The sequence below is a fragment of the Rhinolophus sinicus genome, linkage group LG01 (genome assembly GCF_036562045.2).
Source record: "Rhinolophus sinicus isolate RSC01 linkage group LG01, ASM3656204v1, whole genome shotgun sequence".
NCBI classification, from domain to species: Eukaryota; Metazoa; Chordata; class Mammalia; order Chiroptera; family Rhinolophidae; genus Rhinolophus; species Rhinolophus sinicus.
In genome coordinates, this window is record NC_133751.1 from 13497934 (window position 1) to 13570022 (window position 72089).

Genomic DNA, 72089 nt, shown 5'->3' on the forward strand with positions numbered 1-72089 from the left:
TTGCTAACTCCTTACAGCCACTACCATATCATTATATTGCCACGCCTGTGTGAAAATGTCACTTCCACACACGTGCCAATCTCCTACTCGCTAAGATGGGAACAAATCTCGCTCCGGGAAAGCGAGGAAGGAAGGATTTGGCGCTACGATCCGGTGCTTGGCTGCCTATTGGAAGGAATGACGTCACTCAGGCGCGGCTCTAATTGTGACGTCAACGCCCTTACATAGTTAAGGCCGCGGCAGGAGGCGGGAGCAGAAGTGGGGCTGCGGGCAGGTGGGGTGGGTGGCGGAAGGGGAGGGCCGGGGAAATTGTTCCTGTGAGCCCACTTCCGGCGAGAAGGGCCGGAAGTTGTGGCCCGGCCGTGTCAACCGGGACTGCGGGCACAGTTCGGCTGAGATCGCGACCATGGGCGGGAAGAACAAGCAGCGGACCAAGGGGAACCTGCGGGTGAGTGCGCGGTGGCCTCGCCGACCCGGGAATCCTCGCCTCCCCGCGGCCCCCTCGGCCCCGTGTGCAGCGCGGCCGTGGGAGGCGCGTGTCTGCGCGCTGAGTGTGACCTCTCTGTTGTGTGCGTGCCCCCGGCGGGGTGGGTTGTCTCTGAGCAGATCGGGCAGTTGTAAGAGAAGGTGTTTCTTGCCGGAGCTGTTCCCCTGTCTTACCCCCCGACCCTCACCCCCCCACACACTCTTTTCATTAAGAAATGGTTAAGTGTCAGTTTCAACTGGAAGGTTACGCGACCGGGATAGAGAAGGTGGCATTGGGTACAGGGAGTGGGTGGGAAGCAGAGGGAGCCTGGTGTGCGTGGCCTCTCGGATCGTGTCTCCTTTGCTCACAAACCCACGGTGGCTCCCCGCATCCCTTGGGGTAAAGACCAAAGCCCTTAGGATGCGGGAATACATGATGTGTGATCTGCCCCTCGCCTCTTTTCATCTCCGACCCCATCTTTAACTGCCTCCTGGGTCACTTCGTCCAACCACACTGCCTCTTCACTGAGCCTTGACCTGGCCTGTCAAGCGCCCCCAGGCTCTTGGTTAGGTGTCTCCAAGTTTTGCCGAGACACCTCAGTGAGGTCCCTCATGATCACCCTCTTTTAAATTGCAATCGTCCCCTACTCTCTATTCTCCTGTTCTGCTTTGTTTTACTCCATCGCACTTGTGACTCCTAACATGCTGTGTAATTGACTGTCTCGCTTCATTTACTGTCTTGTTTCATGGATGTGATTGTTATGAAGACAGATGTTTTTATCTGCTACTGGTAGCCTCAGAGCCTAGATCAAGAACTGGCATATAATAGAAGCTCGCTACATTTTAAAAGACCCAAAAGTGGATTAAACCTACATGATTAGGGATGCTATAATAGTATTTTGTATGGTACTAGGTTTGTTATGGCACAACCCAACTTAATGAGGATTCTTTTTCCTGTTTCTGATCCAGTTCTAGTGATATCAGCCCACATTTTTTTTTAGATCTGTCAGTCTGTTTTGGAAGATAATATCAACAACAATAATAGTAGCTTACCTTTTGCCAGTATTATGCTAAGTGCTTGACTTGCATTCTCATTTAAATTTTTATTTAAAAAATTTTCTCAACATTTCATTTTTGATATAGTCCAAACCTAAGGAAAAATTGCAAGAATAGTAGAGCGACAACCCATGTATTCTGGATTCACCAATTGTTAATATTTGGTCACATTTGTCTTTTCTCTCTGTAAATATATGTATTTTGTTGAACCCTATGAGAATTAGTTGCGGAAGTTATAACACTTAACTCCTAAATACTTCAGCATGTATATTCAAAAAAGAATGGCATTCTTCTACATAACCATGAGCAATTATAACACACAAAATGTTTAACTTCAGTATAATACTAGTAGCTAGTAATATACAGCATTGTATTCAGATTCTATAATCATCTCAATGTTCTCTGTAACATTTTTTGTTTTTTTTCTTTAGATAGAACATTTTAAAAAAACATCCACGATCCTGTCAGGGATCACTCATTCCATTTAGTTATTTAGATCCTGAGACTTTCACAGTGGGTCCCCCGTCCCCCGAAACGGGGCGGTGCTTTTATGACATGGACAGTTTGGAAGAGTCTAGGCCAACTGTTTTGCTTAATTTAGATTTGTCTAATTGTTCCGTATGATTAGATTCAGGTTACCAGTTTTTGACAGGAATGCTTCATAGGTGATGTGTCTTAGTGCATCACAAACCAGGGGCACATGATACCTGTTTGTCCCATTATTGGTGGCATTTGTTTAATCACTTGGTTAAGGTATCCTTTTCCATTGACTATTGACAAATAATATGTCGGGTCTGGGAATATCCTGTTCTCTCCCACAGATTTTCACCTAATGGTTTTAGCATCCTTTGATGATTCTTGCTGGAATCAGTTTTTACTATGGTGGTTTAAAAACTTATGTTTAATCTTGACAACAACCCAAGTAATCATTCAACTACAATTATCTCATTTTAAAGATGATGGTACTGAGGCTTAGAGAAATGAACTTGCCTAAGCTCATGTAGCCAGGAAGTTGCAGAGTTGGTATTTGAGTGGTAGTCACTGATTAACAGAATGCCATTGCATCTTGAATGCCATGTATTCAAAGGTGATAGACAAATGTTTATCTTGATGATAGAAACAGATAAGCAAGCAAATAATTATAATATGTTAATGAAGTCTGATAGAGGTATGAGTAGAAAGAAAGTGGGAGAACAGTGAAGAACAGAGACTGACCTGAGGGAAGCAAATGTTGAAAACATGAGTGTGGTTTGAAGGATGAGTAGGAGTTTGTCAGGCAATGAAAAGGAAGGAAGTGTTTTCAGGTGGAGAGAAAAGATAAGCAAAGACCAAATTGTGGAAGGTCACAGCATTTTCGGGGAACCTTGAATTCAATTTGGCATTGAAACAAATAGTGGCAGCAAAATTGGGAGGGGGAGGAGGAAGAGTGGGACAAGGGAAGAAAAGAGTGGCAGAAGACTGGAAAAGGTTAAGGACAGATGGTGAAAGATCTTTAAGGGTTCCAGGTATTTAAACTGTCGACACAAGATTGCCACCTCAAATACCTCTATAAGACAGGCACAAAAGAATGAAGTAAGTGTAGTATAAGAAAATTAACTGCCAGAAATAGAATCAAGGTTCTTAATTTTTGAACTGTGGGTATAAACATTTAACATACAGTAGAGTAAGTAATGAGCAACAGTAACTATATTTTAAATTCGAAGTAGACATTGAATAAGGTGCAATTAGTATATTTAAAAATAATTTGTTACTTTTAAGTTGGAAACTGGTAATTCAGATCAGTTCAGAATTCAGCCTTGACTCCTTTAGCTTTTAGCAATAATTAGGTTTTTATACTATTTCATTATTCTATTTAATAATAAAGTTGTTTACAAATGGAATTATAGATAAAATTCTGATGTCCTAATGTCATCCTATGTAGTTTTCAGAATTACATTGTAATTCACCAACTGTCTTTGTAGCTCTTTGTTCATGTGACACTATTGAAAAAGACAAACTGAATAATGTTTATTTTAATAAAGTTTTTAAATAGAGAAACTTTTTTGAAATTAGTCTTAAATGCTACTGTTTTGAAAAAATGTAATTCAGGCTATCATTTTCATTTCTGGTCGTTCATAACATAGAGATATAAGAAACTGATGAGTTGAGATGGGTTGTTATGTTACCTTGGATATCGAACTGAGGTGTTTTCCTATTAGATGATGATATGTTAATTTATTTAACAGTTCAAATATTTTCTTTCTGGTCACAACTAATCTTTTAACTTTTAGTACTAGGAGGCTACTACTATATTGTGTATCAGTCAAACAAACCACTGACTATGGTTCAAAATAAAAAAATGTATCTTGTATCAATTTTTATGTCCATAATATTGTATCAGTTTTTATGTCCGTAATAATGTAATTTGTAACCATTTTAGCCCAAAGAGGTTAGCCTAGGCTTTGAGTGTGTGGCAATGAGTGTGTCTGCCCTCAAGGAACTTAACTCCGTGTCTAGAAGAAGCTCTCATTAGACATCCTAGTTGCATAATAAATATTTATTTAATGGATGGATGAATGAAAAGATATAATCCATTTATGAGTTAATTATATATCATACAGCACACATATGAGTGAATACATACTATTTATATAAATTTTGAAATAACAATATCTATCAAACAGTGCTTAGGCTTTTCATACATGATGCATTCTCTGATCTTAAATATTTTATTTTTTTGAAGTACTGTCACGACTTACTAAATTGATATCATGAGCCACTAGTGGATTGTATCCAGTTTATAAAAACATTTTTCTGATCTTTAGGAAATAACTCCTAGGATCATTGATAAATTCTTGGTGACAGAAACATTCATCTTTGGGGAACATTGCAGTATATGACATCTTAGGCTAAGAAGAAAAATTCCTCAAATAAGAGCTTGTTCCACTGTGGGAATTATTAAGGAATTCCTCTAAAGATCTCAAAGTTAAATTTTGAGCTTTTCCAGGACTCTGACATTTTTTTCTCTACTTTCTTATCAGCCTTCAAACAGTGGTCGAGCTGCAGAACTTCTTGCCAAAGAACAGGGAACCGTGCCTGGATTTATTGGTTTTGGAACATTTCAGAGTGACCTGGGCTATGTTCCTGCTATTCAAGGAGCTGAAGAAATAGACAGTCTTGTAGATTCTGATTTCCGAATGGTGCTACGGAAGCTTTCTAAGAAAGATGTCACAACAAAATTAAAAGCAAGTTTTATTGTTTTCACAAAAATGGTCAACATAATCCTTTTTTTAAGACAAAATGTCATTGGCATATTTTATGTGAAGAAAAATGAATCATCGCTAATGATTTCTTTTATAATTGTACATTTTTCTAACACAGACTTAAGCTTACTTTATCTTCTGTTAGAAATTAGTTTGTTGCTCTGCATGTTTTTGAACCACTTTGGATTTCTGGCTATATAGTTTTTTCCCTTTAGGGAGTGTAATTTGACCCTATAATTTTAAATGGGACTTTTTGTTTGTATATATTTTATTTTTTAAATAACATCTGAAAAGCTTCTACCATACTAACCTGTAAAGAAAGTCCCATGTGCCCCATGGGACTAATTCTACCAAGTTAGTCCCATGGGGCACAAACAGAAACAATGTATTCTCTCATTCCATAAAATAGACTAAGCTTCTAGAACAGAGTAAATATAATCAATAGCCAATGTCATGGCTGTTGATCCTTAACAATGTTAATTTACTTTTAGGCCATGCAGGAGTTTGGAACCATGTGTACAGAGAGAGACACAGAAATTGTAAAAGGAGTGCTTCCATACTGGCCAAGAATTTTCTGCAAAATTTCACTTGTAAGTATTAAGACTTTACTAACTTATTTCTGTTATGTATTTTTTGGTTGAAGTCATGAGGACTATCATATTTATATGTTTTGGTGAAGGTTATAAAATGTTATGTCAGTATTGCTACACAGATTGGATCATGTTGGGTTGCATAAAGTATAGAGGGAGTCTGTATATTTGCTGCAGAAGAATACGAACGAATTGCTTAATTGTTGAAGGCCTAGCATTGACTCTATCTGGAAAAGAATTGTTCTCATAGGGAGAAGGGAAAAAGGAAAAAATAATTATTTCACATAGTTATTGATTTCAGTTTAGCTCTGCACATAGCTGAACTCTTATTAATAGGTCATCATAGAAATGTCTGTATTTGTTTTTATGGGCTAGATCTATTTTAAACCATATTATACTTTCAATAGGATCACGACCGCAGGGTTCGAGAAGCCACACAGCAAGCTTTTGAAAAACTTATCCTTAAAGTGAAGAAACACTTGGCTCCTTATTTAAAAACCGTAATGGGCTATTGGTTAATGGCTCAGTGTGATGCTTATGCACCAGCTGCATCGGCAGCAAAAGATGCCTTTGAAGCAGCATTCCCTCCCAGCAAGCAGCCCGAAGCCATAGCGTTTTGTAAGGACGAAGTTATAAGTGTAAGTTCTTGGCACTGTTCTGCATCTATTGTTCGTTTTTTCTTTCTTAAGTATTTAAGGGATATAAGACATATTACAGCGACAGCTATTTTACCTGGCATTGTGAGGGAATGAGTATGTGAAATATTTCCAATGGAAGTTTGTCTTTTTAAGATAAGTGTTTAACCCAATTGCTGATTTTGGATTTTTAGTATAATTAGCATGTTGGATTGGACCTTTCTGAATTATTTAAGTTTTCCATCTTTAATTTATAAATGTTAATTTATCATATCAAAATTTTAGATATATGCTTTGTAATATACAATCTAAAAAAAAAAAATCTACAAATTAAGTCTAAACTTATTCTCCCCCTGCCCTGTATTTTCATGTATACAGATCTACTTCATTTTTTTGTTCTCTGTTATTCCTTTATATGGGTGTACAACAGTTTATTTTTCTTTTTAAAATATACATTTGGGATTTTGCCGCATTTTTTTTTTTTTACTTTTTTTTATTATCACAACCACTGCTTTAGTGAACATTCTTGAATAGATCTCTTCATACCTTGTGGGGGGTGATAGTTACAAAAATTTCTAGTAACGATATGTTGGATCAAAGGATAAGAACATTTAAAAATTTTATAGATATTGATAAATGGCCCTTCCAAGCCATACGATTCTATACTTCCCTTAAGAGATATGACAGTTTCTCAACACTTGGTCAACACTTTTGCCAGACTGATATCAGCCATAACTTTTGTGGCTTTCATTTTTATTTGTATCTAATACTGTCTTCCTCATTTCTTCCTTCCTTTTTGCTATTCCTAATGTATGGACTGGAAAAACCAGATGACCAAGCTTCTTAGTGTTATATGAAGAAATAAAAGTAGATGGACTGTGAGTGAGGGGGTAATTGAGGATTTAAAAATCTTTATGCTTGCATTCATTCCCTTATCTGGTACTCCTGTGTTTCCATAGCACCCTGTGTATAATCCTATTTAAGCATCCTCCCTCCTGCCCACCGCCCCTCCCTCCTTCCCTCCCTCTTGTCAACCTTCCTGTGGTTTCCCATTTTACTTACAAGTCCAGATTTTTAATCTTGGACAGCAGGGATCTCCATGATATGGTTCCTGCTTACCTATCTGACCTCTTCACCCAGTACCTCTCCCACACCCCCACACATATGCATTCCAGGTCCCCATTTAGGTTCTAGGTTTCTCCATTCTTCACATCTCAGGTGTACCAAGCTTATTATTCTAGGGAGAGGATTTGTTGCTTTAATCATATTCTCAAACAGTTTGGACACTAAGAGTTTTAGAAAATGGATTTTGAGACGACTAATTTGGCTGGTCACGGTTTTGGTTTGTTTGGTTCTTTTGTTCTTGGCTTTGTTGTGGATGGATAACTGATCATTGAACATGTAGATTATCTCCTCCGTGATATTTTTTCTTTAGTTTTCTATGTCACAGTTCATTACAGATACTGGGTTTGAACTTTTCCAAGTACAAAATCAATTTACTAGAGAGGAGTTAGGCAAATGAAGATCAAAATATCAAAATTATTGACAGTATATTATACTTGTGTGTAAGAACATGGGCTCTGGGTCATACCATGGAGTTCCAGTCCCACTCTTCCATTAGTTAGGTGTGTGACCTTGGCAGTTTCCGTGCCTCCATTTCCTCATCTATTAAAGTGGGAATGATAAAGTATTCAATAAAGTACCTCACTGAGTAGTTGTGAGGGTTAATTTAATGCATGAAATGTGCTCAAAGCATTATCTGGCATGTGGAAAAGTTCAAAAACGTTAGTTATTGCTGGAAATGTTGATACTAGAACACTGGGTTCCCAAGTACTGTACTCCAGAAGTGGGCAGACTTACCCGACATTTCAAATGGACTCTTAGATGTTCCTGAGGTAGAGCTGAATGTAGTTTGTGTTCTGTGTGAAAAGGGAGGTGCTCAAAAAGAGGGGAGAGGAAAGCAGAGCCTCTTTCTCTCCCAAAGTTACTAATCCGGTATCCCATCTGCTGCTGCTGGTTGCAAGAGAATGGAGAAGCAAGAGGCCAGGAGTATTTAGGGGGAAATTCCTCTTGATGGCAGCTAGAGGTGTTTTGAAGAAGTGCCCTATCCTTTTTAACCCTAACAGCAGCCAACCTTGGGGATTGATAGGAAAAGAAAAATAGGTAAAGTTCAAACTTTTTAGTTTTGCTGTTTAGTTTTGCTACTTTGGTGGAGAAGGGGTAAAATCTTTTAGGTAAGATGACATTTGTGCTCTGTTTGATCACCACTGACAATTCAATAAAATCTCAAGGCTGTGGGGTTTTTCCGTCTTCGTAGGTGCTGCAGGATCATCTTATAAGAGAAACACCTGATACACTCAGTGACCCACAGTAAGTTGTATTGTATCTATTGTATCTATGTAACTCATGTTAAGGATTTGTTTCACTCATAGGTAATAAGATAATAAATTCAATGAGACATTTTCAAAAAGGGGATTCTAAATGTAGAGATGAAAATATTTTATATGGTGCTGTATGCCTGGTGCTGTTTTATCTGCTTCTGCTTGTGAGCTGTCCTGCTATTTATGTTGAATTATCTGCGAGCTACATATTTGGTTCTTCTTAAAAAAAAAAAGATGTTTTTAGATTTTCCCCACATTTGCCTGTTGACAGTCATAGCAGGAACCGTGTTAAGGTCTGATTGAAAATAGTTGAAAAATGTCACAGGCATCTCTGTATTATTCTAATGTCTCGCACAGGGCTCGGAACATAGCAAGTGTACAACAAATGTGTAAAAATGCCTGGGCTAAATGAGTATTTGAGGTAAAAACCTACCCACGCAAACATATGCAGTTAGTCTACAGAAAAAGACACACACACACACACACACACACACACACACACACACACCCCTAACCTTTGACAATATCCAGACTTTTCCCCAGTCTTTAAAACTTTGACAGAACTAAGAGATAATTAAGATAACAAAGTCTTATAATTTAGGTAACAGGGTAGTCTATGCAATTAAGAACTCTACTCAATTAAGACTGTAAAATGGCAATGTCCCCATAGATATATAAAATTTTGTATTTCTATTTATTTATAATACAGATATAGGTTCTCAAGGATTCATAGAGCCTTACGTTATAAAGCAAATTTTCTAACTGGGCTCTTTACTTGGTAGGCAAGCAAACCCAAAGGCAATAAAGTCCTGAACAGTGGGATGAAAGCCCAGTAGAAACTCTCTGTGACCCACAAAGTCCTTGAATAAAACATTGCCTGTGCAAATTCTACATCCAGGGATCTGCTGATGTTTCTATGGAGGATGTTTCTGCCAGCTGTGATTTCTTTTCATGTAAAAAAAAAAAAAAAAAATAGTTGAAAAACCATGATTATTTCTATTGAAAGAGTAGTAAAACGTTCCATTTACTTTTATTCTCATGCTCTAATCAAACTCTTGAGAGTCCATGAGGGACAGTTATCTTAGATGCATCGGTGCTGTTCCCTACTAACTGCTATTGAGAGCAGTGCACTGGCACTTATTTCAAATTTGGCTTTTTGTCTACTTTCACCTTGTATTATGTGAAACATATGTGATTAAAATTCTGAGAATGTTTGTACTTTGAAGGGGGGATTGGCACAGGAAGAATAGAATATAGAAATAAAGCAACTTGGGTAGGTATTTAATGGTAAACATTTAAAATAAAAGTGCCAAATAACGTAGTTTGGCTTGAACTCAATCCTTATGCATATTTATTTTCTTTTCACATCAAGAACTGTTCCAGAGGAAGAGAGAGAAGCTAAATTTTTTCGGGTTGTGACTTGTTCCTTATTGGCATTAAAGAAATTGCTTTGCCTCTTACCTGATAATGAGCTTGATTCTCTGGAGGAGAAATTTAAGTCTCTTTTATCACAGAATAAATTTTGGAAGTATGGAAAACACAGTATACCTCAGGTATCTTTATCTTTTTTATTTTAAGACATTTCTCTGATTCCTTTTTCCCCTCAGTCCTGTTAGTTTGTGCTTTATGTTTATTGTTTATGTTTAAAACTACAAATACGTACATCTTTGCCATAGGACTGAATTGCCTCTCTTACCAGAATGTTACTGTGTTTTCACTTTTTTATTTAGTTCTTTGGACTTTAGAGTTGGATTATCATACTCCTCCATTCATGGCACCTTAAAATTGTTGGCGTGGACAAGGCTCTTCTCATTTGATGTATTTATTTTTCCCCTTTTTCTCTTATTCCCTCTCCACTCTCCACCTCCACCAGCTGATTATTCTCAATGAGCTTAACGCATGTCCTTTTTGTATGTATGGTCGATTCTCGTTACTCCTGATAATTATGTTCCATAGAGTCCCACAAACACTGAATCAGTGAACACTGAAGCATTGCTCTCCGGAGAGGGAAAACATGGGCTTAGGTTCCTGCAAGTCTGGTCATAGCATTTTTGTCACTTGATTAATACATACCCTTGTTTTTTTGGGTCTGTTTAAAGACCCAAAATATATATTGTTGATTCATTCACATTGAACTCATGGACAATACCACTAGAAGTCATGCCTGAATGAAGCTTATCTAACTCGTATTTTCTCTGTTAGGCACGTCACAGCTTTCTTGCATATGTTTTTAATTCACATAAGTGATACTGTGTTATATTTCATTTATTGCTTTTTTTCAGTACTTTTTTTTAAGCTACTAAAATACTTTAAATCCGTCCATTTGTTGAAAGACTATCCTTTTCTTACTCTGGCACCTTTGTCAAAATTCAGTTGACCATACATGTGGGTTTTTAATTTTGGACTCTATTCTGTTCCATTTATCTATCCCTACAGCAGTGCCACACTCTCGATTATTGTTGTCTTGTAGTAGGACTTAAAGCTCTCCAACTTTGTTCATTTTAAAAATTGTTAGGGCTCTTTTAGGCACTTTGCATCATAGAATAACATTGTGTAATATGTTCCATACTGAACATGTCTTTATGGTTTTTGTCACTGTAAAGTGGGTTTTCTTTCAATTACATTTTCTATTTTGTTTCTATTTTTTTTATTGAAGTGTTCTGCTTTTATATGTTAATTTTATATCCACCAACTCTTCCAAACTCCTGTTAGTTTTAATAGTTTGTCTTTCGATCTTTTTGAATATTTTTTTATAGTCTGCTATTTTGCTACAATTATAGGTAGTTATTTGGGTACTTTCCAATTCCTTTTTTTCCCCCCTGTCTCTTTGTATTAATTAGGTCATCCAGTACCATGTTGAGTAGAAGAGGTGATAGCAGGCATCCTTTTCTTGTTCCTGACTTAAATGGAAATACTTGTAGACTCTGAATGTTAAGTATGATGCTTGCTGTATTTCATAAGATTCAAGATTTCCTTTTTAGTCTCAGTTTGCTGAGTATTTCTGTCATAACTGAATGCTTAAATATTTTTTATTTTTTATTGCTTTTATTTGATGTTTTATATAATCATGATTTTCCAGCCTAGCGTTTAAGAGATACACATACATAGTCCTGCTGTATGTTTATCTTTTTAAATATTCCACTGCCTTTTATGTGGTAATATTTTATATAAAATATGAAGGAATAAAATACCTTGTGGTGTTAAATATATTTATTGTCTATTTGTTTTAGTCCTAGAAATGTTGTTATACTCTTAATCTTTATTTAGAATTACCTACATATTTGTTGCTTTGTGTGCACTTTATTCCTTTCTTCATCTCTTACTTTCCATATGGGATCATTTTCCTTCTGCATAGAGTGCACTATTAGGATTTCTGTTTGTGCTGGTTTGTTGGTGATATAGACTTTTTTCCTCTATCAGAAGATGTTTTTATTTGACTCTTGTTCTTGAAAGCCATGTTTACTAGGTACAGGATTAAATATCAGCAGTTATTTTTGTATTGAAGACATTCACTGTATTCTGATTTGCATTATTTCTATCAGCTGTCGGTCTTAGTGTCCTTTTTTTGAAGGTAGTTTGCTTTTTCCTCTGGCTACTTTTAAGAGTTCTCTCTCTCTCTCCCTCTCCCTCGTACCCTCTCTCCCTCTCTCCCACTCTCTCTCCCTCCCTCTCTTGCACTTGCAGCCTTGCACCATGTGTCTTGGTGTAGATTTATTTTTATGTATCCTGCTTGGGATTTGTTGGAATTTTTGAATCTGTAGATTGGTGTATTTCATTGGTTGTACAAAACACTCAGTTTTATCTCTTTAGATACTTCCTTTGCCTTATTCTCTCTTTTCTCTCCCTTTGAGATTCTGATTACATATATGTTAATCTGCACACTCTGTTTGTCTATGTCTCTTATGCTCTACTTGGTGTTATTTCATCTTTTTGTCTTTTCATGCTCCTTGGTGGGTAATATTTTTGCTCTATCTTCAGTTCACTGATTTTTCTCTTTGTCTGTAGCTAATCTGCTTTTAAACAATGAATTGAGCTCTTATTTTTAGATTAGGAATTTTGCTTGATTCTTTTTCCCATCTGCTATGCTTTTTTTTCTAGGATCCTTTTCCCTTCAAATTTCTTTAAACTTTTGTTAAATATAATAAGCATTGTTGATGCAGAGTTTGTAATCAATAATTGTAAGATTTCATGTCACAGATTTCTGTGTTATTTCTGGTTGCTGCTGATAGTGGCTCATAGTGCCTTATTTTTTGTTTGGGGGTATTTGACTCTGTGCTGCCTAGTATATTCATAGGGATAATTAGAGGCCCCGAATGCTGCCACTAGAGAGGCTTTGTATTTGCTTCAGCCAAAGAAATAGAAAGTCAAATTCTTTCTGCCTTCACTTGTGGCTCGGTAATTCCTAATGTCTTTGCAGCCATTTGATACTTTTAAGAAGATTTTAAAAAGTATTTTTGTAGCCCTTTTAGTTTATTAAAGGGAGGGTTCGTATCAATAACTTATCTGCCATTACCATAAATTAAAGCTTATCATAGTTTTACTATGCTTTAATTTAATTCAGCTTTTCATTTTTCCTTTTAGATCCGTTCAGCCTATTTTGAATTAGTTTCCGCTTTGTGCCAGCGTATTCCGCGTTTGATGAAAGATGAAGCGTCAAAAGTGAGCTCATCTGTTCTACTTAGCATTGATGACAGTGACCCCATTGTGTGCCCAGCTCTCTGGGAAGCTGTGCTTTATACACTTACAACTATTAAGGTATGTGAGAGAGATGCATTTAGTACATCCGGAGTACTTGTCTTAGTTGTATTTTAGAAACCTTAGAGAGTGTGTGAGAGGGAGCCTACTGGATTATAATACCTAAAATTTACTGGAAAAAATGGTTTCTTAGAAATAAAATGCTTAATCCAAAACTTAGTATAAATCTCAAACTGACTATAAAATGTCATAGAGTTTCCATTTTACTTTTAATTTAGCCAGTATCAATTATTCTTTAAACCTTATGTATCCCATTGAAGTAAGCATATTTGAATCTTATATTTAAGATTAAATATTGCTGTCCCTTTTATAAAGCAGTTTTTATAGATATACCTGGGGTGCCAAAAAAATGTGTACACATTTTAAGAGATGTTAACACTTTGGTCAATGTTACTCAGTAGTAGTTCACCATAATCAGAAGTGTCTGGACCCTGATGGTAACCACTTTGAGCACCTCTTGTAATTGCAGAATTGAAACGTGACTTATTTTCATCTTTTGTTATCGGTATATGTTAATACAGTTTTTTCCTTTCTTAAAATGTGTATACATTTTTTTGGCACCCTCTGTATTTATAGTTAAATAATTATTTCTGATGAATATTATCCTGGAAGTATGTAGGATACATGATTACTTAATGTAATAAATTTCTTACAATTTCAGAGTTTTAGTTTTTAATGGCAGTGAGAGATGTTAGCCACTTTAGGTAGAATACCGTATTTCCCCTAAAATAAGACCGGGTCTTATATTAATTTTTGCTCCAAAAGACACATTAGGGCTTAATGTTCAGGGAATGTCATCCTGAAAAATCATGCTAGGGCTTATTTTCCAGTTAGGTCTTTTTTTCAGGGAAGTACGGTACTTATTTGTGTTTCTGAGGCCTATATGTCTTCTGTCTTAATTGGGGAAAGTATGTTTATGATCTCTAATTATTATTGTAATATTTTCTTTGATTAGGACTGTTGGCTTCATGTAAATGCAAAAAAAAGTGTGTTTCCCAAGCTGTCAGCTGTGGTTCGTGAAGGTGGTCGGGGTCTGGCTACTGTCATATATCCTTATCTTCTGCCATTTATCAGTAAACTCCCTCAGTCCATTACAGCTCCAAAGTTGGACTTCTTCAAAAATTTCCTCACCTCTCTAATTGCAGGGTAAGGAATTTAAATTCTTGATCTTTAAAGCAAAAGAGATTTTTCTTGTTTTCACAAATGGGTAAAATGACACATACATTATTGTTTAATTTAAATTTCCCCATGTTGTTTTTCTTTTCATTAAACACTTTTAAAGTTTTCAGAGAATGAAATTGGAATTTTTTCCTTGGGTACTTTCAAGGCTTCAACACCAGTATACAGCAGAAAGTGAGTTAAATCTGGTAAGGCCCTTAGATGGCAGTAGGCCAGTTTTCAAATGAGCCATTTTTTTGTATGTTGATAAATACAAATGCAGAAAGTGAACCAGTGAAGTTTTTAAAAGTTCCATAAACTTGTATAATAGCTGTTTAAAATCATACTTAAAAAATTATTTCAGTGTATTTGTTGAACTTAACAAAAGATACCCAATTTTATTAATGATGTAAAAACATTTTTCACACAATTTTTTATTTGATTAAGTCCTTGCTTTTAAATTTGTAGGTGGATTGGTTCATGAATAGAAAATAAATATATGTTATCTTTTGTTTTGACACATTTTTGAAAATATGCTTTTTTTTCTGTGTTCAGGTTCATATTCTAATCGGGCTGTATTTTGGTTGGTTGTTCTTAAGTTTTTAGTTTAAGAATTTTATTTTTTGAAAAGCCTGTTCTTTTAGTATGATGTCTTTTCCATCTCTTTATTTTGGTGTTTCTGAGTTGTTTATTTTCTTTTTCATGAAAGAGTAAGCCACAGTTATTTATTATTTCGTAGGCTATCAACAGAGAGAATCAAAACCAGCTTCTCAGAGTGCTCAGCAGTAGTGTGTGCTTTTTTTGAATGCCTACGTTTTATAATGCAACAGAATTTAGGTGAGGAAGAAATTGAAGAGATGCTCATCAATGATCAGGTATTTATAATGTAAAAGTCATCAGTGCCTTTCCACACTGACTACAAAGAATCAAACTCATTGCGTGTTGCTGCCATTTTAATTAGCCTTCCTTGTAAAGATTTTCATGGTTCCTAGTATAATGCCTGAGTACTAGTCAGTCTTAGACGTATAATCCCTGATTGTTTTAGAGAGTTCAATGCAAGATAGAATTTAGAAGGTGCTATTTGTGATCTTTTGTATTAAAGTTAAATCATGCAATAATTATCTTATTACTTCTAAAATACTCAAGTACGTGTATCCTTTTTGAATAGTTGTACTTGGCTTTTAAAACCTGTAATGAGAGCAGGTTCTAGACTATGGCTCCTATGGTAGAAAATTAATTAATGAAATTATATAAGCCCAGATCCTACTTGATGTCTCAGATAATTAACTTCTGTTATCTTTGTAATTTAAGTACAAGGTTTCTGAATTGTGAGTCCTATATGTCTTTCATATTGGCTTAGGAAAAAAGGAACACAACTTGAATAAGTTCAGCTGATGTAGAGAAAACTATATTATTTGTTGATGACCAATAATCTTGGTCAATTTTATCATGAAAAGGATGTATGTCAGGGAGAATACAGTGAAATCATTAAGCTCTTTATATGATATGAAAATGATTTTCAAGTTAACTCTTTTCAGAGTTGGGAAAAAAATCCATGTTTTTCATTTATTAAATATGAAAGTCTGTAATGTTTTACAAATACCTTGTTTAACGCTTATTTCTCCTGAAAACTGAACTTTTGTATTTCACCTTCTTTTTCAGTTGATTCCTTTTATTGATGAAGTTCTCAAAGACCCAAGATTGCAAGATGGGCAGCTGTTTGACCATTTAGCAGAAACTTTAAGTTCTTGGGAAACCAAAGCAGATATGGAAAAAGATGATAAAATAGCTCCTAACTTGGAGAAAGTGCTACTAAATTTCTGGGAAAGATTATCAGAGATTTGTACCGAGAAAATTGATGAGCCAGAAGCTGATGTTAAGTCTGTTTTGGGTGTATCTAGCCTATTACAAGTCCTTCAGAAGCCGAAGAGCTCACTGAAGTCAAGCAAAAAATTTGTTAGGGTTAGATTTGCTGATGAGATGCCTGAAAGTAATAAAGAGAATGAAAAATGTGTCTCCTCAGAAGGAGAGAACAGTGAAGGCTCTGAACTAATGGCTGAACCTCCTGCCTCCCATCCTTGTTCAGACGTTATATCTCCTCTCCGGAAAAAGCCTTTGGAAGACTTAGTCTGCAGACTAGCAGAAATGAGTATTAATTATGTCAATGACCAAAACTCAGAGCAGCATCTAAGGTTTCTTTCCACTCTGCTCATCTCCTTCTCTTCAACCCAAGTATTTAAAGTGCTACTAGGTGATGAAAAAGAGAGCATCATCAAATCCAAACCTCTTGAAATAGCCACACTGATACAAAGAAATCCCGCAGTGCAGTTTTTATACCAGAAACTAATAGGTTGGCTAAATGAAGAGCAAAGAAAGGAGGCTAGTTTCTTGGTGGACATTTTGTACAGTGCCCTGTGTTGCTGTGACAATAATAAGGAAAGAAAAGATGTCTTGGATAACCTAACTGAGGTATTACTATTGTGTATCTTTTAAACTATGAGGGTTTATACTGGCACGCTAATTATGGATGAGTAGAGTGAGACCTGCATGGGATGCTTTTTGGGATTGTTTCTTGACTGGGAATGTCAATTTAAAGCCCAACAATATTTCTTGATTACAATCTGGGAAGTGTGGGAGACTTCCGGGTAGGTGTTCAGTAAATATGTTAGGATGACTAAAGTTTGGTAATTGAAGGGTAAGTTCTTTCAGTCCATGCATTATTTAAAGTTGGACTAGCTATACAAGTTTTAGTTTTATAGTGGTTGCATGGTTACTTCATCTACTTGTAAAATGTTTTACTATTCCTTCTAGCAGATTGTTTCTAACTCTTTTTCCTCTTTCAGGTGGATCTGAAATGGAATTCTGTTGTTCAGATCATTGAAAAGGTATCTTAGGGATTTTTTCTTTTTGTGTTTATGGGTAAGAAAGATTAAAACCACAGTCATAGTCACACAGTGGGATGTGGTCAGGTGTGTATGTTACAGAACTTCCTTATTATTATTATGTCCCATAATTTGGGAAGACATTTGGTGTTTGCCTTTCTGTAGTATTATTTTTCTGGTTAGGAATATCAGGGAAGAAAGAACAGCCCATGGAAAAGCCAGTGTTTCTTCCCTAGCAGGTAACAAAGGGAGAGTTAAACATCTTACTGTCTTTTAAACTAAGGCTACACGGTTTCTACTATCCTAGTCTCTTGTCCTACTGTAGAAGTGGATTGAGTAGTTTTAGTTGGCTAGAACACATCGCCCTACTCTGGAATGCTGTGTTGGCAAATTAAAATCTCCTGGCCTTTGTCTGATGGCCCCTTGACTAGATAAGAAAATTAGTGGTAAGAATAATGAAAATAAATCAAAGAGCATAAACAATTTGGAAATTTTAATAAATGGTTGAAGTATTCTTTCCGAGTGAAGATGTAAATGATATAACTAACCACACTTTCAATCATAGAAATGTTATGACTAGCTACCTAAAATTCTTTCCTTTTTAGCATTTTTGTATTATTTAAAACTTTTACACAGATAAGTCTTTAATTTACAAGTTTGTTTTTTTCTATCTTTTAAAATGGTATAAACATAACGTAAAATTTACCATTTAAACCATTTCTAAGTGTACAGATCAGTAGTGTTAGGTCTATTCACATTGTTATGCAGTCTCCAGAAAATTTACATCTTGCAAAACTGAAACTCTATACCAATCAAACAATAATTCCCCATTTCTCCCAATAGTTTGTTTTTAAAAATGAATATAGAATATTAACTTACTATTTTTCAATGAGAAATACAACTTATCAGGCACATGATTTGCATTAGTGTATCCAGTACCTTCTCTCCCTGTACACAGACTACCTGAAAAGCCAAATTATCAGACAGGTGCTTGATAGGTATAGAATTAGAGTAAGGGAAGTTAAAAATTTGATAAGAGAAAACAGATACATCTGTTTCCAGGTGAGAAATATACCTGCTGTGTCGGTTAGATACCTGTGTTTGGAAGTCTGTCGTCTTCCTGGGTAGTGTTTGGAAGTTCATAGCCGGTAGTTACCTCCTATACTTCCATGACTGACTCACTTCCTATCTTAACGCTGGTCAGATTCTTTCCGTAAATGTGTTAAAACATTGAGAAGTTGAACTTCATGTCTTGCTAACTAACCCGAGAGACATTTTATTCAGAAGGTGATTATCTGGATTCTGTAGGAGTCTATAAAATAGATTGGTTTTGTTTGGTAAACTATATTAGAAAAGGCAATTTTATAGCCATCTAAACTCTAGTTTTTCTTGTTTTTATGCCACCTCATACTTCATGAGCAGAGTCTGAGGTCACCTTTAAAAAACAAACCTGAATTTTAAGGTCCATAAAAGGACCTTAGAGATTTTCTAGGTTAATCTTTATTTTTCAAATTAGGAAATAGGCCCAGGGTGGTTAAGAGATTTGTCCAAGGTCATAAAGCCAGAATACTGGTAGAGCCTGAGCTAACATAAAAGCTCTGGTTACCTACAATTTTTTAAATAAAAGGATAAACAGTTTTTTAGGCACTACCCAATCCACACTTGGATTTTTTTTTTTCCAGATTGCTTTGAAATGAACCAAGTTGCAAATTCCTTTCTTCTTAGCCCTTAAAGGAAAAGAAGCTCTGGGAACACGGATCAGCATGCTTTTGGGGGTGGATTTACAGTATCTTTTCCTTGCTTCCCCACCCCATGAAAATAAATCAGTTGCTATCAGATATCTGGCTCCAGTAACTATTTCAGAGAATTTGTGGAAATAAGTGCCATTGTTCATATTGAAGTAATTTATCATCATTAAATATTAATTGTTCTTTAATTTTAGCAAAATTAATGAACAAAAATTTAATATCTATAGAGCATTTTAAAAAATCTGTCCTCAAAGTTCAGCTATTTATTATTCTTTGAACATACCTGCAATGCTGATAGAAGGTATCAAAGAAGTATAAGACAGTCTCTGCTCTCAAGGAACTTGCAGTCTCATTGGAAACAAGACATACACAGATGAAACATTATAAATAATAATGCAATCCCGTAAGTGCTTTAGGAATTCAGAGAAAATCAGTGATGAGTATGGGCCGGAGAGGATGGGGGAGACTTCATTAAAGCAGGTGGGATTTGTACTGATTCTCAAAGAATGTATGAGATTTTATTAAGTGAAGAAGAGGGGAAATAGTTACTGCCTGGAAGACAGCATGAGCAAAGCATGGAAGTGTACATAAGCAAGGCTTAGTGGGGCGCTGGGCCGATACCCGCCTGAGAACTTGAGGGCAAGTAGAGGGGGTAGGGTTGGGGCCTTATCATGAAGGAAGGTTGTATGGTACAAGTAATATTGTAGGCAGATACACTTACTGATCTTGCTTCTAATCTTTGCTTTAATTTTATGGTTTTAGGCATGTTCTAGTTCAGATAAACATGCTTTAGTAATTCCTTGGCTAAAAGGAGATGTCCTTGGAGAGAAATTGGTAACCTTGGCAGACCATCTTTGCAATAAGGACTTGGAATCTGCAGTGTCTTCTGAATCTCACTTCTCAGAAGGATGGACTCTTTTAAGCTTGGTGTTATCCCAACATGTTAAAAATGGTAGGCAAAAATCAGGCTTCTGTTTTTCAGTAGGGAATAATCCTTTCATTTTTGGGGGGAGGGCATTTCATGCTGCTAAGTTTGCTAGTATTTGTTGAGAATGATGAGACGTAATTCATTCACATATTAATTTGTAAGTACCCTAAATGTTTATTAATCTTTGTAGCATGACTTGGGAGACATTTAAAATTTTAATTTTACATTCTAAAGGTTTTTGAATTTAGCACAGCACAGCTCTTCACCCTAATTTTTTAGAGAGCATTGCTTTTTAAATTTAACTTAAAACTGCTTTTTTTTTTTTTTTTTATGAGAGGGTTTTTGTGTGTGAGAACATTGATTGGTTGATGTGATTTTCTTTGTGACTACACAAACACTTTTTTAAAAAATACATGGAAAAAATCCAGTAATAGTTAACCCAAAATAAGGTATTCAGAATTATACTGTTAATATTTTTTATTTTTTCTCTGTATTTTTTTTTCTCTAGATTACTTGATTGGAGAAGTATATGTTGAAAGAATTATTGTTAAACTTCATGAAACTTTATCCAAAGCAACCAAATTGTCAGAAGCTGAAAATAATGACTCTTCAGTGTCTTTTATCTGTGACGTGGCCTTTCACTATTTCAGCTCAGCCAAAGGATGCTTGCTGTTGCCATCATCTGAAGATTTATTATTAACTGTCTTTCAGTTATGTGCTCAGAGCAAAGAGAAAACACACTTGCCAGGTAAGACCCTGCTGCTCAGATGTTTGGTTGGGGAATCGCTGGCTCTGACCTTCAGTGTGTAAGTGCCCGGGCTTTGCCAATTGAATAGTAATGTGTTTGAAACTTGAAACCATTCTGAGTAAAGGACTACAGATCGTAAACACTTTCAGCTTTAGAAACTGAGTTAAAGACATATGTAGATATTATGTCTAAAGTTCTTACTTGATATCAAGGAAACAGTTTTTGAAGAGGCCATGATAAATGAATTAGAATAGCATCTTAGCCTCTTTACTCAGCTCTGGCAAGTTACTTAATTTCTTCATGCCTCAGTTCTGCATTCATAAAGGAGGATATTAATATCTTTTTCCTTTTCTTATAGTTGAAAACATTCAGTCTTGGTGTATATCAAAATGAAATTGAGATTGCCTTTTTAAGGACTATATTCTCTCCTTGTGTGTTTGTTAATTCAGACTTATTTATGAAAGGAATATCACAAAATACTGTTGAGAGAGAGCTGTCCTCTCCCACCCTTTCTTGAGTACTAACTTCACTATTTGGAAAAGCTGTACTATTTTTTTTACATCTCCGAAAGGATAAGTCTCTTGTAAATACATTCAGAGCAGAAAAAAGCTAACTTTAAAAATCTTACCATTTTTATATTTATATGACACGAGCTAGGTTGTATTACTGCATATTTATGACATAGTTATTTTGACAATTGAATAGTAATTTTTGTTTTCTTTTTAAAATGGTACCTTAAAAATCTGAGTCCTGCAGTGAATTCTTTTGTACTGATTATAGTTACTGTAGTGGGATTAAAAATTAATGTTGACATCTTGATTTTAGACTTTCTTATCTGTAAACTGAAAAATACTTGGCTCTCTGGTGTGAATTTACTGGTCCATCAAACTGGCAGTACAACAGATAAGCAGAGTACCTTCCTACATCTGTCTGCTCTGTGGCTGAAGAACCAAGTTCAGTCCTCATCTTTGGACATCAAAAGGTAACCATTTTTTGTGCCCAGTTGCACAGTATCTCTTAACACTTGATCACTGTCCTTAAATAAGAGTCTGTAATTAGTGTGACAGCCTATGAAAAATGACTTGCTATTTAAGAAATCTATAGGATTCTTTAGAGAAGATCCAGATTTTTCCAAAAGGATTTGTTTTAATGCTCATCCATTTAAACTCACTTAATTGAACAATATCTGCTTAAGTCCTAATTTATGGTCCGTGATAGAATGCTGGTGGTGCTACTCTGTGTCTTAGGCTGGTATGGATTGTGACCATAACCTCTCCTGGCCAGCACACATGGTGATTATTCTTTGTTGTTTATTTTTTGGGGGTCTGGCAGCCACTGCTTCAAGGTGTTGAGTTGTAAATATATTTCACACCTCATACCTAAATCCATATATAAAAGTGAAAAGTAGGAGAATGCATTCAGGGGCTACTGGGGTTGAGTGAGATCTTTCTCTGATCATCATGCTCTCTGTTCATGGCATAAGGGAGCTGTGTTTCAGAAATCTCTGAAGTAGGTCAGGTCCCCTTTATTCTGAGATAGAAGCAGCACTCGATTTCAAATCATAAATGGTGTATTAACCACCGATTTGACTGTGTGTGTGTGTGTGTGTGTGTGTTGAGAGGGGTGGCTTACATTTATTTTTGTTTTTTTGTTCAGGTGAGCTGTTTTCTGCCATAGGGTGTTTCATGCGTACCGGGGTGTTCAAATCAGTCACAGCACAACTACAACAATTAAGTTCTTTACATTATTTTCAGTCTTCAATGCCTCTTGTCTGCTGTTGACGATTTGCTAAATAAACTTCTAGAAAGTGAAGATACTTCCCTTCTGGGAGTTTATATAGGAAGTGTAATGCCGAACAACAATGAATGGGAAAAGATGAGACAGTCTCTTCCTATACAGGTATGTTTGAAATCGGAGAGCACATATCTCATTCTGAAGTTTGGATTCCGTGCAAGCTTAAATATTACTATTTATGTCTGGTGAAGAAAAATAAGTAAATGAAATGACTGTCTTTTGTTTTATTCTGGGGAAGAAAAAAAGTAACTGAAGTGAGTATCTTCTTTGCATGTATGCCTCTGAATGCTCAGATATTGTATGTCTGCTATTCCCAAGACTCCAGTTGACATTGCAGTAGCCATGGTACAAGGTGAATAAGACCTAGTTCTGTCCTGAGGAGTCTTAAATATACGTGTCTGTAATTTTCTGTAGAAGAAACCAGACTTCTAGACTTCCATGGTTTTACTAATAAAACTAGTGATGAATTCAGTTTTGAAGTTATTTCATGACATTTTGAAGATACTCTAATTACTTTTGTTCCTTGTCTTAATTGTTTAGGTAGCAAATAGAATACCTAATGATTTTGTATATAATTTATTCTTTCTACAGTGGTTGCATAGACCTCTTTTAGAAGGGAGACTGAGTTTGAATTATGAGTGTTTCAAAACAGATTTTAAAGAAGAAGAAGATACAAAGAAACTTCCCAGCCATCTGTGCACTTCAGCATTATTGAGTAAAATGATACTAGTTGCACTGAAAAAGGAAATAGTCCTAGAAAACAATGAGCTTGAGAAAATAAGTAAGTATATGTGAGCATTCAGGTATAATATAAATAGAATTTTGAAATAATTGTAATATAATTTTGAAATAATTTTGATTATACTGCAATTTAAATTCTTAAAGAATCAAGAATCTTCAGCTCCTATAACTATCTTACTGATGAGAAACTTGAGGTTACTTAAGTAATGAATGTTAAATTGCAAATTGGATGGAAATATACTAAAATTTTGATGCAGCCTTGTTAGCCGTAGAGCAGAGTTTGGCGTAAGAGGAGTTACTCAAGCTGGCATGACATTGGTATAAGCAGATCCTGTGGCACACAGCCCTAAAGAAAATGGTCAAGGGACTCTGGTGTTTCATCAAGGATTCTGAACTTTTAGTTAATTTTTGAACTACTATTCCTTTGTATTTATTAGGCTATAATTTTTTTCTGGGCAATTGGAGATTCAAATGTTGAAATCTAGAAGGATTTAGGAAATGGTATAGAATTCTAGGCAGCAGTGTCACCTGTGCGTGATGGTATGAGAAATACAGGATTTGCACGGTTCTGCCTCAGTCTTGTTTGTAAGGCCGTCAGCTGTGACACAGTTCCTGCAGAGGAGAATGTGTGTCCTAGGGGAGGAAGCTGGGACACCTTTGTTGATTAGCCAGCTGCACAGGCAACTGAGTGCAAGGACATGGGCTTTGCTCACAGAGGGACTCTGTCCAGAAACAAAACTGGAAATTAGAGTAATCAGTTTGGTAATAATTTATTTTTGTTAATTGTATTACTAATTACAAACTGACAACACTGTGTATTTAATCTTCTCATCAATCTTCTCTGTTAGATATTATTGTCTTGACTTGATTAGAATTACTTATGTTGTAAGGGATAGGATTATGTTTTTAAACCAGGTCTCAAGTCTTCGGACTCCCAAATTAATACCATACATGGCTTCTTAAAAGAGAGTAGTGACTAATTATATATTAAACACCTACGACATACCAGGTTTTGTGATAGATATTTGCTCATTTAATTCTCACAGTAGTCCCAGGAGGTAGATTGTAGTATCCGCATCGTAACAATGTATACAGCTCATTTGAATACAGACCACTCTGTGAGGATGGCTCATGCCGTTTACTGGATCATGCTGGCTCCCATTTATCACACCGGCTTGAACTTCTCACTTCAGATTTCGGATTCCTTAGTTTATTTTGAATGCAACTTTTCACCACTTGTTGCAAAAGTAATAGGAAGATTCTTTCAGTATCTCTGGTAACTAAGGTCCCTGTCATATTCTTAACTAATCAGAAAAGGGACCAAGTAAGATGTGGGAGAAGAATGGCATTTTGTATCTGACAAATGTTCTCAGTTTTCATTATCTTGAATATCTCAGAGCAGATTTGAAAATCAGTTCATAGATATTTTGAGATTAGTGGACATTGCAGTGTTAGAAAATAGGGCAGAGAAGTGAAAATTATTGAGAGGTCTATTCACAAAGTACACTTAATAATGTGTCATCTATTCTGTTAGTTGCAGAACTGCTCTATTCATTGCACTGGTGTGAAGAATTAGACAATCCACCTATTTTTCTAACTGGATTTTGTGAAATGCTTCAAAAGATGAATATTACATATGATAACTTATGTGGCCTTGGTAATACTTCTGGCCTTTTGCAGCTGCTATTTAACAGGTAAAAATCCCTTTCAATTCCCATTTTTTAATGACTATTTTACTAGTGTATGATTTTGTTTCTGTGAAATGTAAGCCCTCTTTATGCTAAATTTTCAGTCAGAGGGTTGATCTAAATTAATCCCAAGTCTTAGTGATAAATACTTTGTGGATACTAAGTAGTTGATTTACTTTTCTGGGGAGGTATTTGGACTTTGCCTGTGTTACTAGATCCAGAAACATGTTCAAGGGACAGATGATGGAAAAAATAGAAGCCTCTGGAGTTGTTTTAACTTGTCATCTGTGACCCATCCTCTCACTGCTCTCAAATTCAGTCTTTTATCTTGCATGTTGTTACAGGTGTGTCTTAATATTGCAACTACAAACATTCTCCCCTAGACGAGGAAGTAGGTATGAAAACACGTCATTGTAGAGGTTGTAGCAGTTAGATGTTTAGCTTGTTGAAATTACTCTGTTGAACGGCTTTCTCTTTAAGAGTTTTTCATTTGCCTGTAGTGTTTGGAGTTTGCTTTCCCGTGTCGGAGGCCTCAGGCCGAGCAGGTCTTCCTCTCCAGCCCCACTCCGCATACTTGACCCCCAGAACTTTCCTCAGTGGATAATAATACCTCCTTAATTCCGTAACTTCAGTTAGCCGAGGTGTCCTCCGGGATGTGTCCTTTTCCCAGCTGCAGCCTCTGGCAACCTCAGGCCTAATCTTGAAGGTCTTCTCCTCTATTGGGACTTGAGGGGCTTCGGGGTTGCCTTGGATGGGAGCTTGGTACCAGTGTGAAGCTCAGGCTCCCAGGCCTGTCAGTAATGGCAGCTGTTTGTGTGCAAAAGTCCTGCGTGAATTGATATCCTCACGGTGACTTGTTTAATTCTGTAACAGGAATCCAGGTAAACAGTGTTTACAAATCTTAAGTACATTTTCAAAATGGGTTTCTTTGTTTTTTTTCCCCTTTTTAGATCCAGGGAACATGGCACTCTGTGGTCTCTTATTATTGCGAAATTGATCCTTTCCCGAAGTGTTTCATCTGAAGAAGTAAAACGGCATTATAGGAGAAAAGAAGGGTATTCTTATTTAAAATGTTTTTACTTTGTAATTTATTGTGATTGGTCACCTTGGCAACCCCCAACTAATGAACAATCTCTAATGAATCAAGAAAACAAGATACAGGAGATGAAGAAATTAAAGGAAATGAGAATTAAAGACTTCAAAAGAATTTCAGTTGTTTTAGGTTCAGGACACACCTTTTTGTAATAAGTATTTTTAACTTTGTAACATTTTGATGTGGAATTTTATACTTGTTTCAAACAACTAGCATTTTATAAACTTGTTCTCTTTTTCCCAAAAAATCTTTCTGGTAGAAATCTTTCTTTTTCCCCTCCCTAATATCTTTCTTCCATCACTTTATTTGCCATATGGAAGTGATGAGGAAAGTTACTTACTCCTCTTAAATAAGGATCATCTAATATTCTCTGCAAATGCAATAAATGTGTTCTTAAGACAAAGAAATACATTTTGTGGTTGAACATACTAGAGATCTACTAGAGTTGATCAGACTAGAGAAGCTGAGCATTCAGATTAAACACTTAGCTGAAATTTATCAACAGGCATTTTGAATTTACTGATTTACCAAGAAGAATTCTGGAATGATACATATAGGTTCTGCTACAGTAGAATTGTAAACTAAATTTTAATTTTTTTAAATCTTATTTTAAAATGTGTAAAACATTATTTTGAGTTAATTATAGATTTGTTATTTTGAGATAACTGTAGATCCACATGCAATTGTAAGAAATAATACGAAGAAATTCCCTATACCTTTTATTCAGTTCCCCCATCAGTCCCATTTTGCATAACTTTAATATAATTTCACAACCAAGAAAATTGATACAATTGACCAGGTTTACATGCACTCATCTGTTTGTGTGTGTGTTCTGTGTAGATCACATGTGTGGCTACCACCAAAATTTAAGATACAGAGAAGTTTTAATCATAAAGATCCCTTGTGATAACCTTTTATAGCCACAGTCACCTCTCTTTGTCTTATTTCCTCATCTCTGGCAACCAATAATCTGTTCTCCCTCTATAATTATATCACATAGGAATGTTACATACATGGAATTATACAGTATGTGATCTTTTGATATTGGTTGTTTTAATCAGCATAATCTTTCAATTTTTTCTGATTATAAAAATAATGGATAATTAACTAAGGAGCTAGTAGAACTAACTACTGCTGAGATGGCTTGCCATATACTTGACATTCAAAAATCAGTAACTTTCTTATTCACCAGTGCTAATCAATTAAAAATGGCATAGGAAAAAAGATTGCATTCACAATGTTAACAAATATAAATACCTACAATTAAATTTAACAAAATATTACAATCATAAAACTCTAGTAAGCATCATAAAAAAAGGTGGGAAGATAAATCGTAAAAATGGTCCTCTCAATCTACAATTTCAATGCTATCTCAATCAAAATTTTCAGCAACATTTTTCTGAAAATCTTGAAAAACTTCTAAATGTAGTATACGTTTGAAGGAAACGTGCTCAAGAATAGCTAGGAAATTTCTGATAGAGAAAAGTGAAAAGGGTTTGACCTACTAAATATAGTAATTAAGCTGTATGAAATTGGTGAATAGACAAATCAGTGAATCAAAATACAGAGTCCAGAAACCAATCCACACATACATGAGAATTTAGTTTTGGATACAGGTGGCCTTTCAAGTCAGTGAGTAGAATCAATAATAGTGTTGTTAGGAAAATTGGACATGTATGTGTTTGAAAAACATAGTAAGACTCCTCCCTTACATTATACATAAAAGTAAAGTCCAGATGAAAGCTAGTATAAAGGACAGATTGATAAAAGTATTAGGGGGAAATAAGAGACCGGATAATCTTGGCATGGAGAAGATCTTCTTAAGCAAAGAGCAAAACCCTAAGTCTGTAAAAGAAATAATAGATGTTTGATTTTGCAAAAATGAAAACTAGCAACCTATATGCATCAACAGATGAATGGGCAAACTAAAATATGGTATATACATACAAGGGAATATTATTTTGCCTTAAAAAGGAAGGAAATTCTAACATATGCTACAACATGAACCTTGTCGGACATTATGCTAAGTGAAATAAACCAGTCACAAAGAGACAAATACTATATGATTCCACTTACTTGAGCTACCTAGCACAGTTAACATTCATAGGGACAAAAAGTAGAAGGGTGGGTGCCAGGGGTTGGGGGTAGAGTTTCTGTTTGGTGAAACAAAAAGAGTTCTGAAGTTTCGTTGCTCAACAATGTGAATATATGTAACATTACTGAAGTGTACACTTAAAAATAGTTAATATGAATTTTATGTATATTTTACTACAATTTTCTTAAAAAGAAAACTTCTGTATGACAAAAATATAGTAAACAAAGGTTGAAGGACAAGTGACAAAATAGGTGAAAACATTTGCAAATTAACAGAGTTAATGTCCATAGTATATAAATAGCTTCTATTAATCAGTGAAACAATCCAAATTGAAAAATGTGCCAAAGACCTGAACAAGTAATTCGCAAACGAAATAGTCAAAGGTAATTCATTTATGAAATGTGAAATATGAAAGAATTTACCTTATTATAATGACTGTAGTACAAATTAAAAGAAGCATGTTTTATCTACTATATTGCCAGGAATTTAAAAGATTCATTACGTGTGTAACAAAACAGTCACATATACATTTCTGGTGAAAGTGTATAAATTGATTACGCTTTTTTGGAAACAATGTGAAATGACCAAAAGACAATACTTCAAGTCCTTTAATCTTAAATTCTAATCTAGGAATCTAGCATATAGGGGTATTTGCACATATGCCAAATAATATCTGCTCAAGGATGTTTATTGCATCATTATTCATACAGGCAAAAATTAGGGGAATAAACCTAAATGTTCACTAACACGGGAATAGTTAAATTATGATGCATACATTGTATGGAATACTTTTGTTTTTGATGTGTTATATAGCTTTAAAATAGAGTAGTTTATACCTATATGTTCTGATGTAGAAGACTCTGCAAAGTATGTAAGTGACAGGTAACACAACTTACATACATTGTGTTAAAATATAAAGCAATGTGTTTCGTGCGATCTCATTATGTAAATCCAACTATATACATACACATATGTGAATATCAGTTCATAGAAAGGACATGCAGATGGTACTGTTTAAATTGAATTCTTTGACTCTTAAAGAGATCATAATTGTATTGGTTGTAATTCCAAAAAAATCATACATGGGGAAAAGTTATATATGCTCATTTTAAAAATTAGAAACATGTAAAAAAGAGAAAGAAGCAGCAAAAAAGTTATTTACAATTTCATCATCCAGAATCAGCAATTGTCAATCTCTTTTCATAGTTTCTTTTATTATTTTTTTCTATACAATTATTTTTGGAATGGAATTATTAGTTCTTTTGAATAATCTGAATAAGAGGAATTTTCTGAAATAACAGCATATTTAGGATAAATAGAATTCACACTTTTTCTTTTCTTTACAGTTTTTTCCCACTAACAGAAGGTAATATGCATACCATTCAAAGTCTCTGTCCATTTTTGTCAAAAGAAGACAAGAAAGAATTCATTGCTCAGTGTATACCTGCGCTTTTGGCCTGGACTAAGGAAGATCTTTGCAGTACTAACGGTTAGTTTCTTGATAATAAATATTTTATTAATTTAATTATTGCTTGAGATGAAAGATGTGTTCTTAATGTCTAAACCCAAATCTAGTGAAGATAAATTGAATTGTAGCTGATTTATTCCTAGTTTGTACTTTGCTACCTAACGAATTGACAGTCAGAGGATGAGTGTCATTGGAGAGTGACTGTTACCATTCCGTGGTATAAAAATGCTACAGCCTTAAGGGAAGATTTACAACTGTAAATACCCTCTAATCATTTCTTTTCATCTGTAGCTTTTTTAGCTATGCCTCATTTCTCCATAGTCAACCAGTGATTGAACATATAAAAGCAAAAGAGGAAATAGCTTTTGTTGTATTCTAAATGTTTTTAGATACTGACATCTATTAGTTCATTTGTTTGTTTATGTAATAAACACTTATTGAGCACTAGTTTTGTGTCAGTTTTTGTAGAGACTATATATATAAAGTTATATCATGTGATAACTGATATAGCAAAAAGATTTCCTATGTGTGAGGTGGCAGAGAAGGAGTTTTCCATTCTGTTATGAGTTGTCAGTGGCAGTTTCACAAAGAGAAATATTTCAACTGAGAGTTGAAGGATGGTTTTCAATAGCCACAGTTTGCGAAGTTCATTCCAGTTAAACAAAAACATAAAAAAGTATAGATAGTTCAGTTTAGCTGGCATTTAAGGTAGAAGGTTTGGGACAAAGGATGTTAGGATGCTCAGGAAGATACGTTTTGAGAAATGGACGGGAATAGATCATAAAGGCCTAGTATTGTGGGTTAAGGAGTATGGACTATAAGCTATAGACAGTAAATAGCTATTGGGCCAAATTACGTAGGAGAATAGTCGACTGTCACATCTACATTAGAAAGCTTATTTTGACAACATGAAGGATACATGTGAGAGAAGAGAGGTTGGAAGTAGAAGACCAGATAGGGAGCTATTAGAATAGTCTTAGTGAGAGATAAAGAGAGCTTAAGTCAAGGCGTAGACGGAAGAGAGGAAATGGAAATGACAGGGATTCGGGAAATAGAATTGATTATCTCTCTGAATTTGGTAGATGGAAGTACCATTACCCTTATAGAAAATCCTATAGGGGACTTGAGGGTTAGGGGGAGCATGGGGAAGGGCGCATACAGGGAGCTGATGTTTAGTTTTAAACGTAGCAGATTAAGATGCCTATGGAATAAATATTCAAATGGAGATTTTCAGTAAGCAGTACCTATTCACTGGACAGAGATGCTGCTTTTGAAGCCCACGTCATGTAGGTGGTAGTATATCAATCTGTACATAAGGATGAGCTTCAGGTAGCGTGAAAAGTGAAAAGAATACCAAGGGACACGAGTACTTAATTTAAGGGATACGTGGGTGGAGGGAGACTTGAGAATAAGGACTGAAGAAGCAAAGGAGAACTTGTAGGTGATATTCCTCACCTTTGTTAAGTACCACAGAACATCAAATGAAATTAGGGACTGAAAGTTGTCCACTGGCTTTGTCATTGTTGGAATGACTAGTGGTGAGAAAGGGCAGGCAGATAGTCTTTTAAGTGGCGAAAAGGGATGTAGAAAAAAGGTGAAGGCTGGAGATGAATTATAGTCAAAGGGAAAATACATGTTGTAGGGAGAAGGAGGAATAGAAAATAGAGACCAAATGATTGTTGAAAGTTCCCACTGAGAAGATGAGAGGGGAGGGCAAGTAGGATGGGATCTAGAGAATAGTTGGGAGACATCAGCCTTGTGTAGGTGGAGTGACTTTCTTCTGAGACACGTTATGAGAGGCATGGGATAAACACAGATGCAGACAGGGGGGGTTGGGAATGTCACATGTTCCTGACTAATAAGCTTCATGTCTCTGATGAGTGGAAACTGCATTGAAGACTTGAAGAAGCATAGTGAAAGTCTGAAATAATGGAAGAAGCATATGCCTAAACACACAGTAAAAGAATTGCCATAATGGCACCAAGGACTGGCAGATGTCAAAAATCAGTTTTTCTGGTATTAAACTTTCCTGTTGAATTCACTTAACGGAGTTAGACTGTGGATTAGGTTGGGATTTGCAATTCCGGAAAGGGGATCAGTTGAACTGACTGCATAGAGGAGAGGAGTACTGGAGGTGGTTTCTCCAGCACAGGCTGTAACCGAGCACGGCAGAGAGGAAGTGGGAGACACAGGGCGGCTGTGTCACACAGCTGTGTGCTGGTCACAGACCGGAAGGGGCACAGCTGTGCCAACGCCCGACAGGAGGGCACCTGAAGGAAGACAAATCATTCTGAGATTTGTCAACCAGTGCTACTCTTTTCAGCCAAAGTGATGAAACACAGTTAGCTAACAAATACACTTTAACTGATAGAAGATCCGTTTTTTCTGATTACACTTGAGTCTCTTCTATTTTGCCGGGAAGATTTAAAAAACAAATCTTCCCCTGCCTTTAAAGGAAGATTAAATGCATTATACAGTTAACCCGTGAACAACACGGGTTTGAGCTACGTAGGTCTACTTATACACGGGTTTTTTTCAATAAATATATGGCTTCCCCTCTGTATCCCTGGGTTTCTCATCAGTATCTTTGACCCGCGCAGTTGGGAATTGCCGTTTTATATAAGGGACTTGGGTGTCCATGGGGTGGGAATGTCCTGGAACCAGTTCCACACAGATACAGAGAGACAGCTGAAGTTTTGGTAGAGTCAAAAGTTACATGCGGATTTTCAACTGCGTGGTTGGTGCCCCTAACACTCCCCACCCCTGGCACATCTCAAGAAAGTTTTGCTCTATCTCAAAGTAGACTTTTTCATAGTAGCAAATAAATTAAAATTTTTTAATTTTCATTTTGAATTTTACTTTAGGAGGTTTTGGGCATCTTGCCATTTTCAATTCTTGTCTGCAAACCGGAAGCATAGATGATGGAGAGCTGTTACATGGTATATTAAAAATTCTAATATGCTGGAAGAAAGATCATGAAGACATTTTTCTTTTCAGTTGGTAGGTGATACTTTATACTCTGTTTTTCCCCCCTATATACAGTGTGGACCCAGATTATGTATTTTGTAGAGGAACAACGTGGTAGACGTTTAGGTCAATCTTTTATAAGTATATAAGATTTAAAATAGAATATTTTCTAACTAAATGTCTGTAATTCTTTAATGCTTTTGTTTTGTTTTGCTTTTGTTTTGTCTCTATCACAGTAATTTATCAGAAGTAAGTCCAGAGATACTGGGAGTAAATATAGAAATAATCCGGTTCCTTTCCCTGTTTCTCAAAAACTGCTCATCTCCTTTGGCGGAGAGCGAGTGGGACTTCATCATGTGCTCCATGCTGGCTTGGCTGGAGGTAAATGACCCTGATGTGTCATGCCCTGTGATGGGTCTTCAGGCGTATCTGTGCACCAGAACTATTTACTAATCTCATTGTTTAAGTAAAGATGGTAATTAGCGCCTTTGCAAACATTTAAACACTTTATAGATGTACTCCGTACCAACTATTTCACAGACTAGTCAAATGATAGATTTCACATTTGCCAGTATCATTCAGTGACCAAATCTAACTGCTATTAAAGTGTTCTCTCCATTAGCTCATTTTCATATATTCACCACCCAGCCCTTTTGGGTTTTGTCTTTTCATGACAAGTTTTTTGGACGTTTTGGTTCTAATTAAATTACTCTTAAAATGTGCTGTGTCAGTGTTGCTAGAGTAATGCATTAGAGAGTAAGCAGATTCAAAGGGAATTAGTGTTCTTTTTCTGACCCAAAGCGACCAGATGTAGAATAGTTGTGGGCTCCAGCGCAGCAAGGCAGTCAGGGTTGAATTGGTCTGAGTCTCTGCTTTGCCTGCTAGTGGCTGTGTGGCTTGGGATTTTAAATTTAGTTGACCCTCAGTTTCCTTATTTTAAAATAACTTAATCACCAATTAGTAGGGCTCCTGAGAAGATGATAAGTGTGTCTATCATGTATTTCACTTGGTAAATGGTAATTGATATTTTTCTTTTGTAGTTTTAGAAATAAAACAGAACATTTCAGAATAAATGCATTGATTGTAATTCCAGAATTTAATTTTGAAAAAAGTTACTTTGATGTGAAATATGTAAATATCTCTTGAAACAATACATTTCAACTGCTTTTTATTTTAAAATTTAGAGAAATGAAAGGGACTTTACTGCCTTGATTTGTGATGTTCTTGTAGAAGTCTGCTTACCTATTTAATTTTTGTTTCTTCAGACAACAAGTGAGAATCATGCCTTGTATTCTGTTCCACTCGTACAATTGTTTGCCTGTGTCAGCTGTGATTTGGCCTGTGAACTCAGTGCTTTCTTTGATTCCACAACTCGGGATACCATTGGTGCTCTACCTGTAAATCTAATCAGTGAATGGAAAGAATTTTTCTCCCAGGGCATCCACAGTTTGCTTTTACCTCTTTTGGTGACTGTTACAACAGGCAAGTGAAAAAGGGAATAATAGTGAGATTCATTAAAAATGACTTGTTGAAAAATTCCAAACAAAATCTTTGGATGTGTAAGTCAAAAAGTACAGAATAGTAAAAGAAAAGAACCAGAGAGAGAAAGCTAGGTATCTCAGGAGCATCATATATACTCAGTTCATGACAAGAATTGAAAAATGGCAAGGTATCAAAAGACCATCATTGCAAAGTGAAGTAATAGGGTTTTAGACAACGTGAATAGGTCATTTGTAACTTGAACCTTTCCTTTTTAAGGATGAGATAATAGAAGTCATTGTACAGTTGAGATTATCTGAAATACATACTCAAAACATGTTTCTAGTTAGGACTAGTGTAATGTTTGTCAAGTTTTTATTTAATTTTTTAAAAAATAACATTTGTAACATTTGATTATCTGTTAATCAGTCAAGCTGTATTTACTCATTTTGTTTTGGGATGTGCACTTTTTTCTCCTTTTTGTCATCAGGAGAAAGCAAAGATACATCTGAAACATCCTTTCAGAATGCAATGCTGAAGCCCATGTGTGAAACATTAACGTATATCCCAAAGGATCAGCTCTTGAGTTACAAACTCCCTGCAAGATTGGTTGCTGGCCAAAAAACAAACTTGCCGGAACATCTCCAGACTTTGCTGAATACTTTGGCCCCGTTACTCCTCTTTAGAGCTCGGCCTGTGCAAATTGCTGTTTATCATATGCTATACAAGTAAGAATTCTGAATCTGGTTATAATGGTGTTAAAAAAAATAGAATATATGTTTAGTTTTAGCTCTTAGTCATTAAAAGAGGTCAAAGTTGAAAAAGCAAAAAAACAAAGTAAACTTGACCATATATTTTAATGACAGGGATGCCAAGTTTTTGATCTTTTGGTTCTCCATATACAATTTACATTTAGAGAGTCTTGGCCATAGGTAGTTATTTCAGAAAAAAAATAAAAATATACTCATTACAAAATAAGTTTTGGTCTTTCTGCTCTGAAGCATGATTTTTAACACTGGACAAGTTAATATAAAATAATGTTCTAATTTCCAGGTTGATGCCTGAATTACCACAATATGATCAGGATAATCTAAAGTCCTACGGAGATGAAGAAGAAGAACCAGCCCTGTAAGTTTCTTTTTTTTCCTCTCAATAATTTGTTTTATTCACTTTTCATAACCCGTTTCACTTATAATGACTTTAGAAGACTGAGGCAGCACAAAAGCTTTAAATACAGAGTGTATATTCATTCAAAAGATCTTTTAAAGTTATCTATAAGATATCAGTGAAATCTAGAGTTCACCCAAAAAAGATTGTTTCTTGCTCATTTTACTTGTTCCTAAATCATATTTTCAGTTTGCTACTATTTAGTAAAACTTTCTTTGGCCACATGGTAGTTTTTGTGGAAAGAGTAGATTAATTCAAATACCTGTTGAGCACCCATTTTGTGAAAAGTATTAATTAAACACTGAGGGAAGAATACGGTGTTAGTAAATGTTCTTTTTCTTAAGCAGCTTGCTATCTGACAGACAGTATTATCCTATAATAGAAGACAAGCGCTAGGAAAAAGGATAGATGACATATTATGGGGCCACCACTGCTGTATGCCAGGAAGGGAAGACTTTCTCTTGTGGAAGAGACATTTATGCAGACCTTCCAGGTTAGGTAGCATTTTGGCAGGCGGGAAAGACAATGTAAGTCATGGGAACACCTTGTACAGAGGCATGGAAGCACAACCTTTCCGGATGTGCTTGGGCAATGGGAAGCAGTCACCACTTAACATATTTCTTTTTATTGTCTGTGTCTTCTTTCACTACAACATAAGCTCTGTGCAGGCAGGGATTTTTTTTTGTTTCTGGTTCCCGACTATGTCCATAGCACCCAGAATCAATCCCCGGCCTAAAACAGACTTATGAATAGTTGAATGGAAGAATAAATGAACGAATATGTGTGGAGTAAACGGAGGGCATAGTAGAAGATAAAGCTGGAAGGGTACTTACGTTAATGGAGGCCTTACAAATGACATGGTGTAGGATTTGGGCCATTATTTGGTAGAAGATGGGATATTACTAGCTGATTCTGGCAATAGTGTGAAGCATAAGTTGTACAAGCAGAAGTAGAAACCATTCCAGAAATCATAAACTTGGAGGCAGTGGAGGAAAGTGGAGAGACATCTGAGCTGGTGTTTGTAAGACCTAGTGACTACTGGTGTGGAATAGAGAAGGGTTGGCACATGAGATGGTGGTGTTGAAGGTAAAAACCTAGGGGCAGAAACTTGTAGACCCATGTTTATGGGCTGGGAGAAGGAAACTGCAGTGGAAAAAAGATCACAGAGGTGAAAGTAAAAAACCAAGCTAAAATATCATAGAGAACAGAATTTGACAGGATTTACTCAAGTATTTCACTTTTTGAGAATCTCTTAAGTTCACCTGTAAGTGTTAGTAAGTGCAGTAAAGAAGAAATTTCACTAACGTTGTCATGACTTAATGTGAATGTTAAATTTACTTTCCTGAAAAGACATACAGTCTTGTGATCTCTGTACCCATTACAGGATGATAAAGGGCCTGGTATCCCTCATCATTCCCCTGATTAGCTGAGGGACTTGAATCATTTTAAACTTCTCTGGATGTGTGATTTTTTCCCATCTATAAAACAGAAAGTTGAAATACATGTTTTATAAAAGGGTCTTTAAGTGCTAACTTCTAGAGTCTACATAAAATTTATATTTAAAAATATATTATTTGTAACATGTTATATTTATTATGTATTATATATTTACATATTTATAAACGTAAAAATATATAATACATATTTTCACATATATCAGATCATGTATATTTATATATTTTTATATCTTTCGGATTCTATCATTGCCATTATGTGAAATTAGGAGTCCAAGTTGAATACATAAAATGGTTTTTGGAAAATAGAGAAAGATACTTCTAAAATGCTTGAGGTTTATACATACTGTCAATTTGTTAAGGGGATGAGTTATGAAGAAAATTGTGATGTTTCATCATTGATTCTTAGGTCACCGCCAGCCGCGCTGATGTCTCTTCTTAGCACTCAAGAGGACTTACTAGAAAATGTGTTGGGGTGTGTTCCTGTTGGACAGATAGTTACTATTAAGCCACTGAGTGAAGACTTCTGTTATGTTCTGGGATACCTCCTCACTTGGAAATTAATACTTACTTTCTTCAAAGCTTCTTCATCTCAGGTAAATAAATACGTGACAACTTTTGACAGTTCTGCCCTGTATGTGTTTTTCTGTTAGTATCCTAAACCGCTTTTTTCCCCTCCTTTTGACAAAAAAGGGGGAATGACTCACGTTTTAATATAATGTTATTAGGTTAACGTCGACCATTCTGCTAAATTGATTTCTGTCCTTCCTCACTTTCCCACAGTTTTTACACACACACACACACACACACACACACACACACACACACACACAGTTTTTGCAAATGTAATTTGATTCAGGAATGTTCCTGAATCAATTTCTTTCTAACTGAATGTAGCCACCAAATCCTTTTATTGCAGTACATAAGATGTGTATGATTTAATTTTGTAGTACCACAGTAATAATTTCAAAAGAATTGTTATCTTGCTATTTTTTTTCTTTGGTCAATTTCTGATGACTCTTGTGTAGATTTCAATTATTTTTGCAAATTTACCTTATTTGAAAATTAGTGTTTAGAAAAAGATCTATGAAACATTACCTATGTAATTCAAACTATTACTATCTCTAAATGGTGAAAATACCTTGTAGTAATAATTTTGCCCAAGTTATTCTGCAACCACTAGATGTCTCTGTTGTCTCATGTTTAGGAAGACCTCACTGTCCCGGAAGGAAGCTGGAAAAATCTACTCCAGTGGTTTTTTTTTTTTTTTAATTTTTTTTTTAGTTCTTTTAGGCAGGTCCCCTCTAAAAATTTCTGTCGGACTTTTAATCAGTTTATTAATAAAGTATGGCTTCTTTGACAGGTCAACACAAAAAGATTTAGTTTATCACTTCATATTTAAAGTGTGACTTAATATCATGGCATTCATTTCCAATTTGATTTTTCAGAACGCTTACATTACAGTTACGTTGTTGCACATTACCCATATCTTGGTCAAATATACCAACATGCATCTTTGCATTTGTATATGCCAAGGGAAAATCAAGTCATAGAGGCAGCATTAATCTAGATGTTTAAATCATTTTATTTCTCTTCAGGTCTGCAACCTGTGTGACTTGAGCTGGTTTCATTTGCTGATGATATACTTCAAGAGCTCATTGTTGGGCTTTTGCATTCATTCTTAAACTATTGTTGATCTCTAGAAAAATTGTAGCAAATTAAGGCCTCTATATGTAAGAATTCTGTTTTTGTCCTCTTATATTTAGAAATTTGGAAAATGGCTATGCGTCATCTTTTTCATTAAGCCAGAGTGGGGGACGGAGTGCAAAAACTATGCAGTAGTATTTGTTGAGCCAGAAACTTGAACTGAACTGAGGACAGATAAACCAGAGTAATCCACTAAATAACACTGATTAGATGAATCCTGAAACAGAATTTTTGAAAAAAACCTTAATCAGTCCAAAATCTGGGTTGTTTTTAACATTCTTCTCAAAAACAACAACAACACAACAAAACTAGTGAATCAGATTGGACTAAAACCAAACCGTGTGTGTATTAAACTGTTGGCCACTATCTAATTTTAGAACATTTCCAGCACTTCGGAAAGAAACCCTTCTCGATTTGTAATCACTTCCCATTTCCTCTCAAACCCTACAGCCCCTGACAATCACTAATCTATGTTCTGTCTCTGTAGATTTGCCTATTGTAGACATTATATATGTGGTCTTTTGTGTCTGTCTTATTTCACTTAGTATAATGTTTTCAGGTTTCATCCATGCCGTACCATGTATCAGTGCTGTATTCCTTTGTATGGCTGAATAATATTCCATTTTATGAACATACCACATTGTGTTTACCCATTCATTTGTTGATGGATATTTAGGTTATTTCCTCTTTTTAGATATTGTAAGTAAATCTGCTTTGAACATTCATGTATAAATTTTTATGTGGACGTACATTTTCATTTCTCTTGTATTGGATACCTAAGAGTGGGATTACTGGGTAATATGTATGTGTTTTTAAAAGTCTATTTATATGTATGATTACTTTTTCTACTTTTCTTCCTGCTTTAAAAAAAAAAAATCCAAATTTGACAGAGAAGTTAGAAGACTAATTCAATGAAAAGTCATATATCCTTTTCCTAGAATCACAAATCTTTAACACGTTGCTACATTTGTACATGCCTTGTCTATATTTACTTTTTTTCCTGCTGATCTATTTGAAAGTAAGTTGTAGACATCATGATGCTTTTCCAAAAATTTTTCAAAATGTATCTCCTAAGAACAAAGACATGTTTATACATTAGTGTAATGTAATTATTAGACTCAAATTTAATGTTGATGCAATAATATGATCTAATTTGTATTCATATTTCTCCAGTTGTCCCAGTAATGCCCTTTATAGTTTTATTTCCTTTCAGTTGAGGATTTAATCAAGGATCATGTTTGCATTTGCCTGTTATATGTCGGTACCTATAATTTCCCTACCCTTCTTTTCTTTCTTGTCACTCACCAGGTCATTTATTACTTTGTAGACAGTCTTACAATTTGGATGTGTCTTACTGCTTCCTCATGATTAGATTCTGGTTAATTTTCAGCAAGAGTACTTACTGCACTGTGGTGATGTGTCCTCACTGTATTACCACACGAGGCACACAATGTCCCTGTGTCCTTTTATTGGTGATGTTAAGTCTGGTTACTCAGTAAAGGTAGTGTTCTCCAGATGTCTCCATTGTAAAGGTACTTTGATCAACATATTTTAAGAATCAATTCCAAATCCTATGGCTTGATCCATGTATTGAGTATTCATAGTATTTGCAAAATGGTGTCTTTGGACTAGGAGGAGATGTATAGTATAGTGGAACAAATCATTTTAAAACAGGTACAACTACCAAAGAGCTGCAAAGTAAGTGTGAATAAATGGAAACTACTCTGTCATTTAGGGTCAAGGAGTTCTAAAGTACAGGTCCCACACAGATGCCTGTAGTGCACCCAGTGGCGCCAGAGTTTCCTGTTTTTTCAACAAAAGAAACCAGAAATCCAAATTTTTATGTGAAATATCCTGATTTATAAAACAACTGTGAGAAGACCCCAAGACATTTTGGAGTACTGGTTTGTGCTCTCTGTCCTAACAGGATGCTGGAGTGTTTTATATAGGTGGTGTCAGCCATGAAAATTGAATTCATTTTAAGCAGGATTTTGAAAGATTAAGGACTATGCTGTGGAAGGAACGTGTGGAAGACTTGGGAGGAGAGTGTGTGCATCGTCCATGGGGAATGATGAATAGATTTCCATGGTTCAGAGACTCCAAGTGGAGGTGAACTTAAACAGGGAGACAGTTTCCAAAAGATGTTAGAAGCACATGCCAAATAATGAAGGGGAGTGAAAACATCTGCTAGTTTATGAAGAAAGGGAGCAGTGCCATCAAATGGCACATTTGGAAAGTAAAAATGTGGCATCTATTTTGTAGGACTCTCATGTAATTCTAAGTGTTCTAATTTATGCAATTTTTTTGTGTTCTTGTGCAGTCTATTGATTCTCTAGGTTTAATTGGGTCTATTAACAATTTTGTTTGCTTTCCACCAGCTTCGGGCTCTGTATTCGATGTACCTTCGGAAAACAAAGAGTTTGAATAAATTGCTATATCACCTGTTCAGGCTTATGCCAGAAAATCCGACCTATGCAGAGACGATTGAGCTCTCAAATAAGGAACCTAAAACCTTCTTTACGGAAGAGCTGCAGTTGAGTATTAGAGGTCAGTGAGATGTGCGTTTATGTTCCCTCTTGGAGGCAAGGTTCAGACTAGGTTGTGTTATGCTTTCCCCCAAGGGTGTGGAGAACAGCCCTAAAGGGGGCCCCCAGCTTTGAGAATGCTGAAGTGCAGGATTTTCCGCATTTCTCTAACTAGGATATAGAATGAGATCTTGTGGATAAGGATGTTAAGAATTTAATATATTTTTGAAGCCTAGTTTGCTGAGACTGTTTCTTTTACTTTGTAAACAAATATTTGTTATGTGATAATGTTTTGTAGGGCTATGAATTAAGTAGCTTTCAGTTGGGGAAACAAAAATAGTAAAATTTCTTTCCTTCACTGCGGGAGCTCAGATTTTAGCTGAGGGGATAGACATCTGGCTGTACTACAGTATTGAAAGTGATTTCCTAAGAATAACTCTTTAAGCGCCTTAGAGCTGTGGGGATGGGACTGTCTTGTGAGTACTGAGGTGGGTATGACTTCTGCGTAATACGTCAGTGAACACTGGGGAAAGTAAAGGAAGCCAAACCCTTTTTAATTATTTATGTGAAAGAGAATCTTTAATTTTCCCTCCTTTTAAAAATATGTGTGTTCCATTTTATTTGTGATCTTTAATGTGAAGTATAGGTAGAATGCTATTTCTAGGCAGATTTTTCAGTGTCAACTGAGATCTTTTTACTTCTTTTTGCCATTTTAATGTTTCCTTTTGAATATGTGGGAGAAAGCCAATACTCTAGAATTCTGGTTTCTTTGGTATGCTTGTTTTATGAGCTCTAGCACTAATGTTGAGGAATTAAAATTCATTTTCTAAGGAAAATACTAATATTAGTCTGTTATTCTATGTACGAAATACATGTTACTAACTAAGAATTTGCTTTTTCCTCAGAAACAACAACTCTTCCATACCATGTCCCCCACTTGGCTTGTTCCGTCTATCATATGACATTAAAAGACTTGCCTGCCATGGTTAGGCTGTGGTGGAACAGTAGTGAGAAACGTGTTTTCAATATTGTAGATAGATTTACAAGCAAGTACGTCAGCAATGTTCTTTCTTTTCAAGAAATATCTTCTGTGCAAACAAGTACACAACTATTTAATGGCATGACGGTTAGTATAACCTTGAATTTTTTCTAGAAAAGTGGTTTAAATATTGGTTATGTCTGACATTTGCATGTGTCACCCCACTTGTCGCCCTTGGTTCAAAATTTACAGAAATTACCTGCTGTATTTTATGATTCTTGTGTATCAACTCTCAGTATTCATGCATAGATTGAAACAGTGGTATAATTTCATTTACCCTCACCAAATAGTTTTTCAACATTCAATAATTCATTTCAAGTATATATTGGAATACCTCCTGATGCCAGGCTCTGTGTGCCAATCACCTAGGAAATGAACAGGGCAGATTCCTGTACTATATAACATACAATCTAATAAAGGGAAGAGAACGATACTGGCAATATTTGTTTTTTGTTTTTTGTTTTATAATGGCACTTTTTAATTTTATTTTATTGGGGAATATCGGGGAACAGTGTGTTTCTCAAGGGCCCATCAGCTGTCCTTTATTCTAGTTTTGGAGGGCTCAGCTCAGCTCCAAGTCTAGTCGCTGTTTTCAGTTTTTAGTTGCAGGAGGCACAGCCCACCGTCCCATGTGGGAATTGAACTGGCCTTTTGCTTTTTGCTTTTTGTTCAGCTCACGAGAGCTCACGCTCTCGTGAGCTGAACCATCCGGCCGCCCCTCCAGAAGCTCAGCGGCAGCTCGTTGTTTTCAATCTAGTTGTGGAGGGTACAGCTCACTGGCCCATGTGGGAATTGAACCGGCAACCCTGTTAAGAGCTCACACTCTAACCAACTGAGCCATCCAGCCGCCCCGGCAATGTTTTTTGCATTCTAAACTGGCATCTGAAGAGGCAGAGTGCCCTGTCATCAGAGTGGGAAGGGTTCATCTGGCTGAGGGGATTAGGTGAGACTTCAGGGAGGAAGATTACTTTGAGGTGGGCAGGATTTTGTTGTGGGGAAAGGTATTTGCTACAGAGAAAACAATATGGTAAAAGCAAAAGGCATGGAATAAGAATTTCTGTGATTGCCCAAGAAATGATGAATAACCCAGTATTCGTATAGAATAGGATTCCTGAAGGTGAATAGTCAGAGAACAAGCAGCTTCTATGATGAATTAAGGCCATACCGGAAAAGGTCTCAAATAACAGTCTGAAATATTTGGTCCTATTTATCCACTGAAAATTTTCCTTTGAGGTAGTGGCACGATAGGAATTATAATCTGTGAAATTGCTCTGGCTGCAATAAGTAGCGTGGAGCTTGGGTTCAGAGGAATAGTTAGGCAAGACTTTGGAATAGAATTATGAGCACTGGGGAGGGCCCGGATGGGGCCGCATTAGGGGAGATGTAAAAGGGGGTGTGTTTAAGAAATTTTGTGGAGATTTATCCAAACTTGCTGCTGGTGAATATCTGGGATAAGGCAGAAGGAGAAATTGTAGATGACGCTCTGGTTTTTAGCCTGGAAATAGGAAAGCCAGAACAATAAATTTGTAAAGGATGGTAATTTGTGTTTTATATTGAGTTTGCAACGCAAGTATGAAAACCACAACCAGGTTTAAATATTCTGGCTGTTGATGGTTGGCTCTAAAGCTCAGGAGTATTCTGTGGTAGAGAAAGACTTGGGAGACATCCAAATAGAAGTGATTTTGATACTCTGGGCATGGAAAACAAGGAATAACTAATAACCCATTCTGTCATTTGTCTATTAAAAACTGTAACTTATGTAGTAAGCCTCATATAATAAAACATACTTTTGTATGAGCAGTGTGTTTCTTTTAAGACAAACTTTTATGTCATAAAATCACTATAATATATAGCCGGCCCTCCCTGTCTGTGGGTTCTACATCCATGGATACAACCAACCTCAGATTGAGCATCACGGTTTCATGCAGGGATGTAGAACCCACAGGTAGCAGACTTGAGCAGCCACAGATTTTGATACCCGAGGGGGTCCTGGAATCAGTCCCCCGTGGATACAGAGAGATAACTGTACGTCAGATATTTATTAAATATATCAAATAAATGAATGTGTTTACCTGCATTTTCTTAGAATGAAAACTTTGGCTGCCGTAGTCACCCTATTGCGATGTTCTTTGAAGGAAAGAAAGGAAAACTTTAGCAATAAAAATTACGTTTTCATGTGTTGCAGGTCAAAGCTCGAGCTACTACTCGAGAAGTAATGGCTACCTATAGTATTGAGGACATTGTTATTGAACTTATAATACAACTGCCTTCAAACTACCCATTGGGTTCCATAACAGTGGAAAGTGGGAAAAGAGTCGGGGTGGCTGTTCAGCAGTGGCGGAACTGGATGCTGCAGCTAAGCACTTACCTCACCCACCAGGTAAGGGTCTGCATGCACAGGGCTTCCACACCGGGGGTCCTGCCACCTGCTGTTTGAAGGGCAGTAAAGCGTAAAAGGAGTCTCTTCTGCTTAAGGTTGAAATAGAGGTTATAGTTGCCTGGATGAACACAGATGTATGCCTAAATGTCTTGAACCTGCCAAGCTGTTTTAAGTTTTAAGGCTCTACAATTTTTTTTTTCTGATGTTTGAGAGGAATTGACTTCATTGACATAGACAGTCAGAACAATACACGCAACTAAGGACATTGTTTGAGAGGGAATCTTTTTGTAAGATACTGGACAGGTGACTATCTTCTGAGCTACTTACATTTCAACTCTCCTTCTGTGGTTACAGAAATCCCAGTACTTTCAAAGACTGACTTTTAAACCGCTCACAAGTCTTTAGTTTTGTTTGCACATTGTGAACATTGCACAGCGAGGGAAAATTATTTTAAAACAAATGTATTCACCAGTTTGTAGAGCTGGAACAAATTTAACAATTGAGAAGGTGCAATGACTAATTTAATAATTTTTAGTTGAAAATTGGGAGAACTAACCTAAATGATTTAATTATTGAAAGAGTTTCATCAAGCAACAGGCTGAGACTATAAACCTTGAAGCATTGATGCAGAAGTCTTTCTCTCAAGTCTGTTTTTACTGGAGAGAACCGTATCTGGTTCCTAAAACTTGTGGTCATTTAAAAAACCAACATTCAGAACACTTAAAAGATGTGAATACAGCGAAGCAGATTGTCTTTGCTCCAAAGTATAACTCAACTTTAAAATTTGTGAAGTTGAGTAAAAATAGCTAATTGGTGGTCTTCAATATATATGTTTTTTCCTTGTTAACAGAATGGCAGCATTATGGAAGGCTTAGCCTTGTGGAAAAATAATGTAGACAAACGTTTTGAGGGTGTTGAAGATTGCATGATCTGTTTCTCGGTCATTCATGGTTTCAACTATTCTCTTCCCAAAAAAGCCTGTAGAACATGCAAGAAAAAGTTCCATTCAGCCTGCTTGGTAAGTCTAAAGAGAAATTAACTTTCTTATGTTTTATGTATATTATCTGAATGATATCTAACTTTGGAAAAGAAAACAATGTTAAACTCTTAATTGTAGTTAATGGAAAACATTAAAAATGATTTTTCACAATCTGTAAATGATAATTAGTAATGTACTGAAAATGGTAGCATTAAAGCACTTTAACAATTGGACGTTGCTAATATATTTCTCAGCCCTCAAAAAATAGATGGTCTTATAAGATTTAGACCATAAAGGAGACTGAGAAATTTGGAACTGGGGGCCATCTGGCGTCAGAGCTCTTGGCTCTTTTTAAACATCATACTGAAAAGAAAGTCACCCTCTGTGTAGTTGCTTTGTAGGAGATCTTCCTTATATATCTTAGTGGTGGTGTGCCTGAGCCAAGGTGGAAAGGATCAGACTGTAGCCTTTGGAAGTAATACCGAGTTGTGTTGGTTTTGGAAATGAATGGAGGGAGCACAAATTTCAGTATTCTCCCTTTTTCACTTTATCATTTTAAGGTTACTTTAGATGTATATGTAAAATGACAGCTTTAAAAAGTTCTTTTAACGTTTAAAACCTTTTCTTTTTCAGTACAAATGGTTTACATCCAGCAACAAATCCACTTGTCCACTCTGTCGTGAGACCTTTTTCTGAGATTTTTTTTGTCCCATTGGAAGTAATCCCTGAAGTAAGTCACGCAAAGGCAATGGACTTGAATCCATCTTTAAGTGTTGATATGAGGAGGCCAGTGAGCTTTACGTTTAAATAGGACCTTCTCTGGAAAATTATTTTGGTTAATGTAATGATCCTAAAATCAGGTTTACGTATCTTTAGATTGCTTTGTAAATGTTTGGAAGCCTTTTCTTTTGCATAAGACTATTAACATATTTGAGAGAAAATATTTATATTAATAGTTCAATCTCTTTGTATAGTTAAAAATAAATATGGAATAACCCTAAATTACAGATTTGGAATTTGTGAAAGTGTTGTACAACTGTATTATATTGATAAACCCATTCAGTTTATTGATCTATGTTCTAGAACAGTCCAAGTGAGGCAAATGAATTGACAGGGTTGATTTATATCTCCAGGTATTTTAAGACTTACTTATTAGTTATGACAACAAAATTAGTATTCTCATATTTATATATTATTTTAATGATAAAAATGACACTAAAGCTATTAAGATAGCTTACTTTAAGCTATTTGAAGTATGCTGTGAAATCCTATATAAGAGAGTGTAAACTGAACTTTAAGGTGCCTCCATTTATCAAGGATTATGAAATTCAGAGAATTAAATTCATGACACTGACCTTTGTTGTGGAAGGAGAATTTCCACGTGTTAGTGAAACTGAATTGCAGACCATACTTGTCACTGAATTTATTAGTCAGTTTGAGTGAGTCTCCAGAGGATGAGAATTTGAGAGAAACAGAAATTAGATTATTTCATTCACGAAGCAGAGTGATACTGACCCCTCTATGGAGAGGGAAGAAATAAAACGGGTATTTCTGAAACTTAAGATTGGTGGGGGAAAAAAATGTAAATGCTGTAGGTGGCTTTCAATTTTGTAAGCAAAATTTGCTATTCTTACTGTCCAAAGTTACAGTGAATTAGAGATTTGGGGGAGCTAATTTTTCCAGCCAAGTAAAGAATTTTAGTACTACGTAAAAGGTAGACTAACAGGCTGAAGTGGAGTAGGTGAAACCTGCCTTTTGCCACAGCATTCTTACCCTTAAAAATTGTGCCCAAAACATAAATGTGAAAATTTGGAACTTGGAGTAATTTTATTGTCGTCTTATATTACATGCAAAATATTAGCATATCTAACAGCAAGGTTACTTGAAAGATTAGCTAATCATCTCTGTTGCAAATGTTTAATTGGCAAAAAGCAACTCATGTTGAATAAAATGACTGCTTACCATCAAATGGGTAAAATGGTTATTATTGAAATAGTATGAATGTGGCCAGAGTATTATAGTTGAGAGTGAAGTATTACGTGTGACTTACAAATCTCTTGAGTTATATTTGTAGATGCAGTGTCATACCCAGTTCTGTCTGTCTCCTGAATTTATTTCTGTAGTATTACCTTACAGCCTTGAAACTCAGAGTCAGTAAGTGAAGTGCAGATAGCAAAATTCTACTACCTCTTCTTAACCCCTTTCTTAAAATAGTCTCTCTTTCTATGTCTCTCTCTGACATTATAATCCCAAAGGATTGTGTTACTCCTCTGTGAAAGTTACATACTTTTTCTTTAAAAACTGTTTTATAATAAGAGTTTGTGTATAACTTTTCCAGTATTGGTACTTCTTGGCTTCTGACCCAAACCCCAAGTAGAAAAGAAAAGGGAATAATGGAGCATTGTTTTTCCACAGTAGTATTTAGGCATCAGGTTCTTGGTGAAACACTATAATTAAGTAGGATACCAGCTCTTCATACTTAGGACTCTTAACACATTTCTTTGAGACTTGTAAATATAAATGTACTGTTTACATGCTAAAGAAAAAGCTTTCCAAAATAAGACTAAAATTCAGAATACCACATTAATTGAAGTTTTATTGATATAGCTTTGACAATTCTAGAGAGCATTCCTTAAAATTTTAGCATAAGGACATTTTAAAAGTGCATGAGATTCAAAGCCTATTAGCAAAATTATTAACTTAAAACCCTAATGTACATTGCAAATTTTAGAATTTATTTTTAGCTCTAATTTATCACATGCTCTAATGTATGTACATAAGTTTCTGTGACTTAAATAATTAATGTTATTACTAGGTAAGTTTTTGTGTTGTGAATATTGTTATTATTTGATTGTTATACCATATGTGCCCATTAAATTTGTTTTAATTACAAAATATTTCAAATATACAGAATAATATAAATGCCCTTGTACTCTTCACAATCTATTTTGCCATATTTGCTTCTGATTTAAAAAATAAAATAAAAGGTTACTCTTTTGTACTCCTCACTGACGCCATTTCCTCTTTCCCTTCCTAGAACTAATCTATTCTGAAGTTGGTGTCACTTGTTTCTATTTAAGATTTTATACTTTACCCCATGTTTGTATCCATGAATAATATATAGCAGTTTTTTTTAAAATTTATATTTCTGATATCCTATTGTATGTAAGCTTTTGTAACTTGCTTTTTCACTCAACATAATTGCTGTGTAATATCACTTTATATCAGTTTACTTACCAATTCCCCCACTAATGGTCATTTCAATTGTTATTTTTTGCTATTTTGAACACTGCTCAAATGATTGTTCTTGATAATGCTTTCTCATGCAAATGTGCTAGATATTCTGGACATATGCCCTAAGATGGAATTTCAGGTAATAGATAGCTATACTCCGTGACTTTAGATGGTGTCAAATTGCTCTCCAAAGTGGTGTGCAAGTTTGCACTCCCTGTGGCAGCAGAGTAAGAGAATCTGGGTTTCCTGTCTCACCACCAACACTTAGTCATATCAGACTTTTTAAGTTTTCCAGTCAGAGCTGTGAGATGGTAGGTCTTTGTTTTAATTTACATTTACCTGGCTACCAAGAATCTTCACTTCATTTCATATATTTATTGGTCATTATTTTGTGAATTTATTTCCTGTATGCCTATTTTTCTCTTGGATTACTTAAATTCTTACTGATCATAATGCTTTATCTGTTACAGGGCTTCTGGTATGTGGCTTGACTTTAATGTGATCTGTGGCTGTCTTTAATTATACAGAATTTTCCAGTTAATTAAATTCAGTCAAATTCATCATTTTCCTTCAAATTTTTTTTCCTTCTAATTTTTTTCCTTCCCTGAGGTTTAAAAAATTGTGTAATTAATTTTGTCTGAAGTTATAAATTTCAAAATATGCCTAATTCATCTGAAATTAAATTTTGTGACTGTTGTAAGGTAAAAATCACATTGATAGCCAGTTCTCATAGCATCGTTGATTAAATAGTACGCCCATTCCCCGTTGACTTTGTAGTGCCTCCCGTATGTGTGGATTGGTTTCGGGGCTTTCATTCTATTCCGTTGATCTATTTATCTGTGTTAATTCTACACAGTTCTTTTTTTGTTTGTTTTTCTTTAAAAAAATAGCTTTATAATTAATCTTGAAGAGTAGATGACTAGTCCTCCTCTCTTGTTCTTCTCAAAACTTTCCTTGGTAGCACATCCTCTGCTGCCTAGCAACTCCCTTTCCCCTGCTTGTTCACTGGCACGGCCAATGTATCCTTCCTGGAATGAGTTGTCTTATCGAAGAATTTGGCCAGTGTCCATCTTAGATTTTATCTCGTGTGACCAGGGCCTCTTCTGGCTTTGCCAGATCTTATCCTTAGGTTGTTACAACCCAGTTATCCTCAGTTTATTACACTGATGATCATGGAAATCAAATTGCTATACTATTTAGATTCTGTTGGGTACATTAAAAGAACAGTTTCTGTTGTTTTCTTTTTTAAAATATATTTATTTATAGTATGCCAGTGGAAATTATCTTATTTACATTTACTTAAATTTATCATGATAAATGTCAGTTATCAATTTAAAAATGTGTGAAGTGTTACATATGAGTACTTTCCCAAAATTTGTTTAGGAGGTATGCAAACAATAAAGTTTGAAGATACTGTTCTGGCAGATGGTAAGTGAAAAGGTGGCTGGCAGGTTTAGGTTTCCAGACCAGAGTTAAATAGACCCACACAGACAGATCTTTACTGATAGTTTTATAGAGATTTAAAAGTATTGCTTAACTTTAGATTTGGTGGTAGAGGGTCTGTCGTGAATAGTATGTCACACACTCTCTTCCAGTGAGCCAGCCAAGTCATGGTGCCACAGATGTCGAAGAAACTGCTTCACTGCTTAGGTCAGATCTTCCAAAGGCTGTGATTCGGACTCTAGCCATTTCCGGAAAAGAGAAATCTAACAAAACTCTATGTAGTCAAAGCCTGATTCTTCCCTGATAATAGAACTGACAGCTTTTACAAAGTGGAAAGGTTACATTTTCTATCAACAAATGAATATATACTTTGACATCTTACTAGAAATGGTTTTGTAGTTAATTGTCACAAGATTACAATTAAAGTAGTTACCTTTTTTTGGAAAGCACTTTCTTAATTTAATACCTTCCGATGCGAACTTGGTCATAGCCTGCTGGACAATAGTTCTGAGGACAGTGCCCATGGACTTTCATGTTTTGTTTTCTCAGCTTACCACGCTGACAAGACTTCTCAATAAGCAGTCTTGCTTGTTTTTTGATTGACTTTAAAATGGAATATTTTAAGTGCTAAATGTGGTATGTATTTGTAGATTTGGGGTATATACTCTGTATTAAGATGTTGCTTTCTATTATTTGCTTATATTTTAAAGTCAAATGCTTCTCTCCATCTATTTAAATGACAAGTATTTTTTCTTCTCTTTATCCTCATGGTGGCTTACATAGATTTTTCTAATGTTTAATCATTCTTGCATTCTTGTGATAAACCCTACTTGGTCATGATCAATACTGTTATTACTAATAATGTATTTAGGGATTTCAAAAATATTTTTTCAAGTTTTGCATCTTTGTTCACAAATGAAATCAACCTATGATAATGTATGGTATATTCATAAATGAGATTAACCTATAATTTTTTTTGGTATTGTTTCTGTTTGGTTTTGGTATCAGTGATATGCTAGTATCATAAAGTGAGTTAGGGTTCTTGAATATTTGGTAAAACTCAACTGTAAAATCACCTGGACCTGGTGCTTTTATTTTGTGGGGTGAAGATGGAATGGGCAGATACCCAGCTAATTCAGTTTCTTTCTTTTTTTTTTTAACATTATTTTTTATTTTTCTATTATTTTTTTTAAGATTTCTTTTGTTTTTTATTGGGTAAGGGGAACAGGACTTTATTGGGGAATAGTGTGTACTTCCAGGACTTTTTTCCATGTCAAGTTGTTGTCCTTTCAGTCTTAGCCGTTGAGGGTGCTGCCCAGCCTCAAGTTGTTGTCCCTTCAGTCCTAGTTGTGGAGGGCACAGCCCAGCTCCAGGTCCAGTCACCAATGCTAGTTGCAGGGGGCACCATCCCTTGCGGGAGTCGAACTGGCAACCTTGTGGTTGAGGGGACGCTCTCCAACCAACCGAGCCATCCGGGAGCTCAGCTCAAGGTGCCGTGTTCAATCTTAGTTGCAGGGGGCGCCGCCCACCATCCCCTGGGGGAATCGAGGAATTGAACTGGCAACCTTGTGATTGAGAGCCCACTGGTCCATGTGGGAATCGAACCGGCAGCCTTCAGACTTAGGAGCACGGTGCTCCAAACGCCTGAGCCACCGGCCGGCCCTTCAGTTTCTTTAATGGTCATAGACTCTTTTAAGTTCTACTTTTTTCATGAGTGGGCAAGTTTTATTTTCTCAGGCAATTATCCATTTCATTTTTTTTCAAATTCATTGGTATAAAGTTATTCATGGTATTTTCTTATGATTTTAAATACTTATACTCCATTTGTGAATATGATCTTTTCGTCTCTAATATTGTTTGTGTGATATTTCTCTTTTTATCAACCTTGATAGAGGTTTATCTAATTAATCTTTTCAGATAACAGGTTTTTATTTCATTAACCACTCAGATTCTTCAGCTTTATGTTTCATTAATTTCTTGTATTATTTCTTTATACTTTCTGATAGTTTATTATTCTTATTACAACTTCTTGAGTTGAATGTTTACTAATTAATTTTCCTTTTTGTTTTCTAGGCATCTGATAGATGCCTTTGAGGAATGTATTTCTCTATACTTCTTGAACCATATTCCACAAGTGTTGATATGTGGTGCTTTTTCATATCCTAATTTTTAATATGATTGTCAGTTTGACCCAGTTATCTAAAAGTGAGGGTTTTTTTTTATCGTTTGTTTCACAAAATACACGAAGCATTTTGGCTATCATTTTTATTTTCACTTTTGGAAATACTTTTCTACCTGTATGGCACTGTGGGTATGATTTCTGCTTCACTGTGGTTGCTTTTCCCTTTGCATACCCTAATCCTCAGACGTGAAACCCTTAGTCCAGCTCATAGTCAGGTGGAGAAGGAGGCTCTACCTTTGAAAGGAGAGTGTCAAAGAATTTGTAGACACACTTCAAATTCCCACAATAGAGATAATGCACAGACAGGTTTTAGTGCAGCGTAGTGTTGTGCTAAAAACAATGTTCTTTCTAATATAAGAAGAGTATGAAGTGCACATGGATTTGAAACTGTAACTGTGATACTGTACCAAATAATCCTGTAGTTCATTTACACACACCCACTTTATACTAACTGGTATACTTAAGCTGATATTAAAACAAAATTACACGTCAGCAAAGCAATGCATTCTTCTACTCTTGCTGCCTATCATAAATGGAGTTCAGCTACACTGAGCCTTTGGAGCCTATTGTGTAATTTAACAGTGTCCTGCAACAGCATCAAACCTTTTCCAACAAGTCCTCTACCTTTTGGTTGTATTCTGCTTAAACTCAGTTGGAAAACTTTAATGAAGAAAAGTAACACTTACACTACACCATAGGAACAGGGAGGGATCAGCACATATGAGGCGGGACAATTAAGTTTGCAAACTCATCCTGAAAAAGAGCTCCATACCTCATCACTGAATATCACTATGGTCACCTTCCAAGTGCTCCCCTTGGGAAGCTATGCACCAACGCCAGTGCCTAGTCCACCCTTCAAAGCAATTTTGGAACTCTTCTTCTGGAATGGCCATCAGAGCTGTCGTCGTATTACCCTTGATGTCCTGAATGTCATCCATCAAAATGTCTTCCTTTCAATATTTCCTTTATCTTCAGGTAAAGAAAGACGTCATTGGGGGCCAGATCAGGTGAGTAGGGAGGGTGTTTCAATACAGTTATTTGTTTACTGGCTAAAAACGCCCTCATGGACAGTGCCATGTGAGCTGGTGCATTGCCCTGATGCAAGAGCCATGAATTGTTAGCAAAAAGTTCAGGTTGTCTAACTTTTATGCAGCTTTTTCAGCACTTCAAATAATAAACTTGGTTAACTGTTTGTCCAATTGGTAGAAATTCATAATGAATAATCCCTCTGATATCAAAAAAGGTTAGCAAGCAACATTTGCAACAAGTTCGTGAACTTAATTGTCAAACCTCGTAGCCAGGTCTGCTAAACAAGCAGCCCTGTCTGCTTCCAGAATTCATAATTTTAAATATCTGTGCTCAAAGACAGTGGTTTTACCACATGCTACTGCAAAGAGTGCATTTATGTATCACTCTGAAGCTTTGACTTTAAATTAATGATTATTGTGAAATAATTTCATTCATTTCCTGCTCGAATATTTTATTTCACATGTAAAAAGCAAAGAAATAATTACTGATGCATTTCATTAGCAGAACGTTACAGTTAAATGATGCCAGTTTTATATCAGTATCATCAGATACTTCAAAAGAAATCAGTGAAGTCAATGCCACAATTGATACAAAATTTTTAATATTCAAGGAACTAAATAAACCTTTTGGAAAGGTTTGAGGAGGGCTTATCTGGTGGTTCTGTACTAGGTCTGTCGTGAAGGTGAGGTCAGGATGCTTGCTGTGCCTGCTCTCATTGTAGGCTTGATGGGGGCTAGAGAATCCTCTTCCAGATGGTTCTTGTGCATGGTCTTGGGCAGGAGACTGCTGTCCCTCACCACGTGGATGTCCCCGTGGACCTGCTTAAGTGTCCTTAGACATGGCATCTAGATTCCTCCAGTGAGTGATTCTAGACAGCAAGACAGCTCTAATTCCTTTTATGACCCTTTCTCAAAAGTACATCACCACTTTTGAGTTCTCTATTGTTAGCACTCCTAGCTGTGGCAGGTTTAGCCCCCACTCTGCACCAGTGCCATGTTACAGCCAGTCGCTGCATCTTGCACCTTTTGTGGGCGTACGTCACTCTGATCACTTGTACCTTAAGTAAATAGGTCCAGCGGGTGCTAAAGGACTGACTCGGCCCATCAACACCGGTCATACCTCCTGCAAGTAGAGGCTGGCGCCACCCCTCAGCTCTCTGACTGCTGTGAACTGTACTGAGATGATCAGCAGCATATCTTCACCAGTGCTTGGGATTGTCAGACTTCATTTTTGCCAATGTAGTGGGTCTAAAATGCTATCTCATTTAGTCTTGATTTGCATTTTCCTAATTAACAATATGGTTGGGATTTCCATGTATTTATTAGACATTCGTATTTCTTTCTCGTCATTTAAGCATTTTTATATTGGATTTCTAGTGTTTGTTTTTGTACTTGGTAATTTACAAGAATTCTTTATTTGTTCTGGCTATTAATCTCTCCACATGTTGAAGACCTCTACTTTGTGCTTTTTAACGAACAGGACTCTTTAATGTAGCTGAATTTATCAATCTTTTCCTTTAGGATATGTGTTCTAATCATTTTATGGAAATACTTTTTCTGCCCTGGTGTCATAAAGATACTCATCTATGTTTTCCTAAAACAAAAAAATTGAGCCTTTTACGTTTATTCCTTAATCCGTTTAGTGGACTTTTGTATATGGTGTGAGGTTAGGGATCCAAATTATATATATATATTCATGTTCGTATATAGTCACTTATAACAGTACTAGTTACAGAATATGCCACTTGATCGCAGTGTCATCTCCATCATACATAAGTTTCTATATATGTACACGTTTCTTTATGGGTGTTCTGTGTCAATTTGTCTATCTTTGGGTCAATACAAAACTGTCTTTGTTGTTTAATGATAAATATTTGACATCTGGGTAGTTCAATCTCCTCTATGCTCCTCTAATTATTTGGGTGTACGTTGGCTGTTCTTGGCCATTTGTTCAAGTTTCATTAAAAAATATTGGGATTTTGACTGGAATTATACTGCATAGGGAAAATTGTTATCTTTATAATAACAAGTCTTCCTTTTCTTGAACATGAAGTAACTCTTCATTTATTTAGGTCTCTAAAATATTTTAAATCAAATTCTAAAACTTGAAGCATGCCAGTCTTCTTCATATGTTAGAATCATTCCAGTGACTTATTGCTTGTTATTATTGTAAATGGTATTAAAGTACATTTTTCTCATTTTGGGGGACTGGGGCATAGAAATAATAATTTTTGAATATTGATCTTCTAGCTCTCACTATAGCGTCTTTTGGGTGTTCCTAGTAAATCATCATATCATTTGTTGATCTCAATTTTGTTCATCCTTCTTAGCCTTTTATTTTTCTTAATTGCTGGCCAGATCTTCCACTGAAAAAGTTAAAAAGGAGTGGTGATAGGTGGTATCTTGGTCTTGTTTCTGATTTGTAAAGAGACTGCTTCCAGAGTCTCTCCTTTAAGAATATTTGCCATAGTTTTTGGTACATAGGCCACCATCAGGTTAAGGACGTTCTTTCTCATCCAACTTTTCTAAGTATATTGAATTTTCACAAATGTTTTTCCCACATCTGTTGAGGTGATAATGTGTTTTTCTACTTTAATCTATTAGAATGATAAATGGAATTTATAGATTGTTGTATTAAATCATGCTTACATTCCTGAGATAAATTCAACTTGGTCATGGTGTATCATGATTTATACAGACTGCTAGATTTAGTTTGTTGAAGCTTTTATTTTTTCCCTCTATGTTGATGTGATTGGCTTGCAATTTTCCTTTCTTATACAATTCTTATCTGGTTCTGTTATTAAGGTTATACTTGCCTCATACAATTAGCTGGGGGAAGAATTGTCTCTTCTTGGGCATACAGTTCAACTATATTGGTAACATCTGACTGCAGTCTGGCCAATGGAATGTGAAATGATTTATGCTACTTCCAGGACTGGCTCATAAAAATCTCCCATGCATGATCCACCATTCATTTGTCCCCCCCCCCCATAACCGTGTTGGCTTAGAAGCTGAATGTGATGGTGTATAAAATAGAAGAATCTTGCCTGACTCTAAAGGATTGAATGGCACAGAGTACTCTTCACCCACTAGAGAAACACATTAGACTATAAAATGAGTAAGCAATAAAAAAAAACCTTAAACTGTGTCTCACTAATAAAGAACTTAACATATTGAAGTGTTTTGATAAAATATATGGTTTTGGTTTAGTCTTTTGGGTAATGAGGAGAAGTGAGGAAACTGATACCAGAAACTGGAAACATGGTAACCTATGTTAAACATTGACAAAACAACTAGTAAAACTGTAACCAGTAATATTTAAGTACCAGCTGAGCTTTAAGGAAAGAGGTTATAGTGGATGTTGAGTATTATTGACTGTATTTGGCAAGGTGTTACAGGAAAAAATGGACCAGTTTATAAAAATCATGGGAATTCAGAGTATAAAAATGCAAGATGACGAATGAATGAAAAATCTGACAGCTTCTAGATCCCAAATGTAGAATAAATAGACTTATTAAAATCAGATTAAGAATGCTATCTCCCCATCCAATTCCACCCTTTTTTTTTTTTTTTTTTTTTTTTTTTTGAGAGAAAGGCATGAGTGTGATAAAGATACAAAGCACTTTTGAGACCTATGTCTAGGATAAAATAAACTCGATGTAGTGATTGGCATATGAGACTGTCAGCAAATGTATCAGAAGCCTACTAAATTTTTAAGGAAATCTATTGTCAAAGAAACCCAGAGCCTAACCCCCCCAAAACAGACCTTGTGACTCTTGAATGTACCTTAAAACAACCCTTGGGCAGGAAACCGACAGCAAAAATTTTTCAGTCCCCAAGATGCTCTAGCCATTGGAATGTGGACAGAAGTGATTGCTACTTCCAAGACTGGGCCATAAAACTCTCCCATGCACGAGCCTCCATTCTCTTTTCTGTTCCTTGCTGACTTAGAGGTTCGATGCTGTATGTTTTGTTGGCACCAGATAACACCCATCTCAAACGTGGCCAAGGGGAAAAGTAGACAAGGCAGAGCTGAATCCCAGAGAACAATGGTTGAGAATTGTTCCCAGAGACCACAAGCTGCTAGTGCTCTACAGCGTCCTTTTATTTCCTCTTCTTCCTGAAATGGCTGAATTAATTGTGCAGACGTTGGCAATTAGGTTGGGGTCTTATGTCAGAGTTCTGGTCAATGTAATAAAGGAGGAAGTGAGGGAAGCCATTCATAAAACCAGCCCCTAAAAATCTCCCATCCTCGGAAGTTAATGTTGGAGATGGCAGCATTGCAAGATGGCAGGATTCTGGGTTCCTGCCCAACTCCATGGACTACAGCCCCTCCTGTAAACCCCCTCCCCACAACCATTCTGGACCGTGACCTCAGCAAACAGTAACTTTTATTTTCTTAAGCAATGGAGACCTCTTGGGGTTGTTACAGCAGTTATGTTACCCTTACTAATAATACTGCAATCTCCCTCTGCCTCCCTCTCATACAACATTTGTGATTACATCTAGGACCACTTGAATAATCCACGATATTCTCCCCATTTCAAGATCCTTAATTTAGTCACCTCTGCCAAGTTCCTTTTGCTTCGTCAAGTTTCACAGGGTTGAGAGGATTAGAACATGGCTATCTTTAGGAGCTATTGCTCAGCCTACCACATGCACATATTTAATTTAAATTAAGTAATATCTTTACCTCCTGAGATGTTTTTCCTGAAATACATCTTTTAAAATTTTCTTTATTGTAGATCTCTTGTTGGTAAACTTCCTCATTTGTATCTGTGAATGTTACTTTTTAAAACCTCATTTGTGAGTTTTTCTGGGAACAAACAGGTCGACCATTATTCTCAACATTTTCAAGATGTTTTTCCACTGGCTTCTAGCTTCCATTGTTGCGGTTTGAGAATCTGTTGTTATTTTAAGTATCATTCCTTTATATTAAAGGGACAAATGGTATTTTGTGGTTTGTGGGCCACATGGTTTCTTTGGTCTTTGGTGCAACTACTCAGCTCTGCCAGTGTAAGCCAAGCAGCCCTGGGCGATCTAGTCAGTGAGTGGGGAGGGCTGTGTTCTGACATTTTAGTTACAGAAAGTTTGCCAGCCCCTGCTTAGCAGTGATTTCCCTTTGCGTTTTAAGATCTCTACTTGTGGTGTTTTGCGGTTTTACTGTATGTCCAGGGGTGGATTTCCCTTTATCCTGTTTATGCTTCCAGAATCTATATCTTCTCTGTAAAGTCAATTCAGGAAAAATTATTAGCCATTATCTTTCGAAATATTTCCTCTTATATTCTTTCTGGGACTCTTGTTTTGCTACACCTTGTCATTCTATCCTTCATAATCATTAAGTCTCTTTTTAGATCTGTTTACTCTGTCCTTTGTGGTTTTTGATTTGGGGAATTCTAGTTCTCATTTTTAAAAATTGCCTTGAATTTGTTCTTTCCAGATAGTAGCTTCTTGTGTGCTTTATGATTGTTAATTGTTCAAACATTTCCAACAATCTGTAATCTGAATATAACAGTTCTATTTATATTCCTTAGGTGTCCAATTCTGTTGTTTTCTGTTCTTACTGATTGTAGTTTTACTTCTTGGTGATCAATGTGTCTAGATACTTTTAATGTTAATTTTTTCGTGTTAATGTTGTTACTCCACACAGATAATATAAATCCTACAACAGAGTGTGTAGCATAGAAGAGGGATTTTATTTCTCACAGATTGTTACTTTTTCTTTCCATTCAAGGTCCAAAGTTAATTTTTTGCTGCTTTCCTTGGGTGAAATGATGTTTTACAGGCCCTCTTTTTAAAATATTTAACAGCTCTTTTTAACAGTGAAGGAGCTATATTTGCTGCTGTCTTGCGTAAGGCTCCTGGCCACAGTTCTCATTGATCACCAGGGCATTAGCATCCACTTTTCACACTAGTATTCTTTCCTTGGTTTGTAATAATGTGCTACTTCCCTGTCTTTGGCCACTGTTTTAGTTTGCTAGTGCTACCATGACAAAATACCACAGGCTGGGTGGCTTAAACAAGACACTTACTTTCTTACAGCGCTGGAGGCTGCAAGTCCAAGATCAAGGTGTTGCCAAGTCCATCTTCTCACGAGGCCTCTCCTTGGCTTGCAGATAGCTTCCTGTCTCATATGGTCTTTCCTGTGTGCAAGCAGCCCTGGTGTGTCCCTTTCCGTCCTATCTCCTTTTCTTATAAAGACACCAGTCAGACTGGATCAAGGCCCACCTTAGTAACCTCATTGGAACTTAACTATCTCTTTAAAGTCTCTGTCTCCTGTACAGTCACATTCTGAGCTACTGCGGGTTAGGGCTTCAACATAGGAATCTGGGGGGTTCACAATTCAGTCCATAACAGTTATAATACGTGAAGTTTTTGGGTGCCTTTTATGTAGCATTTCTCTGTTTTTTAGTCTCCTATGTCGCTAGAAGTCCTCTATGCTAATCATAAAGTGTCTCAAACAGTTACTGAAAAGTATTCAAGACCCCATTCCAAATTATGACTAAAAGCCCTTAATAACATTCTAAGGTTTTTTTATCTTTTTTTTTCCTTCCTGGGATTTAAGAGGTTATTGAAGATTTCAGATGGTACTATTTCTGGGAAAGGGAATCCATTTACAGGTATCACATTCAAGTAAATACTAATTTTGACACTTCTGCTGCTGAAAGAAGCATAAGCAAACGGATAGAAAGCTTTTGAAGTCAGATCTGTGTATGAATGCTGCCATACTGGCTTTACCTTTTATTACTGTGCTGCTTTCAACAAGTTATTTAACCTTTCTGAACATCAAAGAAAGAAAATTCCACTCTTTCTGTAGATTGTCCAAAGGGTTAAATGACAGCGCTAGTGAAAGCAATAGTTCTAAAATTTGGCAGGCTTAAGAAATACTGGAAAGAATGTTTTTAAAAATACAGTTTTTGTGTCTGTTCAGCAGAAGACTCCATGTGTCTACGGTGGGGTTTAGGAGTTTATAATCCTCAAAAGCTTCCACAAGTGATTCTGATTCTCAGGTAGCCAAATACAAAGTAAATTTTGGATTCCTCTCCCTCTGGTCCTACACAGTCCTGCTCATTGATTTTGAATGGTGCAGAAGTTGTGGAAGAAGAGGTTTCTAAATTTAGTAAAGGTAATTGGACATGTCTTGAAAGACACATGCAAACTTTTAAAAAAGGTGATTAACTTAAAAGTGGTGAGTTTATATACAATTCTTGATCTAAGAAAAATGTACGGCAGTTTACAACATATATGCAAGAAGAAAACAGAAATACACGCTAAAGGATAAAATGTAGGAAAAAATCTCACCTGGGAGAAGAATGGACACAGAAGGCATGCTAAGTAATAGAATTAAGACAATAAGCAAGTGAAAGTAAATTAAAAATTTTTTTTAATAAAAAAGTTTAAAAAAATTATACAAGTAATAACATTATTTTGTGGTAGCAAATGCTACCACAAAAGAGTAAAAATTCCTCCATTCCCACCTGGTATCTTCTGAGACTTCTTATATACACATACAAACCTACCTTCAAAAATATACATATAGGATAATACTGTTTTGCAACTTGTTTTTGTGTGTGTGTCTGTCTCAAAAGTACATCATGGCCCCCTTATGGTTCAGTATACACAAATACTACTCATATTTAATAGCTGGATGTCACTCAATTCAGTGACATGGATATACTGTAATCTGTTTTACCAGTCCCTTTACTGATAGATGGTTAGGTTGACTTCCTTGTTTTGCTATAACACACAATGCTGAAATGAATATCCTTTCATAAATAAATCCTTTCATATATAAAATGAAATTATATATATAAAATATATGTATTTACTAGCATTTATGCAAATATTTCTGTAGGTTTAATTCTTGAGGAAAAGAATGCCCAACCCTTCCACCATTTTCTATGTAACATTATTTCTGACAATTTTACTTGTTAACCAAGAAATGACTTCAGTTTTGAAATATGCTGAATACATTCAGTTTCTATATCTATACCTATATATATCTATGTATCTATACTGTTCACATGTACTCAATATAATATGTATTCATATGTATATTCATATGTATATAATATGTATTCATATGTATATAATATATTCATTATGTAGACATTCCATATAATATAGAGCACACACTGAATATTAGGACTTGGTGAATTTTAGGACTGAAAGGATTTCTTGTCCTGCTTGCCTGGAAAGTACTGTAGTCCCATGTAGACCTTCCATCTTCATTGTTTTCAAAATTTCTTCTAAAATGAAAATTACAGCAAAAGGTAAAATCCAATTAAATAATTTGGTGAAGTGTGTATAATCACTAAACAATTTAATAAATGATAAACATAGAGTGTACAAATTTTGTTCATCTGAGAAAACAATGAATACCAAGTTAAGTTTCTACTAACATGAACTTGGGTGTCAGACGGGAGCACTTTGTATTTTCAAGGTGTTGCTGAGAACTCTAATCAGAATGGCCTGCTTTGTACTGGTAGCCCACTCTGGACTCAATAGAAACATCAATTATACTTACTTATTATTACAGCAGATAATTAGTATTTTAGTTGCTTGGCTCCAACCTCTGCTTTATATCCTCCTTTTTGGATAAAAGTATCAGTGAGGGTATGGGTGAATTGTACAGTAACACTGCACAGTGGTAGTAAATATAAAGTAGCTTATTTCAGGAGTACTGAAAAAGGCAAAACCCTACTTTTTATAAACAACACTAAAATGACTGAACTAAGAAAATGGAGTTGCAAAAAAACCCCAAAACCTAGTAATCATGATGTGATTTTGAGTGGCTGGGGATAATATACGATGTAAGATAAAAATTAAACTGAGGTATATAGAAAAAGAGAAGAAAGACTATGGTCATTTAGTTACAAAGAAATCTGAAAACTAAGATACAACAGTCTATACCATGAGATAGCTTTCATGATAAAACTTCAGATGGACTAAAGAGGATGTAGCAGAATTTTCAAGGGCATGAAGACTAGAGATGGAGAAAAAATTCACAATATTGAGGGTGAGGTGCTGGAAGAAGAAATTGTAGATTTTGCATTTGAATATTAGTTTATGAATTGGGAAAACTGCCCCCCCCCCAAAGAGAATACTTTACAAAAAACCCAAATCTAAAAAAAATCCCTGTCTTTCAACATGTGTTGTCTATATTAGTTGTCAGTGATTGTATTCATAACATCCTAGGTTACTTTATAAATTAAGATCTTTGACATTATTAACTTCTGATTTTAGCAAAGTAAATGATTAAAAGATAAACTGGCCTGTATTACCTGGATTGTTTTCTTTAATGGTAACTAAATAGAATAACCCTCTTTGTGAGAGGAGATCCGGAACCAGTGGGAAGAATCTGTCCATGACCTCACGACCTTTTCTGCCACCAGCCCAAGCTGCCTCGATTCCGTGACTTCCTACCTGTGACCAGTAAGAAAGAATGTTTTGACTCATTACGTTTAAAATGAGAAACTGAATCTTTTTGACAAGTAACGTTCACCATAACGTTCACCATAACGTTCACCGAACAAGTATATATTTTGTATTACTACTGTCCAGGAGGCAGTGAAGTTTCATCTGAGCCCCTCCATTTCTTAGCTTTGTGACTTTGTGTAACTTTATCTTTGTGAATTAACTCTCTCCCTTATCTGTAAAATTAGAAAAACAATAGTTTCCAACTGTAAAATTAGAAAAATGATAAAAAATTACTTTGTCCACTGTTAGAAAAAAGTGACGAAATATAATTCTAAAACAGTGCCCTATACATATTATTAAAGGCTTAATAATAGTTAATACAATGTGTATATTGAGAGACAGGTAATTCTTAACATAGAACAACTGGAAGAAAATGGGGAGCTTGTATTGTAAGAGATTTACTTTGCAGAAACAAAGTTTCAAAACATCCCACTGCACCTGGATGTCTCTAGATCACTTAAAGTATGAATCACATAGACCATTTTTAGGAACCCATTTATCACATTTTTTCCGATAACAATCTAATTATTTTGTAGACACAAACCCATGAGAGTTTATACAGCATTAAAAAATCTTTAGATCCTTACCATTGTATATTGTTTTCAAAACTAAAGAATATTTTGAAGAAATCACTCAAAAATAACTAACCCTAACACAAGTATTTTCTTTATTTCCTTCAGTGGTTTTTGTCCGTATTTTAAATTATTTATATACAATCATGACTTCTGCTTTTATTCATTTAACGTGGCATATGCTTCCTTGCTATACTTATAACCATATAAATTTTACAAATAAGAGAAATGTTTATAGACTAGCTTTAAAAAAAACTGCACTTTTCCCTTTTACTGTTTTGCTTGTGAGCTCCTCCCCCATGTACACACACACACACACACACACACACATTTTTCTTTTTTGTTCATGTTTTACAAAGATAGGATTATATTGTACTTTCCTACCTATATTTTGCTTTTCTCACACAATACTTTATGGAAATCTCTTCATTTAGCATAGTTCTAATTTGCTCTTTTAATAACTATAATATTTTATGGTGGAAAATTATCAAATCTTAGTTAGCTATTGATGGGCATTCAATGTGTCATTTGCTTACATTTTTGTATGTATTTAAATTATTCCCATACTTATCATAGGTTTCTCAATACAACTTTCCACAAAATTAGTCATATTAGGAAATGTATCAGTTCCTGTTTTTGTCAAGACTTTCCTCTAGCAGACTTCCCATTTCTGGCATTCTTATAATTCCTTCTTTTTCTGGGGTATTTGTCTTCCTCTTCCTTGGTTTACTCCCCCATTCTCTGGATGTTTCATCAGGGAAAGTGGTCTGTGGAGACAGCGTATGGCGATGGCAGCTTCTGAAAGCCTGTCTCGCATTCTGCTCCAGTATGGACCAGGACCCGTGTGCTGGACCCTGTTTACACGCCGCCCCAGCGAGGCTCAGCCAGGTGTATGTGCTGGCACCAGAGATGCCCTTCCAGGAAGATGGGCTGGCACCAGCCACATTCTCACAGGCCACAAAAGGGAGGTTTCTATCCTCATGAGGGAGGGGTCGTGTTGGTTGACTGCTATGTCAGCTCCTGACCCTTCGTAGGTCACAGGCACAAACCACGAGCACCTAACCTGTTTCTGGATATTCTCGTGAATACAGCCACAACTCTGTGTACAAACTCCTACGATATTTTGTGACTCCTGCATCTATCCTCTGAGTCTCTTCTTTTTCCTTCATGATTTCCTTCTGATTTTCTTCATGCCCTATGCACTGAAATATTTCTTTGCATTTGGTTTTCAGACCACCGATTCAAGTCCTGACAGAGACCACATTCTCTTCTCATTCATTTCCTTAGGTTTTACTTTGTAAAACATGTTTTTATGCTCCAGGAAATCTTTGTTGTGCTGCACTTGGACCCTGCTCTACAGCTAACTTCTTGGCTCACAGGAATTGTGACACTCGCTGTCCCTTTTGGGACAGTGACAGAGCCCAGGCCGCCCACACTCAGTCATCTCCGGAGCCCTGGCCCCGGTAAGGCTCAGGAGACGCAGGCACAGAGCTTAGTACCCGGCATATGGGAGAAGGGAAGCCCACCCGTGTCCCCATGTCCCCAGAGGCTCCTCTTCACCCACTAGTCTTCCCAGTAGTTTGTAGAACTGATAGGCCATGATTTACTTAACTGTTTCTCTTCTGTTGCATATATAGGTTCATATTATATGCCACCTTCAATAAAGAAGCAATAAACAATTTTGTGAATTTCAATATTCTATTGTTGAATGATTTCCTTAAATCAGATCTCAAGTACTGAGATTACTGGACTGCAACATTTTTCATCATTCTTGAGACTTATTCCCATGGTGCTTGTAGAGAGTTGTATTAAGTTACATTTCCCTCAACTGCTGTTCACATTATGACAATGACTTTCCTTCTCATATGACTTCACGAGTCAGCAGAGTAACAGCTTCTTAGCTGCTTAACAGCCATTAGTAGCAACAGCAGCTAAACAGGCCTGCCCCATCTTGGTAGACATGAATACAATGCTTATCAGCCTTGCCAGAGAATGATCATCGAAGAATAAAATAGGTACAATTCAAAGGAAAGTTAGCCTTAGTCCATTATTAAAATGTCTGCCTTGACCATTCTCTCTTTAAATTGGGAAATGGTTCATATGCTTTACCTCTTTAATACGAGATTTTTAAAATCATACATTTCAAGGTGAATCTTTCCCCCACCTGAAATGGGAATTGGTTCCCCACCCCCACTCCTGATAAAACCCATGAAAGAGGGAACCTGAGACTTTCAGAAAGAATTCCTTTGTCAATTTAAGGTTTAAGGTTGATTAAAAATATTTTGTTTTGCAAATTTGTCATTTATAATGAAGGATACACGTGCCCGCACACACACACACGGATTTAAATACCATGGCCTGATTTGGATGGGATTTTTAAGGAAAGATTTGGGTCGGCTTGGATATCCATTTTAGGTTCCTTTCCTACGTCTACCAGTAGTATGCAATCATAATTCAGAGTAAAATCAGAGCAATTTGTCTTAATCAGCAGCTGACTGATGTGTTATACGATGAAATTCATTTGACTTCAGAAAGAAAACAGAAAATATTAACAATTAAGTTTAGTTCTATGTACCTCTTCAGGTGGAGTCACCACATAGGGGGGATTAAACACCAGCAGATCGACTTTTTCCTTCAATCTTGGCAGCAAGCCTTTGACCTAAATGTTCAACCACAGTCAGACTTTTAAGCCAGAGTACACATTCAATCAATCTTTAAAAATATCTCTCGTTTTTACAAAAAAAAAAAAAAGTGTCAAAAGGCCACACTAATAAACGGAAATAGAGATAAATATTCTTACATTTTCATGCAGTTAAAGATGACATGAATTTACCTAAAAATAAACTATCAGAATGAAAATAAAATGCTCAGGAAAGTCTCCTCTCTCCAACAGCTCATATGTTTACACTCTGGGTTCACTTGTAGAAGATGAAATAAGGAGGCCAGCTCTCATTTTGTGGCACATGTTCTACACAAACCTGTGTACAACTTTAAAGCTACAGCCTCTAACTTAAACATTTATTTTCTTTAACCAAGAGAAATGTTTCATGAGATGACAGAAAACATCAGGAGATGGATTTTTTTTAAATTTCTATTTAACTATTTGCAAATTGTATTGACTGAAAACAATGAGATATCAAAGAAAGAATTGGAAATACTGAGAAGAGACACTGAAAACATCAGTTATTATTATTTTTTTTGTCATTTTATAAATCTTTAAACTGAGTACAATTTTCTACTGAACAAGAAGAAAAATGTCTTAAACTATATTTAGGATAAAATGCCACTTCAAGTATTCCTTTGATTGAGTTAAATAACTAAATATTTTAAAAACCATGTTTGATTATTATCCTATACCTTCACAAGCACTATAAAGTGAAAATACTGTGTCAGGATGAGTTCTCACCGTAAAGCTGTTTCCTTCAGTTACCTCTTGATACTGACTCTTACCCATGAATTTTGAGCCTGTATCTTGAGATGGAATATTGACATATCGCAAGGCAGGCAGTGTCCAAAACTATTCTGTTAACATTTTCATAATTCTTCGCCATCTGCAGTTACATACCATTATTTGATGGATATTTTTCTTTAAATGGACCTTTATTTGCTAAATGAATTTGCTTTAAAGGGAGACTTACTATGGAAAATCACTATTACATTCTGGACTACAAGAATAAAAGCAATATAAATGAAAAAATGATACTGCTATAGTTACTGTTGCCAATCTAAGAGTGACCCAGACTCGTTTTCTCTTTGTCAAAAGGGCGTTTCTAAGCTTATAAAAGATGTTAAAGAATAACACCAAACAGACCTCATTGATGCAATCAGACTGGCCAAAACAAAATTAAAGAGGGAATAGCTTTAACATTATGCGATTCAAAGTTATTTAATACTCAGCCATACCATCTAAGTATTGGGCATATCACGGGGCCACTTACAAATATTGTGAATCTGCCTTTGAATTTCCATTTTACCTAGTTTTCTAAAAGCAATTCCATTTTTATTATCTTCAGAAGCCTGCTAACTATGCAGTTCAAAGAGAACACAGGAGTACTACTGTACTACTTCTGCAGAGATGTTTACAAAGATAAATTTTCTTTCTCATTTAAAAAGAGAAAAGATAACCATTTGGGGGAGAAGTAATTCAGATGTATGTAAGTAGAAAGGTGACTAGGTAATCTGCTAGTAATGACATTGGAAAGTGAGGAAATATATTTGGAAAAAAAAGGAAAGCTTTGTTTTCAATTCCGTAAAGATACTAAGTTTCTCAAATTACAAAAGAAATCCAAAATGTAATTTTGCAGAAATCTTGACAGCAAACTAGAAAATAATTTGCTTTGTAACTTTGTGATGGCCCTGAGGTACTATATACTGATAATCATTGTGGCATTGGATTTTACAAACAGAAAAAATTGACGTTCAACAAATAGAAAATTTTGGCGTTATAAAGAAAATGGATGTAAAGAAGAAAGTCATAGTGGACTGGATATAAAGTCTGATTACAGGCATCCTTCACCCGAATATTGAATCGTCCATATTCAGCTTTTGGATAGTCTCAGAGCACTGGAACATATCCAGGAATTGAGAAGTAAGCAAAACAGGCCTCTGACAAGAAAGTTTAAAATCCACACAGCAAAACGCATATACTTGACTCTTCTGAGAGGCACTTATTCAGCCCCTTAACTCTCAGTTTAAATACAAATCTAAATTTGGACCTCTAGATTTGGATTCATATGGTCTCGACTTAAATTCTGGATTTCTCATTTAATTATGTGTCTTTCAAAAATGTACCTCACCTAAGCTTCCACCTCTGTTAAAAAAATTCTCAATTTCTTCTATCTTTAAAGTTTTATTGTTCTATCAAAAACAGTTAATACTAATTACAGCTATATTAAAGAAACCAGTTAAAAAATTTAAAGAGCAAAATCACCAAATTGATCTCATGTCAGTCACTTGAATACCTTTCTTGATAATCTAGTTTTTAACAGTAGTAGCAACTTCTAGTAATATGTAAAGAATTTCTTACATCTTTGGCCTAATTTCTTTTAAGCTGCAAAACCATTTGTGAATTTAATAAAGCAGAAAAGCTAAACAAAAACATTTATCAGTATAAGACTACAGGTCAAGAAATACTGAAGACATTTTATATGCAACTGAAAAATGTATGATATATAACTTAAAATAAAATGACGATTTTGTAGTCATTTGTTGCTGTCACCAGCCCAGGGCCCACTCCCCATTTCTTCTGATTACTTCTCCTTCACTTTTTCTTTGGGGAAGCTCTACCTCTCTCATTCTCAAGCCAAGTGGTTTGGAGAAGATTTATCCCAACCTAGGGGCGGGAGGGTGGGGGGACACGAAAACACAGGCCTAAGTCAATCTTTTCCACATTCCAACCCCCCTGGCCAAAGTGGGAGACTGAGAGACATAGGCACATTACCCAAATTGATCCAAACTATACACATTCTGGGGCTTCTGCTAGATTAACTGAGTAGAAAGTTTCTTTCCATGGGGTGGGGGAGAGGGGGTGCTGAGGAGTAAGATATAGACACGCAAGTATCTTGTTACCAGGAAAGGAAAGACTGCCTAGGAATAGAGCCACTAGAGAGAAATTCAGATCTAAGAAAAAGATGGCTATAACATCATTTGAGTTCCTAGAGCCAGCTGTGCCTGAAGCCACCCACTCTTTTTATTTAAGCCAGTTTGAACTGGATTCTCTGTCATTTCTGACAGAAAGATGTCTGATCTATACAAGCCAATAGACATTCCCTGTGAATTGTAAACAAGAAGGATTACATCAGTCAAGAATTTACTTTATAAACTATGGGGTATACTGTTTAGTGGGTTAAAAGTTAAGTAACCACTCAAGTTTCTTTGACCTAAATCATTTTGACCTTATTTGAAAAGGAAATTAATTATTATTAGGGAAAGATTCATGGCTCACCAAATCTGTAACTATGGGTTCAATGTGAACTTTATTACAACGTGCTGTCTCCAGGGTACAAGCCGCTGCCTTAGGGTTGATGTCAGTGCAACTATAAACAGAAAAGAAAGAAGAGACAAATCTGTTACTGAAAAATTCAAGGAATGTTCCATTCCTTTTACATAAAGCAGATTTAGAAAAAAAAATTGAATGTTTTAATGGCAAATAAAAAGGATTTGTTATATTGATGAAAAAGACTCTTATACTGATATGATGTGCAAGAGTAGAATACGTATAACTGCACACACATCTGAAAAAATTTATTAAATTATGAATCTAATGAAGGAATACTATGCAGCCACCAACAATGAAATTTAAAAGGAATTTTTGAAAGGAAAATATTCATGGTACTATTAAATGAAAAACAGGAAATGAAAAACAAAACTTAAGGCAACTAGTTGGATCATGTGTGGTAAAATTTATAGGGATTTTTATCTTTATAATTTCTATATTCTCAAATTTTCTAAAAAATAATTTTAGTAACTTTCAATTTTTTCTGATAAACTATTTACATAAAAGAATTCAAACTTAGAGATTGACCTAAAATTCTTATGCTGCTTCTATAATTACATAGTCTGATAACACTTCTGAACAGGCAGTTATAATTTTTAGGGAAGCTCATTTGCAATCTGAGTCCTTACTATACTTCAACACTATCAGATACATAGTATCTACTTACAAAAATGATTTCATTCAAGCAATATTTATAGTACTTGTATCTCTGGAAGAGGTGAATGTGTTTGATATTCTTACACTTACATGTACAAAGCCTGAGGACCTATCATGGAGGCCAGGAATGCAGATACCACTCCAGACCCTGAACCTACTTCCAGGCATATTTCCACTCTAAAACAAAACAAAACAAAATAATATTAGTACAGTAGGATTAAAATACACATCACAGAAAATAACTCTCATGCTACTTGTAATCTATGTTTCTCCAGCACTATCACTCACCTATCAATCACCTGCAATCTATGGAAATATAAATGTATAAATAAGCTAATGTCCCAAAACTACTTTATGTTCATTTAATATTGCATTCATTCAAAATTGTTAAAATTTGGGGTAATTTAAGTCCATAAAATAGTAATATAATAGATGGCTTTCAATTAATTTCTACAAAACATTACATAAAAACTATGGAATTATGTTAATTTAGGGTTGGAAATTTTAATATAAAAGCCATCACCCCTTTCCACAAAGAGATCCTAGTTTAGTATCTCTTAAAATGATAGGGTTAGTATTATTACAATACTTATTTACGAAAGACATTTCTCTATCATTTAAAAGTATAACAACCCATCATTATATCTGAGGGAAAGAAAGTTCCCCCATTCTATGGATAATAGATTTAGAGCATCAAAGAAATTTCATATTTGTACAGCTATGTATGCACTGAATTTGGAAAATACTGAAGTATCTGATCTCAGAATATTAATAATTTTAAGAATGCTACTGAATACATTCTTCATTCCACTGTATTTTTGTCCTTCAATTAATTTCCTTGCTTATAATCTTACATATACATCAAAAGCACCAATTATCCCCATTACAAAGTTTGATGGGATTTAGGGGTCTCTTAACACCTAACTCCCCAAACTATCCAACAACAAACTATTTGGGTTTCTAACTTTTGGGACCAGTTCACACATCTGACAAGCTTTTATTATGTTGTACAAAGGTCTGCTGAATCTTTATCGGGTGGCTTCTACTTGAAAATAACTTATCATAGTCTCAGAAATAATTAAAATTCCTAGACCAGAAATATCCCAAACTTGTTAACAAAAGCAGCTCCTTTTACAGCATACTTTGCAATGCAATTTGTGCTTGTAAATCGTTCTGGGATAGCTTGAGAATAAAAGACAAATAAAACAGTGCTGTCCCATCCTATATTCCAGTAAATCCAAAGGTTCCATCATTTACAATGAAAAACTAGTAAGAGTTGGGACATTTTATACATGGAAAAATCTGAGCGAGTTTAAAAGGGATAAATTAACACGAGATAGATCTTTGGCGTCTGACAGCTTTTTTTTTTCATCCTGAGAAAACCCATTTCAAGTCTTGATCTTTAAGTACATCTAATTACCCAAAATCCGCTCATCAAAAAAAAAATTACAATGTAGGTATTCATTCTTTTTATATTATTAAAATTTATAGCAAGAATTACACAAATCAGTTTTATTATTTATAGGGTGCTAGGGAAAATTGTCTAGGCTACTTGCTGCATCTATTTACATTTTTTACAATTAAATGAAAAACTCGGTCCTGCTGTCGCATTATCCCCATTTCAAGTGCCCAGTACCCATTTGTGGCTAATGGCTGTTGCTACAGACTTGAGTAAGGGGCTACTCGGTGGCTTTAAAAAATACTTCCCCATTCCAGTATCTCACAACCTCGCTTCATTTTTGCGCCCTTCCGTTGCTAGAGGGTGCTTTTATGTACTGAGTCAATTAAATAACGTCACAATGCTTTTAATATTTCTTGATTACACTAATATGCAATATTTCTGAAATGTTGTTTTAAAATGTATTATATTGCTGCTCTTAGAAGTATGTGCATCCTGCCACGATAAGGAGGTATGAAGCTCCTGAGACCAAAACAAGACTTCGGAAAAAGCAGATGGAGCCCTGGCACACTCATTACGTGTGTGTACAGGAAAGTCCTCAGTGACGGCATGCTCGTGTCAATCTTTGCTAAGTGGGCTGACACCGCCCCCTCTCCGGGCGGAAAGCGACAGCCCTTTCCATGGCCCTGCTGCCGCTGCCTCTCAGGGACGCTCAAGCCTTCCCCCGCGGGGACGCTCGCCCTCCTCGCACCCCTTGAGCTCGGCCATCGCCGCCTCGAGAGCGTCCAGAAGCAGGAACGTATCCTCCGCAGGCTCGTACACGTCGCTGAAGGCGCCATGGCCTACGTGCCCGTACAATGGCGTGGGGATGCTGGGCGCCGCCATCTTTCTTCTCTCCATCCGACGCACATGCGTCAACACCGCGCATGCGCAAG

The 72089-nt window shown here is 35.8% G+C and overlaps 2 protein-coding genes across 3 annotated transcripts in view; one reads left to right on the plus strand and one right to left on the minus strand.

The window, feature by feature from the left end:
- The first annotated feature begins 292 nt into the window (after positions 1-292).
- On the plus strand, positions 293-48165 carry LTN1 (listerin E3 ubiquitin protein ligase 1). Its single transcript, XM_019729877.2, has 30 exons — positions 293-448; positions 4542-4745; positions 5255-5353; positions 5761-5991; positions 8306-8358; positions 9742-9922; positions 12951-13124; positions 14080-14270; positions 15022-15157; positions 15945-16751; positions 17126-17167; positions 19675-19864; positions 20349-20588; positions 21414-21570; positions 22343-22487; positions 22974-23163; positions 24658-24817; positions 25762-25866; positions 29346-29488; positions 32332-32467; positions 32671-32815; positions 33700-33916; positions 34404-34641; positions 34967-35041; positions 36944-37130; positions 40620-40788; positions 41672-41892; positions 43991-44185; positions 45036-45203; positions 45798-48165. Exons 1-30 carry the CDS (start codon positions 407-409, stop codon positions 45858-45860), a joined length of 5304 nt encoding a protein of 1767 aa, XP_019585436.2. The 5' UTR covers positions 293-406; the 3' UTR covers positions 45861-48165.
- Positions 48166-60417: 12252 nt separating this feature from the next.
- The window catches only part of HEMK2 (HemK methyltransferase 2, ETF1 glutamine and histone H4 lysine), an 11797-nt gene continuing 125 nt past the window's right edge, over positions 60418-72089 (minus strand). The window contains exons 1-6 of one of the 2 annotated variants that reach the window (XM_019729874.2): positions 71906-72089; positions 69846-69932; positions 69048-69138; positions 65679-65762; positions 62336-62477; positions 60418-61300 (exon numbers count right to left, since the gene is read on the minus strand). The exon at positions 71906-72089 is cut by the window's right edge and continues 114 nt beyond it. In XM_019729874.2, the coding sequence (XP_019585433.2) occupies positions 61194-61300; positions 62336-62477; positions 65679-65762; positions 69048-69138; positions 69846-69932; positions 71906-72054 (660 nt within the window). In that variant the 5' untranslated portion in view covers positions 72055-72089 and the 3' untranslated portion in view covers positions 60418-61193. The remainder of the gene's footprint in view (positions 61301-62335; positions 62478-65678; positions 65763-69047; positions 69139-69845; positions 69933-71905) is intronic. The other variant, XM_019729876.2, reaches the window with a different exon arrangement.

Coding starts and splice junctions, on each gene's coding strand:
- LTN1 (XM_019729877.2), top strand. CDS start 407: ATGGGCGGGAAGAACAAGCAGCGGACCAAGGGGAACCTGCGG. Junction 33,917..34,403: donor TTTGGTGACTGTTACAACAG/GCAAGTGAAAAA, acceptor TTTTGTCATCAG/GAGAAAGCAAAGATACATCT. Junction 34,642..34,966: donor GTTTATCATATGCTATACAA/GTAAGAATTCTG, acceptor TCTAATTTCCAG/GTTGATGCCTGAATTACCAC.